We start from the raw sequence: 72089 nt of genomic DNA, 5'->3' as shown, positions 1-72089 counted from the left end.
ATCAGGGAAGGAAAGATCAAGCCGTCTTTCGTAGGTATTTACTCAATTAAATCTAATGATTCATCTCATGCTATTTGATAAGTTAAAAACTAACTTGAAGATCGATTAGATCTATAAAACAGGTAAAGAAATAAACGAACAAACAGCAAGAACACAAGAATGGATCAAAAGATGTCGAATGATTAATCAACAATCCTCAGAAGAGCTCGATAAAGAACTTCTACTGTAAAGGATTTAGGGTTTACAAGAACGACAAAGAAAATCTGTAAAGCTATCGTAAATGCTATCAATCGTTCTTGATCGTTAACCTAATATGCGTGCAAGCACATTATTATATACTAAACCCTATCAGCTCACGGTTGGACAGGCCCAAACCGGAGTACAAAACATGGACTATTAACCGAGCCCAATGACGCAATACAAAATAAATCTGCTACCATATGCTACCCAACAATCTCCCCCTTTGCATCAAATTGGAGCGAGATCATTACTTCTTGCTTGGGCCAGCAGCAGGAGCCTTCTTCTTTACAGTCTCAAACAGACGCGAGATAAGGGCGAGTATCGTCTAGCTGAATCGGATGTACCACTGAATCATGTCGTCAAAGTATTTGATATCATCCGCTGTATTTTATTTACACCTGTGGATGATCCCCAGCACATGCTCAAGACAAGCAGTGGTATAAAGATGTTTATCAGCTAAGGCAAAGAGACATTTCTGTCCTTCACCCCTAGTGAACATGACCGAATTGCGTCTCGGGTCAATTTTTCCCATCTTCATCTGGTTCAGATCACTGGCTGAGCCAACAGGAGAGATCTTCGGTTTCTTCTTGAAGACATTTGCAATCTCCTGATCCATCAGGGCGACCTCCATGATATAACATACCAACATCCTTTTGAGATGGTCAATGATCGGACCATATTCAGCTTCATTAGTTAGAAGGATGTTGTGCAGAACGATCCAGTCATGGGGGTTGAGGTTCGGTAGATCTGCTAAAGAGATGGCATGTTCAGTTTTTGCAGACCCTCTGAGCACTTTGAACCGAACGTTGATAAATCTCCCTTCAGTATATGGCTTCAGAACCCGAACGTTGATGATCTTCTGAGCGCTCCAGGTTTGGTACTGGGGTTGAGCGGCCTTCAGATAGAACTCAGTCAGTTCCCGATCAACCTCCGGATGAGGATGAGGGACTTCAACAACGTTGGCGAAGGCGTGAAAGATGAACGCCTTTCGGGTTAAGGGCATGTCGAACTGAGAGTCGACAGAGTTGTAGCAGTCAAAGGAGATTACCGATTCAAGCCATAAGATACTCGAAGTATCGATTGCCTCCTTTATCATTCTCTCTCGAGTCCAAGCAGGAAACAGAGTTTTCCTACTCTCGAGGAGGTCGTGGGCTTCTTTCTTTCTACGCTCAGCTTCTTCAGCTTCTCTCACGACACGAACATTATCATCTTCAACATTGCGTCGACTTTTGCGTTTCAGCAAGTCGACAATGGTTTCGTTGTCTTCTTCCTCTTCATCCTCAGCAAGTTGCTTGCCTTTATCCTTTACACCCGAACCAGAGGCTTGGCCTGTAAGAGGAGGTTCGTTGTGTGAGTTGCCTTTGAGGAATGAGGTGGTTGCGATCCGGACTCCTTTTCTCCCCCTTGTTTCGGAGAGGACACGAAACTGGGTAGCCCTTCAATTTTACTTAGCAGATCCAGGGCAGGAGTGAGTTTCTCTACAAGGGTACGCCTCACAGAATGGTTCAGGATCGGATCGTGCGCTTCAAGGATGTTGGATATAGCTGAGTGTACATCCGAAACACATGTCTTGATAACCTCCCGTTCAGATCGAAGAGCATCAATTTGTTGTTGAGAATTGGAAAGCTGAGCACTCTTGACCTTGAGGGCGGTGGTCTTCTTTTCTAGAATGTCCATCAACGAGTTTTCAGCGGCCAGATCCTCTTGGAGTTTATAGAGGCGCTCATCGATATAGGCACGAAGGGCAGAGTTGTCGTCACTGAGTGATTGGCGAAGTGTGGCAAATGACTTCAACTCCGTGGAGACGAACATGACCAACTGTTGAACAATTGGTTCCAACGATGTCTTGGTGGCTTCTGCACTCTCCTGTAAGGACTTTAACAGGGTAGAGGCATCAGAGAATAGTTTATCGACTTTTTCGGTCACAACCTCACAAGCTTTCGTCGAGGCATCTATGGCGGCGGTAGCAGAAGTGACCGAATCTTGCTGAGCCCTAGAGAAGGCATCAACGATCTTCTGAAGAGCAGCTTCATAGAGGGATGATTGAGAATTGGAGGAGGAAGCAATGAGCAAGTTGACCTTCTCATGCAACTCCTTAAGGTGCTTCTTTGTTACTGGAGCATCCTCATCATCGTCACTTTGCACCTGAAACGGACTGTAATAGACCGAATCAAATGTCATGTTCTCCCCGCCAAGGAAAGGGTTATCTCCATCAGAGGCATGACCGGGAGATGGTGGTGGTGGTGAAGCTGGTGGTGTTGTGGTATGAGTAGGTTCAGGTTGAGTTTGAGGAGGGGTAGGTTCGGGTGGTGTTTGAGTGGGGGTAGGTTCGGGTGGTTGTTGGGTTTCGGTTGTGTGTATGGGTTCGGTTGCTAGCGGTGGTTCGGTTGCATCGGTATGAACCCCCGTATCAGATACGTTGGTTGTAACCTTTGCAGTAGATGTTGTTGCATCGGTGAAAATGGGTGGTGGTATAGGGATTGAGGTGTTTGGAATGTTGGTAAAGGGATTTATGGTGGGAATGGAAGTAGGAAGTGATTGAGTAGGAGAGGGAAGTGGAGAGGTATGGATTTGCATATCAGGGGTAGGTGATCTGGGTGGTGTGTTGCCCCTTGGAGGTGTGTTGCCTCTTGGAGAGTCGTCCGAATCCGAACTCTCACCCTCCGACTCACTTGAAGAGGAAGCGATAATGAGCTTTCGCTTTGGTTGAGTCTTTCGTCTCTTCTGCTGCGGGGACTGAGCAGCTTTAGTAGCTTTCCTCTTTTTAGGAGAAGGGCCTTTAGCCCCTTTCGCCACTTGCTTCCCTTTGTCTGCCTTTTTGCCTCTATGAACAGGCTTATCAGCATCGTGAATTGACTTGAGCATCTCCGGCATGAGATCCCTCGGACCAGACCTCTTGAACTCCTTGTAGGTCCGGATGATCCTGCTGTCAGCTGGAACATCAGCGTACATGGTTTCCGGAATGGAACCATTGAAAGGGAATTTCGATGCATCTGAGACGATGATCTTAATGGTATGGAATGTACCAATCGAAGACATCGATGCGCCGGCAACAGTGGGGACATTGTTCTTATCCATCGCCCACCTAGTTATCAAGGTCCAAAACCTGGCATACGACACCTCAGAATGTCGTGAAGAAGAAGACAAACTCTGGATGAGTTGTTGCCAGAGAACCAACCCATGGTCGACGTTGACGCCATTGTAAACTCAGTACAGAATGGACATGAATAGTCGACTGGAGCCATCAGAACCTGAGCTCCTTTCTGAGAGACCCTTGAAAAGTACAGTGAACAGTCCGTTCCACTGTGGCGGTAAGCATGACTTTTTGAACTTTGCGACAGAGGTTAGTGATGGATTTTAGCCATAAGAAACTTTCCTATGTGTGCATGTAAAACCCTAATGCTCGGATCTAGGCTTTCTAAATAAACATGCTTTGAATCCAAGACTTCTAATAACTATTTAGGCTAAATAGCAACATTGAAACAGATCTAGAATCATACCTTTGAATTCCTTATTGACCTTGTTGTCTTGGAGCTTCTAGAGTCACAAATGTCACTCCTCTAATGGCTTACAAACACCAAAGCAAGAAAGATGATTTAGGAGAGAGGAGAGGGGAGGAATTTCGACCAGAGGTTCCTTACTTTTGGTTAAGTGTCGAATTCCATCAGCCATAGGGTCTATTTATACTTGTAGACTCCTTAAGGATTACAGATAAGTCCCTATCAGATAATCTTCTCTTACGGCTATCCAAATCCATTCCTATGATAATCATATGGACGATTTTAGCTATCCTAAATCCCTTAGGATTCGTCCATACCATATCCAAATGGATTTACAGTCCAAAGTTTAACTATCAAACAATTGACAGTTTATACCCCTTTATTTAATTAACCTCTTTAAGTCACCAAATTAATTCTAATTAATTCTATGACTTATATTAATCAAATAACAAATATATTATTCATTATATTATTCTCATTATATATTAATAATATTTACTCTCTCTTAATAAATCATCCTATCAAGTTGATATGGTGAAGGCAACCCAAAAGGACCATGCACAACCGGATCAAATACTTGCCTAATATAGTTACAGCCTTAGACACTATTCCAACAGTCTCCCACTTGGATAAGTCTAGTAACTATATTCACAAGTACAATTCGGTTTGCAATCGTAGCTCTCAAAGACGCTGTCAACTCTGATCTAATCAATCTTGTCCTTTAGATAAGGGAACGTACAGTCCTCTGTTAGATATCATGCTGACAATCCTATGGAACGGTTAGTCAAGCATTTAGGTTTCTCGATCTCTGATTTATTTGACATAGAACTTAATCGAACACATCAATTTAATTCTGACCGGGCCCGGCACATAAGTCAAATCAAATCATCGAGTGGCCGAGATATCGCTTTTACCTTCTTAGATAAAAGTTACAGATAAACTTCGACTTATATGCATTTACTTATTCATTAACCAGCTATTCACAACAATGTGTTTTATAACACCGAGTTACTGATGCGTTTTCGCATTATCAATGTACAACCAATTAACAAATAACAAACCATATATCTAGGTTTTAAGACTATATGATATTATCGTCTTGCGATCACCCATTTATATCTTATTCCATAAGGTGATTCCAGCAAGCGCGGGTTTGTTCCAATGCTCAAAACTAGTTCATAAGCACTCATGAACGTTGCAGCAATCCTTTGCTATGTCTAACACCATTTAGACATTCTACACACCAATTCATGACAATCTTCATTCATATCTACTTCCAACATATGAACGATTGTGGACAATTTGAACAATTCTATTATTCCTAATAATTTCAATTATTCTGGAAGTCAAAACATGCAAAGTGAAACAATAGTTAAACAATTAACATAAGACAGTAACATTACTCATAAATAAAACTCCTTTATTTAATCATCAAATGTTAATTACATTTATCTATTACACGTTTCTAATACTATCTAATCTATGCTAATATCATCCTTCAGCCCAATACTCCTAGCATGCTGTAAGTGCTTAACCCTACTCAGTCCCTTCGTAAGCGGATCTGCTGGGTTATCTTCTGATGATATCCTCTTTACTACGAGTTGTCCTTCTTCTACACGATGTCTAATGAAGTGATATTTTCTGTCGATATGTCTTGATCTACCATGATCCCTCGGTTCCTTGGTCAAGGCAACTGCGCCTTCGTTATCACAGAAAATCTCCATGGGCTCCTTTATGGCAGGTACGACTCCAAGATCACCGATGAAGTTCTTTAGCCATATTGCCTCCTTCGACGCTTCGCTCGCTGCAATGTACTCTGATTCGCACGTTGAATTAGCTACGGTTTCCTGCTTGGAACTCTTCCATGTTACTGCTCCTCCATTTAGGGTAAAGACCCAGCCCGACTGCGAACGGTAATTGTCCCTGTCGGTCTGAAAACTGGCGTCACTATACCCTCGCACCTTCAAGTCATCACTCCCTCCGAGGACTAAGAACCATTCCTTCGTCCTCCGAAGGTACTTAAGGATATTCTTCACCGCAATCCAATGTGCTTTGCCAGGATTCCCTTGATATCTGCTAACCATGGTCAAAGCGAAGGCTACATCAGGGCGAGTACAAGTCATAGCGTACATGATTGAGCCAACTGCGGAAGCGTATGGTACTCGGCTCATTTCTGCTATCTCAGCTTCGGTACTCGGACTTTGAGTCTTACTCAACTTGGCATTGCTTTGTATCAGTAATTCTCCCTTCTTTGAGTTTTCCATACTAAAACGTTTTAGTACCTTCTCTAAGTAAGTGTTCTGACTAAGTCCAATTAGTCTCTTACTTCTTTCTCTCACTATCCTTATTCCCAATATGTAAGAAACCTCTCCGAGGTCCTTCATAGCGAAGCACTTCCCGAGCCAGGACTTAACCTCCTGCAGAGTCGGGATGTCGTTTCCTATGAGTAATATGTCATCGACATATAGAACGAGAAAGCTTACTATACTCCAACTGGCTTTGACATATACACAAGATTCGTCTTCGCTTCGTACAAATCCAAACTCTTTGACTTTCTCATCGAAGCAAAGATTCCATCTGCGAGACGCTTGCTTAAGTCCATAAATGGACTTCTCAAGCTTACACACTCTATTAGGATGCTTCGGATCCACAAACCCCTCTGGCTGAGCCATGTAAACATCCTCAGCCAACTTCCCATTAAGGAAAGCGGTCTTGACATCCATTTGCCAAATCTCATAATCATGAAATGCGGCAATAGCTAGCATCACTCTAATAGATTTAATCTTCGCAACTGGTGAGAAGGTCTCATCATAGTCAACTCCAGGAGTTTGAGTAAAGCCATTCGCAACCAATCGCGCTTTATATGTGTGTACGTTTCCATCTACGTCGGTCTTCTTCTTGAAGATCCATTTGCACCCAACGGTCTTACGTCCGGGCACATAATCAACCAAATTCCAAACTTGGTTATCATACATGGATTGGATCTCGCTATCCATTGCCTCTTTCCATTTCGTAGACTCCGGGCCTGCCATGGCTTCCTTATAGCTATTAGGTTCATCAAGATTTATTAGTGTACTATCACTAATATATGTGTCCCCTTCGGTAGTAATATGGAGGCCATAAAACTGGGGATGAACTCTAACTCTATCGGAACGTCTAAGAGGTAAAGATTCATCAATTGGTTCAACCGGAGTTTCCTCCTCGGGTTGAGTGCCAGCGGTAGAGGTTCCTTCATCTATCGACTCTTGAATCTCTTCAAGCTCGATTTCCCTCCCACTGTCTCCTTGGCTTATGAGTTCTCACTCTCGGAAAACTCCTCTCCTCGCAAAGAAGACAACATTGTCCTTCGGTCTATAGAAGAGATATCCAAAGGATGTCTGCGGGTAGCCGATGAAAATACATCGCTCACTTCGAGGTTCAAGCTTGCCGTGAGTATCTCGTCTTACGAAAGCCTCGCAACCCCAAACCTTGATATGTGCCAACGAGGGAGCTTTCCCTGTCCACATCTCGTGAGGTGTTTTGGCAACCTTCTTGGTAGGGACTCGGTTAAGGATATGGGCGGCAGTCTCTAAGGCATACCCCCCAAAAAGAGATAGGTAGTGAAGCACGACTCATCATAGAGCGAACCATATCCAATAAGGTTCGATTACGCCTTTCTGCCACACCATTCAACTGCGGTGTCCTAGGAGGCGTCAATTGTGAAACTATTCCACACTCCTTGAGATAATCGTGGAATTCAAGATTTAGGTACTCTACTCATCGATCGGATCGAAGCATCTTGATTTTCCTGCCCAATTGATTCTCCACTTCATTCTTGAACTCTTTGAACCTTTCAAGGTGTCTGACTTTTGTTTGATTAAGTAGATATACCCATATCTACTATAGTCATCGGTAAAAGTCACATAGAAGCGGTTCCCATCCTTCGTGGTTGATCTAAACGGTCCACATACATCGGTATGTATTAGGTCCAATAGACCCTCGCCCCTTTCACATGTACTCGTGAAGGGTGACTTAGTCATCTTTCCAAGCAAACAAGACTCACATGTGTCATATTCCGTAAGGTCGAATGACTCCAACACTCCATCCTTTTGGAGTTTGGCTATGCGTTTCTTGTTGACATGTCCATGACGACAATGCCATAAGGATGCTTTATCCATACCAGTGGAAGAATCTATATTCAAAACATCATTTCCTAAGTTATCAACAATCATAACAGTTTCAAATATTCCATTACATGGTATAGCTTCAAAGTAAAAGACACCATTTAGATAAGCCAAAATAGAACCATTCTCATTATTAAAAGAATATCTAAATCCTTGTCTATATAAACCATGAAATGAAATGATGTTTCTAGCCATTTCTGGCGAATAGCAACAATTGTTCAAATCTAAAACCAAACTATTCCTAAGCACTAAAGAATACACTCCAATCTTGGTCACAGGCGACGATCTTCTGTTCCCCATGATTAGATTTATCCTTCCTTGCTCCACATCCCTACTTCTTCTTAGTCCCTGCGAAAGATGGCTTGATCTTTCCTTCTTTGATTGCTTGCAGGTACTCTGGGCAGCTTCTCTTCCAATGTCCTATCTTGTGGCAGTGGTGGCACGCTGCCTCCTTCGGGTTAGGACAGGGCTTAGCGGGATCAACTTTGGTCCCACTAAAAGAGGCACCATCTCGGGCTTTCACCTTGCGATGGTTCTTCGATGAAGCTTTCCTCTTCTTTCCCTTTCCTTGACCAATAGCCAAGACAGGAGCAGCGGGCGGATTGGGAGTAGGTGCAACAGACTTGTCCTTGAAGTTTCTCTCAGCGACTCTCAAGAGACCTTGGATTTTGCTTAGGGTGACCTCTTCCTTGTTCATGTGGTAGGTCATCCTAAATTGGTTGTACATCGGAGGCAAAGAGTGAAGCACCATGTCGATCGCCAAGTCTTCCCCAAAGTCAACATTTAACTTGCGAAGGCGGTCGACATACCTTTGCATCTTTTGCAAGTGCACGGTAAGAGATTCTCCATGACCCATCTTCGCGGAAATCATGTTAGTGAAAATCTCATACCGCTCTTGTCTCGCGTTTTGGTGGTACCTCTCCAATAAGTCTTGGTGCATCTCGTACGGGTACATGTCCTCGTAGGACTTTTGGAATTCGGAGTTCATGGTAGCAATCATGATGCAATGTACCTTCGTTGCATCTCGCTCATGAGTTTCAAAGGTGGTGATTTCGGCTGGAGTAGTGATTTCGGTGTTGATTTTCTCGAGCTTCTCATCAAGGACATACTCCTTGTCCTCGTAGCGAGCAATGGTGCGAATGTATCTTATCCATTCGCTAAAGTTCGTTCCATCGAAAGTGACCTTTTGGCAAAGGCTCATCAACGTGAAAGAACTAGCAGCAGCGTTGTTTGCGTTTGACATCTATAATTAGAAAGGGACAAAGATAGATTAGAATATGAATCCCTAATTATCACCCAATAAGAAAAATTAGGGCTAGGATCCAACAATGACATTTACATATTAGAAAAGGGATGTCGTAATCTAACATCTAAATAAATTAAAGGTAAGTGAATGACGATTCACTAATTCTCCATCACAAAAACCTAAACTATTAGTCCTAAGTGTTTTTGAGAATTCCTAGGTTCGGATTAGATTCATTGAAACTATTCAATGGCATGTTTAAATCTCGATATGCCCCTCTTGTTTGTGACTGGGATACCGAGGATCACAAAGCGGGTGTGAATTACCATGCAAATTCACATGGTGCCTTCATTGTAACGATCACCTATTCGATGTGTCGGTAAACCACACACGCTCCATCGAACTATGATAAACAATGAATCACCCTTTGCCACCTTCGCTTAGAACCAATTAGTCTGCCGGTAAACCACACACGCTCCACTAACTTCTTAGCAAGGTGCAAAGTGTAATTTCATGGGATTGCATCAATTCACCTTTCCTAAAGTAACTAAGATTGGGAATTTTAAAATATGTGTAGTTACTTTATATTTCTTATTATACTTTTAATGAGAGGATGAGGTTGCCCTATCCTACCCGTTCGGCTAACGACCCTCCACCAATCAAGCAAGCGGTGGGTGTGAGTGTACACCCATTAAGCGCCATTTTATAGGCCGCAAACTTATACCCACCTTATAGATCGGGTTCGTGAATGAGGCCTACTAACGGTAAGACTTGCATTTAGTTATACATATGTATATTATACTAGTAATATCGTATTAGTATAGGGTTGTATTTTAAACCTTTTCAAATCTAGGGTTTGAAATTTAAGTTGTCTAAATTAAAACTTTTAATCACAAATATAAATTTCAAAACTTGAGGACAAGTTTTAAACATTTAAAACATGGAGGATCAAATAACGAATAATTCCAATTAACAATTAATATCCTAATTATCTATATTTGATTTATTTAAGATTTCTTTTAAGATAATTACCAAAATAATCAAAATAATTAATTAATTATCATATAAGGAAATCGAATATTTTATTATATGATAAATATCTTTAATTAGATCAAGATTGCAGTTATATTTATCAGAAAAACGAATTAACATTAATCTAATTAGTTTATGGAAAGTTTAGATAAGATAATTATAAAGAAATCCCGAATCTGGCCATTCCTGACGCCTGGACTCGCCGAGTGCACAAGGGGACTCGCCGAGTCAGGCCTACTCGCCGAGTCCACCTTGGAACTCGCCGAGTCCATGACTCAGAAACCTAAAAATCGAATTTTGCAGGTTTGTTTCAGTTAATCAAGCAACAATTTAAAGAAAACCAAGCTAGGCTCTGATATCACTGATGGGTTTTAGCCATAAGAAACTTTCCTATGTGCGCATGCAAAACCCTAATGTTCGGATCTAGGCTTTGTAAATAAACATGCTTTGAATCCAAGACTTCAAATAACTATTTAGGCTAAATAAAAACATTGAAACAGATCTAGAATCATACCTTTGAATTCCTTGTTGACCTTGTTGTCTTGGAGCTTCTAGAGTCACAAATGTCACTCCTCTAATGGCTTACAAACACCAAAGCAAGAAAGATGATTTAGGAGAGAGGAAAGGGGAGGAATTTCGACCAGAGGTTCCTTACTTTTGGTTAAGTGTCAAATTCCATCAGCCATAGGGTCTATTTATACTTGTAGACTCCTTAAGGATTACAGATAAGTCCCTATCAGATAATCTTCTCTTAAGGCTATCCAAATCCATTCCTAAGATAATCATATGGACGATTTTAGCTATCCTAAATCCCTTAGGATTCGTCCATACCATATCCAAATGGATTTACAGTCCAAAGTTTAACTATCAAACAATTGACAGTTTATACCCCTTTATTTAATTAACCTCTTTAAGTCACCAAATTAATTCTAATTAATTCTATGACTTATATTAATCAAATAACAAATATATTATTCATTATATTATTCTCATAATATATTAATAATATTTACTCTCTCTTAATAAATCATCCTATCAAGTTGTTATGGTGAAGGCAACCCAAAAGGACCATGCACAACCGGATCAAATACTTGCCTAATATAGTTACAGCCTTAGACACTATTCCAACAGTTAGCCCCTCCGTGTACCCCATATTATAGAACATGTTGAAGAGATGCCCCAATGGAATAGTCTCCGGATTAACCCTAGAAGGGTCAGCGTCAAACCCTAGCAGTGAGCCAAATCGTTGCTTGGAAATAGAGGCTTTGTGATCAGAAACCTCGAAGAAGATCCTATCGACCACTTTATCATAGTGTGCAGTCGCATAAATCTGCGATAAGAGCTCCATGGGCACAAATTCCACCCTCGAAAGTGCAGGTGCTATTGGTGAATACTTCAAGCACTCGATGATTGGGAACATGTAATAGTCATATGCCTGAGGGGTTAAATCGATTACGAGACATTGTTGAGGGCGAATGGGAAGGATGTGAGAAGTAGCATGAACTGAGGATGAATTGGCCATTGTTGAAGATGAGAAGAAGATGATGAACAGTAAGGTTTCAAGGAATTTTTACTCTCTTGGGAATTTTGATGCAGTAAAGAGGTAAATGGGAGATGATGTCGCCTTTTATACTGGGGTTTAAGGAGAGAGAAAGATCTGCCCAAATCTTTGATTGAAATACCAAGAGTTTTTCGGAGGTGACTGATGCGTGACAGTTGTGGAACCGATGATCACGCATGAGAGATAGTGTCAGATTCCGAAGAACACGCCTCCCATCAAGCGCCGTTTCAGATAAACCGTTTCAAATTCACACGCGCTTGTTTGTGCCAGAGAGAAACCGCTTCAAATTCGCACACGCGTCTGCGACGTCAGTTAGAGATTAGACGCTTCAAATTCGCACGCTTTCCCTGTTCCGCCGTTTGAAATCAAATCAATTAAACTCCCGCCTGAGTCAGCAACTCTTCATCTTATCCCTTTAATGTGTAACGCCATCTTGTAAATAACACACCCACGTGGATTAATTTTGACCACTTCTTTATAATTAATCACCGATCCAAAGAAAAGCTTGTAATTATTAGTACCAGAATGTTGGAAAATCAAAGATTTTCGTGCTAAGGGTGTAAAAAGAAAAGAAATAAAGCAAATCTTTTTAGGAATAATTGTGATGTCAATAAAGACATGAAACAAATGATCTCGGGCACGAATCTCTTCCTTCAAAGTCAAGAGAGACCTTAAAGTGATAGTGTGGTTTCCCGTTGAATATCGATCAAACACTTATTAAGAAGTGTTGAAAGGCTTCTTTTAATTAGGCTCCTTAGGGTGGCTTTAGCTTTGATTCAACAGTCCTAATCTTGAAATAAGATAGAAAGTGAACAGAGTACTTGTGAGACCGGTGTAGTCTATTGAACAAGTAGGTAGGAGATGATTTTAAAGTGGCTTGGAAAATATAAAATCTCAAAAAAAATAAAACTGGATCCCAAGGGAAGAAATGTTATGGTGTTTAACAATTTCATAGGAATCACACAAAAGAAAAACTTGAGATTTCATAAGGATACGTCTGTCAATTCATTAGTGAAAACTTGAGCAAATTAATAGTTCACCGTCAATTCAGATTTGGTATTGAATTTTGGGTTTCACTCAGCTCGTAGTGGCACGAAACTAAGATCATAAACACAGTTTTTGAGTAACCATAAACCTCAGTGGTAATTTCTGAGTGTCTCAAGGGTTACGTTGATGAAACGAATTTAATGGAGAAATGTAATGGAGATGGTGTAAGAAAGAAAAGTACCTCTGCTGTGAAAAGTAGGACCAAGCAGAAAACTCTTATCTCATGTGAGAAGAGAGTTAGGTAGCTCACGATTAGAATAAGAGAGTAGTAGCCTAATTAGGAAGACAAGGTTTGTGTATACCAAGTCATTAAGGCTAGTATTCAGAATCTGATGAGGCTTTGGGCACATACAGCAGCATGCTTCTAGGGACACTTAACTAATCCATCAAATATTTCCCCATAATCGAACGAACACATATGTAAAAATTAAAGACAAAGAGCAAATGAAGAACAAAATATTTTTGAAGTTTTGATATATATTTATAAAAAATGATAAATAATAAGAAAAATAAGACTAAGAAAGAAAGTAAAAGATAAAAAAAATGTGGAAAAGAAAAGAAAAACATAAAAAAACTTTGGAACCAAACCCGAGCGTTTGGTTGGTTTCGGTTTTGAAAAATTTTGAAAAACCAAACCCGAGCGTTCGGTTGGTTTCGGTTTTGAAAAATTTTGAAAAATTTAGTCGGCGTTTCATACCAGGCTCTCGGAGCTTGTTTCAGTCCATACACGGCTTTATCCAAAATGTAACAATGATTAGGCTACTTTTCATTCACGAATCCAGGAGGTTGCTCCACATACACAGTTTCTTCGAGTTCTCCATTGAGAAATGCACACTTGACGTCCATTTGGTAGACTTCAAAGTTTTTGTGGGCAGCATAGGCAAGAAATATTCTTACTGATTCCAGCCTAGCTACAGGAGCGAAAGTCTCTTCATAGTCAATGCCTTCCTCCTGACAGTATCCATTCACTACCAGACGTGCTTTGTTCCTTATAACGTTCCCTTCCTTGTCCATTTTGTTCCTGAAGACCCATTTGATACCAACAACCGAGGCATCTGGAGGAGTTGGAATAAGTCGCCAGACTTTGTTTCTTTCAAATTCATTCAGTTCGTATTGCATAGCTTGAACCCAATCGAAGTGATCAAGAGCAGTGTTAACTGTCTTTGGTTCAACTTTTGATACAAATGAGTTAAACATGCATAATTCGACTTTTGAAAACAAGGAAGTCTGTTTTGCCTTGAGTTTTGATCGAGTTAGAACCTTTTCAGATACATCACCAAGAACTTGAGAGATAGGATGATCTCTGGTCTATTTGGTGAGAGGAGGGTAGTTTGGATCAAGGGTTGGATCTAATTCAGCGTTTATCATTTCTTCTGGTTCGGACTGGCTTTCATAGTCGTAAGACATATCAGCATGCTCCCCCTCGATAGATGATCTTACATGAATGTCTTGAGAATCTTGAGCTACAGTGGTTTCTTGTGGTGCTGAGCTTTCGGACGTTGATGCACCTTCGGATGGTGAGGCGCTTTTGGTTGGTGTGGTACTTTCGGTTGGCAAAGTGCTTTCGGGAGTAGTATGAGACCTTAGCTCCCCCTCAACTTGTGAGCTCGGCTGGGATGATGATGGTGGATCCTCCCCCTCGACTGAAGCATTGTGTTGTGGAGGGTCTTCAGAACCTGATTCTCCTTCATTCATTCTCCTTGCATCATTGTCGACAATTTGCTTTAAGTGATCTACCCTGTTGTCTGCTGCACTGGCTTCAGAAAGAGTGGCCTTCTCTTGTTCATCAAAAAGTTCCATGAACTTCTCGAATAGATTAGCGATCGAGGCTGTGACTTGGCCAGTTTGAGGAAAGATTTCACCAGCCGTGTCTTCGTTGGCCTTTAGCTTTTTGACATAGCTATCATCAAAAGTCACGTAGTAAGTTTCTTCTATTTTCCTTGAACGTTTGTTTAATACCCTGTACGCTTTAGAAGTGAGAGAATAGCCAAGAAATATCCCTTCGTCGGCTTTGACATCGAACTTGTTGCGGTGTTCTTTAGAATTGAAGATAAAACACTTTGAACCGAACACATGGAAAAACTTCACATTTGGCTTCCTGTTGTTGATGATCTCATAAGGAGTGAGAGTGAAGCGCTTGTTGAGATATGACCTGTTCTGTGTAAAACAAGCAGCAGAAATAGCATCAGCCCAAAAATATAAAGGTAAGGAAGCGAAACTTAGCATGGTTCGGGCTGCTTCACATAAGGATCGGTTTCGTCTTTCGACAATTCCGTTCTGTTGAGGTGTGTAGGGAGCTGAGAAGTTGTGACTGATTCCTTTTTCTGCCAGGAATTCTTCGAATTCTCTATTTTTGAACTCCAATCCATTCTCGCTCCTGATGTTGCGAACGACCTTCTTCAGCTGTACTTCAATCTGCTTGATGAACACTTTTAGCTTGTGAGTCGCTTCAGATTTAAGCTTCAGAAAGAACACCCATGTAAAACGCGAAAAGTGATCAACAATAACAAGAATATACCTGCTACCACCGATGCTTTCGATAGATGATGGACCACACAAATCAATATGAAGTAATTCTAGTGGTTCAACAACTTTAGTGTTTATTATAGATGGATGACTTTGACGACTCTGCTTCCCCATTTCACACGCAGCACACAAATGATCTCTATCGTACTTGAGCAATGGAAGACCTCGAACGTGACCTCCAGTAACAAGTTTGTTGATATCCTTAAAGTTGAGATGAGAGAGTCTTCGGTGCCACAGCCAGCTTTCGTCAGATTGTGCTTTGGATAACAGGTAGATAGCTGGGTTTCCTTTGATGGGTTTGAGGTTTAAAGGAAACATTTCGCCTTTACGCTCTGATTCGAGAATAACTCTTTTTGTCTTCTTCTCAATTATTTCAGAACCCTCATCGTCGAATAAGACTTTGAGACCGGTACCTCCAACAAGCTGAGATACACTGATGAGGTTGTGTTGTAGTCCTTCCACGTATGCAACCTTCCTTATCGTGAAATCACCGTTTGTAATCATTCCATATCCTTTTATGGTGCCGAAGGAGTTGTTCCTGAACTTGACGTTTCCACCATTTGAAAGAGACCTGTATTCCCTTAGCTCTTCCTTCCTTCCTGTCATGTGACGCGAGCAGCCACTATCAAATGTACCATTCTTCATCAAACTGCTCGTCACTGATAACCTGCAAAAATTAAGCAGATTTAGGAACCCAAAGCTTCTTGGGTCCACGTGAGCCTTTCATTGGAACAGGAATAGTAAGAGAGATGTCAACTAAATATGTTCTTTTTATTAGTGTTGTTTCATCTTTCTTTTTGATGGTAAAAACTTTAATTTTATTGGGATTCGATGCTTTCAGTTTTGACTCTAGTTTAACTGATGAAACCTTTGATTTTCCTTTCGGTTCAGTTGATGATTGAGGTTTTTGAAAGTGAACAGAATAGGATTTAGAACGAGGTGGAGAGGAATTAGAAGCATTTGAAGAATTAGAAGAATTAGAATGAGAGAGCTTTGATTGAGATGACTTCTTGGTTGAAGATTCTAGGTGACCCTTTTGCTTTTAATCATCAGTGGGACCGACCCTAGAGTTTTGATCTCTTTTGATTTCAGAACCGAACCTTTGCTTTTGGTTGAAGTCATTCTCTGAACCGAACTTCTGCTTTCGGTTGTTGTTGCTCTCTTTCGATCCAATAGGACTTTTCTCTGATTTTAAGTTCCTGTCTTGATGTGAGAAATAGGCATTCTGAGAATGCCAAAACTGTTTTCTTTCAGAGAGATTCTTCCTGTATCTCTGATTCCTTTGTCGTTTTTGATTTCTCATCTGCTTCGGTTGATGATGGATGTTAGCTTTCGGTTTTTGTTTTTCTTTAGCTGGTTCACTCTGAACTGATGAAGTTTCACTTGGGGATGTGACTTCTTTTGCAGGAATTTCTTTTTCCTGAGGAACATCTTCCGTACCACTAGTACTTGGCACATTGAAGCTATCAGGTTTATTCAAAGGTTCTGGCACATATCTGCCTTTGCTTTTCCATGAAGTCCTTTCAGATAGACCTACCGTTTCATCAGCATTATCAATGGGAGCTGACCAGAAGAACTCGTCACAACCATCAGCATTGTCTTCGTTTACAATAGCTGTGAGTTCAGCAGTCTGATGTTCGGTTACACCTGTGACCTTATACACCTGATTTGGAGTGGTTCTAACCTTTTGGTATACGACTGCCTTCTCTGCAAGGATCGGGGACTTTTGTTGGGACATACGAGCGAACTCCACTGAATTTTCTGAAATGATATTTTTGTGGTTCTCGGGTTCGCTTTTGACAAATTCTGATCAACTGTGTCCTCTACAGAAATTTCACTCATATTGTCGTCCTCATTAATCTCAGATGCATTTTCAACATCAATTTTATTTTCTGAGCTCAAGTTGGCATTCAATGAGTCAAATTTTTGTATAGTTTCGGTTCTCAGTTTCAGTTTATCATTTTCATCCAAAAGGTTTTTAAGCATGTCTTTATGGTCCTTGGACTTAATGAAAGATTCGATTTTGTCCAGTCCATACATATACGTTGGATTAACATCCTCAGATGAAATAACACTCTCACAATTATACGCTTCAGCATCAATTTCATCCTCTTTAAACTCAAGGAAGGGTAAAATCATGCGATGAATCTTTTGTCCTATTTCACAATCCAAATGAAGCTGAGTAATATTAGTATAAAGACGTTTGGCAATCAAACAAAAAACATTTCACTGTTTCAAAAGCTTTAAATTGTCTCTTTGCAAATAAAACACTCCTATGAAATCAGGAAGAAGAAATCTACTGCTAACCCTCCTATGAATGCGTTAATTGTGCAGGGTTCGGTAGCTGATGATGAGTTCAGTGGCGTGGAGGTCTGGTCAACCGACTCTGAAGATGATGAAGTGAGGAAGCCTTCACATGGAAAGGCTTATGTGGCAAAAGAAGAGAGCAGTGGAGGAAGATGCTTGATGGTGTCCGATGTATAAATGTTTTCATCTTTTATTTTGATTAATTCCGCCTCCTTCAGTTCGATCCACATCTGCCGTTCCTCACTCTTCGAAGACACCCTGCTTAATTGGTCAGTTAGGTTAGAATTGGTGACTTGAGTTTGAGTTAAACTACTATCTAGATGAGAGATTCTTGAATTAACACTTTTTAATTCTTTTTCATATGAACATTGTGGGACTTTAAATGAGACAAAAACTGATTGTACCTTCTTGATCAGTTCATCAAGTTCGTTGAACTGCATGCTGAGCGGTTTGGCTGTAAAGCACAAGTTCTGTTGCTCCTTCGTGTCATCATTCCCACCATCAGTGTTGTATCCCCTCATCTGAGATACGTCGGACACCATCAAGCATCTTCCTCCACTACTCTCTTCTTTCGCCACATAAGCCTTTCCATGTGAAGGCTTCCTTACTTCATCATCTTCAGAGTCGGTTGACCAGACCTCCACGCCACCGAACTCATCATCAGCTACCGAACCCTGCACAATTAACGCACTCATAGGAGGGTTAGCAGTAGATTTCTTCTTCCTGATTTCATCTAGCTTTTTCTGCAACAATGCTTCTTCATCCTTTTCCTCATCCTTTTCTGCCATCTTTTTGAGGACGCAATCTTTTGCATAGTGGTTCTTTCCTCCACAATAATAGCAGCTCACTCCCGAATCTCCTTCAACCTTCGGTTTCTTCTTTGGCTCTTCAGCCTTCAGTTCATCTTTGACCTTTTCAGAACTGTAACTCCCTTGCCAATTTCGGTTCTTGTTAGTGGGGAATCTCTTCTTGATGAACCTCTTGGGGTTTGACACCATCATAGCATAGTCCTCAGAAGTGAGGTCATAGTCATCCAAGTTGAGGTCTTCGTCCTCCATCACCGCTTTGCTTTTGGACAGGAGGGCCAACGAACCTAGGCTTGAAACCACATTTTTCTCCTGTAACACGATCTTTTCTTGAGATTTTAGGATGCCCACTAGTTTCGCCAAAGAATAGGATTTGAATTGCTCGTGCGCTTTAACGGTGGACACAACTGCTCTCCACTCAGATCTGAGTCCATTCAAAAACATAACCTTCTGCTCAATAAGCTTCCTTTTGATATCGTGTTTGATCATCTTGCTAAGAAGATGATTGAAGTGATCAAACGTTTGAGTCACAGTTTCTTCGGCTCCTTGCTTGAATTCACCAAACTCGGACAAGAGTAAGGTTTGAATTGAGTGTTCAAGATCTTCGTCTATAGAGTACAATTCACGTAGCCTGTCCCAAATCTCTTTTGCAGTCGTGCATGAACTCACCAGCCTAAAAGTATCGGATTGAAGAGCAAACTGATCAATCTTAATGCTTTGATATTGCACTGAAATTTATCTTTTTCGTCTTGCGCAATATCTTTAACATCTTTCAGAAGATCATTATACTCCTTTTGAGTTTTAATAATCCTTGAAGTTGCTGAATGAGAAAAAGGTCCAGAAATGATTGCTTCCCAGATGAGGTATCCATTATCCTCAGATCCTATAACATAATCTTCAAAGTGATGCGCCCAGACTTCATAATCATGGGTGTACAGGATGGGAATCTTCGTTGTTGATCCAATGTTGTTCGAAATATTAATGGGATTGGATTGCGACTCGTCCATAATTGATCGAATAACCTGTTCAAAGATCAGACTTGTAATATATCAAATTAGGGCAAAACAATAAATATCGAGATACGTCAATTATGAGATGACGGCTCAATAAATATCAATAAATGCGGAATAACCCTAATCAAAACCTTTTTCATAGAAAAGAAGTGTATCGATTACACAGCCTCCTGCTCTGATACCAATTGATAAGTTAAAAACTAACTTGAAGATCGATTAGATCTATAAAACAGGTAAAGAAATAAACAAACAAACAGCAAGAACACAAGAATGGATCAAAAGATGTCGAATGATTAATCAACAATCCTCAGAAGAGCTCGATAAAGAACTTCTACTATAGAGGATTTAGGGTTTACAAGAACGAAAAAGAAAATCTGTAAAGCTATCGTAAATGCTATCAATCGTTCTTGATCGTTAACCTAATATGCATGCAAGCACATTATTATATACTAAACCCTATCAGCTCACGGTTGGACAGGCCCAAACCGGAGTACAAAACATGGACTATTAACCGAGCCAATAACGCAATACAAAATAAATCTGCTACGCTATGCTACCCAACACTATTTCTTTGGTCCTTGATACCGGGTGTGGTTACCACATTTGTTCTGAATTGCAGGGACTAAGAAGAAATAGGGATGTGGAGCGTGGAAGAATAAATCTAATCATGGGGAACAGAAGATTGTCGCTTGTCACCAAGATTGGAGTGTATTCTTTATTGCTTAGTAATGGATTAAGTTTATATTTGAATAATTGTTGCTACTCGCCAGATACCGCAAGAAACATCATTTCATTTCATGGCATGTTTAGACAAGGATTTAGATTTTCTTTTAATAATGAGAATGGTTCGATTTATGTTTATCTAAATGGTGTCTTATATATTGAAGCAATGCCTTGTAATGGAATTTATGAAACTGTTATGATTGTAGATAACCTAGGAAATGATGTTTTATGCATGGATTCTTCCAATATTATGGATAAATCATGTTTGTGGCATTGTCGTCTTGGACATGTCAGCAAGAAGCGCATAGCCCAACTCCAAAAGGATGGAGTGTTGGAGTCATTCGACCTTAGGGAAGATGACACATGTGAGTCATGTTTGCTTGGAAAGATGACCAAGTCACCCTTCACTGGTACATGTGAGAGGGGTGAGGGTTTATTGGATCTCATACATACCGACGTATGTGGACCCTTTAGATCCACCACAAAGGATGCGAACCACTTCTATGTGACTTTCACCGATGATTATAGTAGATATGGGTATATTTACTTAATCAAGCACAAGTCTGAAACGTTTGAAAAGTTCAAAGAATTCAAACATGAAGTGGAGAATCAATTGGGCAGGAAAATCAAGATGCTTCGATCCGATCGAGGAGCAGAGTACCTAAGTCTTGAATTCCATGACTATCTTAAAGAATGCGGAATAGTTTCGCAATTGACGCCACCTAGGACACCGCAGTTGAATGGTGTGGCAGAAAGGCATAATCGAACCTTGTTGGACATGGTTTGTTCTATGATGAGTCGTGCTTCACTACCTATCTCATTCTGGGGGTATGCCTTAGAGACTGCCGCCCATATCCTTAACCGAGTCCCTACAAAGAAGGTTGCCAAAACACCTCACGAGATGTGGACAGGGAAAGCTCCCTCGTTGGTACATATCAAGGTTTGGGGTTGTGAGGCTTTCGTAAGACGAGATACTCATGACAAGCTCAAACCTTGTAGTGAACGATGTATTTTCATCGGCTACCCGCAGAAATCCTTTGGATATCTCTTCTATATACCAAATGACAATGTTGTCTTTGTTGCGAGAAGAGGGGTTTTCCGAGAGCGAGAACTCATAAGCCAAGGAGACAGTGGGAGGCAAATCCAGCTTGAAGTGATTCAAGAATCGAGTGATGAAGGAACCTCAACTGCTGGCGCTCAACCCGAGGAGGAAACTCCGGTTGAACCAATTGACGAGTCCTTACCTCTTAGACGTTCCGAAAGAGTTAGAGTTCAACCCCAGTTTTATGGTTTTCATATTACTATCGAAGGGGACACGTATATTAGTGATGGTACACTAATAAATTTAGATGAACCTAATAGCTATAAGGAAGCCATGGCAGGCCCAGAGTCTGCGAAATGGAAAGAGGCAGCGGACATTGAGATTCAATCCATGTATGACAACCAAGTTTGGAATTTGGTTGATAATGTGCCCGGACGTAAGACCATTGGGTGCAAATGGATCTTCAAGAAGAAGACCGACGTGGATGGGAATGTACACACATATAAAGCGCGATTGGTTGCGAAGGGCTTTACTCAAACTCCCGGAGTTGACTATGATGAGACCTTCTCACCAGTTGCGAAAATAAAGTCTATTAGGGTGATGTTAGCCATTGCTGCATTTTATGATTATGAGATATGGCAGATGGATGTCAAGACCGCTTTCCTTAATGGGAAGTTGGCTGAGGATGTTTACATGGCTCAGCCAGAGGGTTTTGTCGATACAAAGCATCCCAATAGAGTGTGCAAGCTTGAGAAGTCCATTTATGGGCTTAATCAAGCATCTCGCAGATGGAATCTTTGCTTCGATGAGAAAGTCAAAGAGTTTGGATTTGTACAAAGCGAAGATGAATCATGTGTATATGTCAAAGCCAGTGGGAGTATAGTTAGCTTCCTTGTTTTGTATGTCAATGACATACTACTCATAAGAAACGACGTCCTGACATTGCAGGAGGTTAAGTCCTGGCTCGAGAAGTGTTTCGCTATGAAGGACCTCGGAGAGGCTTCCTATATTTTGGGAATAAGGATAGTGAGAGAACGAAGTAAGAGACTAATAGGACGTAGTCAGGACACTTACTTAGATAAAGTACTAAAACGTTTTAGTATGGAAAATTCGAAGAAGGGAGAATTACCGATACAAAGTAATGCCAAGTTGAGTAAGACTGAAAGTCCGAGTACCGAAGCCGAGATAGTAGAAATGAGCCTATTACCATACGCTTCCGCAGTTGGCTCAATCATCTATGCTATGACTTGTACTCGCCCTAATGTAGCCTTTGCTTTGAGCATGGTCGGTGGATATCAAGGGAACCCTGGCAGAGCCCATCGGATCGCGGTCAAGAATATCCTTAAGTACCTTCGGAGGACCAAGGAATGGTTTTTAGTCCTCGGAGACTTAAAGGTGCGAGGGTATAGTGACGCCAGCTTCCAGACTGACAGGGACAACTACCGTTCGTAGTCAGGCTGGGTCTTTACCCTTAATGGAGGAGCAGTAACTTGGAAAAGTTCCAAGCAGGAAACTGTAGCTGATTAAACGTGCGAATCGGAGTACATTGCAGCGAGCAAAGCGTCGAAGGAGGCAATATGGTTGAAGAACTTCATCGGTGATCTTGGAGTTGTACCTGCCATAAAGGAGCCTATGGAAATTTTCTGTGATAATGAAGGAGCGGTTGCCTTGACCAAGGAACCGAGGGATCATGGTAGATCTCGTCATATCGATAGAAAATATCACTTTATTAGACATCGAGTAGAATAAGGACACCTCGTGGTTAAGAGGATATCATCATAAGATAACCCATGAGATCCGCGTACGAAGGGACTAAGTAGGGTTAAGCGTTTGCAACATGCTAGGAGTATTGGACTGAAGGATGATATTAGTTTAGATTAGATAGTTTTAGAAACTTGTAATAGATAAATGTAATTGACATTTGATGATTAAATAAAGGAGTATTATTTATAAGTAAAGTTACTGTCATATGTTAATTGTTTAACTATTGTTTCACTTTGCATGTTTTGACTTCCTGAATAATTGAGTTATTAAGAATAATCGAATTATTTGAATGGTCCACAATCGTTCATATGTTGGAAGTAGATATGAAAGAAGATTTTCATGAATTGGCATGTAGATTGTCTAAATGGTATTAGACATAGCAAAGGTTTGCTGCAACGTTAATGAGTGCTTATGAACTAGTTTTGAGCATTGGAACAAACCCACGCTTGCTGGAATCACCTTATGGAATGTGATAAAAAGGGTGATCGCAAGATGATAATATCATATGGTCTTAAAACCTAGATATATGGTTTGTTATTTGTTAATTGGTTGTACATTGATAATGCGAAACCGCATCAGTAAATTGATTTTATAAAACACATTATTGTGTATAATTGATTGGTGAATAAGTAAATGCATATAAGTCGAAGTTTATCTGTTACTCTTATCCTAAGAGGGTAAAAGCGATATCTCGGCCGCTCGATGATTTGATTTGACTTATGTGCCGGGCCCGGTCAGAACTAAATTGATGTGTTCGATTAAGTTCTATATCGAATAAATCTGAGATCGAGAAACCAACTGCTAGACAATTGGTTCCATAGAATTGTCCGCATAATATCTTAACAGAGGACTGTACGATCCCTTATCTAAAGGACAGGACTGATAAGATCAGAGTTTGATAGCGTCTTTGAGAGCAACGATTGCTAATCGGATTATGCTTGTATATATAGTTACTAGAATTATCCAAGTGGGACACTGTTGGAATACTGTGTAAGGCTGCAACTATATTTGGCAAGTATTTGACCCGGTTGTGCATGGTACTTTTGGGTTGCCTTCACCATAGCAACTTGACAGGATGATTTATAATGAGAGAAGAAATATTATTAATATATTATGAGAATAATATAAGTAATGATAATATTGTTATTTGATTAATATAAGTCATAAATTAATTAGGAATTAATTTGGTGACTTAAAGATATTAATTGAATAAAGGGGCATAAACTGTCAAATGTGTGATAGTTATATTTTGGGCTATGAATCCTTAAGGATAAGAGGGTGGACGATTTTAGGGTTTGGAAGATCCTAGAAATCGTCCAAGGCCTAGTCCATAAGGATCATTGGATTGCTTAGGGCCTAAGTTATTCAATTAGGGTTTAAGGTGTAACCCTAGTAGCCAATAGTATAAATAGACCCTTTGGGTGGAGGAAATCGGCACTCTTGCATCTCAAGAAACCCTAGGGCCGATTTTCTCATCCTCCTCTCTCTCTATTATCATCCTCTTGCTAGTTGGTGTTTGTAAGCCATTAGAGGAGTGACAATTGTGACTCTAAGCTCCAAGGACAAGAAGATTCAAGCAAGCAACTCAAGGTAATCCTTCAGATCTGTTTTCATATGTTATGAGTTGAATGTTTTCATTAGATCTATCAACACTACTAGAAAAAAGGCCTTTTACGACGCTCATTGCGCGTCGTAAAACGCTCAGACGACGCGCAAATGCGTGTCAAGGAAGGCCCTGTCATAAAGAGAGATGACGCGCTTTTGCGCGTCGTCTATAGACGACGCGCATTTACGACGCGCATTTACGACGCGCGGTTATGACACGCATTGCGTATCAAGGAAGGCCCTGTCATAAAGGAAGATGACACGCATTCGCGTGTCGTAACCTTACGACGCGCGCGTTAATGACACGCAATGCGTATCAAGAAAGCCCCTGTCAAGAAAGGCCATGTCATAAATGAAGATGACACACATTTTTGCGTATCGTAAACTTAAATGTTTAAAAAAAAATATTATTAATAGATTTACTTATTTTCAAATTAAATTTGTATTTAATGTTTCATAATAGAAATTAAAATATAATATACAAAAAATAGAATACAGTGCATCAATTTAATGTCATACAAATAATCATTCCATTGAAAGAGGTTTTCCTAACTATATAACCTAATACTACATTGTTATTAAGGAACACCTTCTTCTTTCTACTTCTTATTGTTATGTTTCTGTTTCCGCATGATACCTATTTTCATTGTCAACACATTAGTATTCAGAAAGGCTTCAAGCATCATCAATCTATGTTATAAAATATTAAAATTTAATACACATGTAGTAACATACATTTTTCCAAGAATCCAAAGTTCAATATAACCAATTAATGAATAACTTGAAATACGGTCTGGGGTTGAATGATGTACATCATGAACCAACACAACACAACAGATATGATAGTTACCTTGAATTGCAAAGTGCTGTTAATGGCATCACTTATAAGCTCCCGGTTGGACCCATATCATGAACCAACACAACAAGTGCCTGATGAGACAACACACATTTTATAAAATCAAGAATTTCCCTATGTACGTTGTGTTTCTTGCATTCAGCCTTAATGTATATGCATTTGTTATCAATTAAAATCAAGAATTTCCCTATGTACCACAATCAATATCTTGAGAGTTATAGAATTTCATGTCAATTTTGGTGAAATTTTGAAATGGATAAACAAGCTTTTCAATCTATCACTATACAGTTTTTGATCAACCAATTCATAATACAATAAAAATAGTACCAAAGATTGATTAATTTAATCAAGTCTTTAAAAAATGGTGCAACACTTACTGTTCATGAAAGCAAGGAATGAAGAGCATGCCCAAATTCATGGAAAAGGGTATCCACATCAGAGTGGTTAAGTCTCACGATTGATGAATTATGGGGCTTTGAGAAGTTGCAAACAACGACAATCACCTTCACAATAATAATCAACAAAAACATTTCATCACTTTTTTTCTATTCTTGGTAATGGAATACAATAATAATTCCTGCAATTTGCCCTTGATGAACAAAACAAAATATACTGTAATAACAACTTACTGGCAACTGGTATTCTGTTTTGGAAATTGTACGCCCTCCTCTTTTGGCAAAATGAGCACAACCAGGATACTTCCCCTGTCTACAATTTAAATCAAGGTATATATACCCCAAATCCCCCTGAAATGCATTTAATAACAAAACAAACAACAATTAATTATATTTTTGGTCCCCTAATTTTTGCAATTTTGGTCTTATTTGAAGTTTTTGGTATCTGTTTCAAGAAAATGACTATATTTTTAGGGCCAAAGTTGAAAACAATCAGGTATTACTTGGAACAAGGATCAAAAAAGTTATAAGAACCTCAAAGGATGACCAAAACTGCAAGAGAAAACTTTTGGGACCAAATTGAAAAAATAAGCCATATTCAGAGACCAAACATTTAATTTACTCGATAAAACAAAATTGAGAATATTCATAGAAATGGATATGTACCTCATCAGGATGATGAAGGGCAACTGGTATTCTGTTTTGGAAACTTTTGGGAGCCTTTTTGACATTTTTACCCTTCAACTGGTTGTTTTTTTCTTGCCCACCACAATGTCTTCCATGAAATTACTAGCTTCCACATTGAGAACAAAAAGTTCACGTGTCTGCAAAGACCAAATGAGATTAAATGTACATCCAACAATGTCTTCCATTAAATAGTTGTGTTAATATTACCTCAACTAATGCAGCCAAGCTTACACCACACTGGACCCAGAAGAAAATAATTGATGCAATAAGCTCTCCAATGTACTACAAAACAGCTAAATTCAATCACCTTGATGTATAATAACCTCATAAACAGCTACTTCTAGTTATTCACAAAAAAAAAAAAAAGTCTAGATAGCTCAGTTTTGTCCCTCAATGACACAATCAATATCAATCTGTATTATAAGCTAGTGAGAGGATTAAAGATAAACTGAAAAAAAAAACCTTTGATCTGGAGTTGTATTGTAGTTTTTTAGAAAGGTTGTCAAGTACAGCAGCAACCAGCTCCCTGAAGTAAAGTGATTGCAATAAGTATAAAGGCTTTGGTTGGTCGGCAAATAAGTACAAGAATAGTACCTCTGGGAGGAATCAATAGCAGCAATAACACAGATCATAAAAACAGCTTGCATGAAATTTAAAAGGTCAACAGAAGCATACATATCCCCACCAAAGAAAAATCAGTCCAAAAACTTGATAACTATTACACATCTTCTACACAAATTTGCCTTTGTAGTGCCTCACTAAAAATTAAATCAGTCAGATAAGAAAAAAGAACATGTGGTGAATATTTTTCACAAGAAATGACGTTCAATAAAAGTTAAAAGGATTTAAATACCTCCAACTCAATTTTCTCACTATGCAAGGCAAGATACAAAAGGGTTACAATGATGGTTTCCATGATAGGGCGTGGTTGATGACCAGCAGCTAAAACCTCATTGGCTTTAACGACCTTATCCTTAAATAACACCACCAATTTTACACTAAAATTTGACCTGGAAAATGGAGAAACATAATCAGGCCACATATAGCAGTCAGTACCTTAGTTGGCTGAAGCTTAACATCAGAAAGCCTATCAACCATGTTGTCCAGTGATATAACCTGCAATACCACATATCAATGAAAAAATTAGACAAAAGAAATATCTATTGTTACTATATATTTACAGGAGAGTACCATATCATAAAACCCTTGACAATAGACCAAAACCCTACCCGCTTCAAGGTTCAAGACCATTCAACCACAGCTTAGACATTAAATAACAAATAAATTGTGAATAAAATCTCAAATGTGGATATTTTACCTGATAACCGGATGAAGACGCAATGATAATAGTTGACATGAAGTTGGATTTCAGACCATCGATATGCTGAAACAGTGAAAAAGGAAATATTAAGCGGCTATGGAAGGGATAGAGGAGAGAGAATGAAGAAGATTTTGCGTTTTTGCTTTGTGATTATGCGAATATTTTATGGATTGAGCACCACCTGTAAGAAAATTAGGCGGGATTTTGCAAATTAGTTCCATGAACCAAGAGCTGGATTAAGAGGGGAAGAAGCAGAGGGATAGAGATGATGAATTCGAGATTGAGATGATGAATTCGAGAGATGGAGATGAAGAAGCCCTTTTTCTCCTCACATTGTTTTCTAATTTCACTACTAGAAAACCGCCCGATGCTTAGGGCAGGGAGGGATAGAGATGATGAATTCGAGATGGAGATGAATTCGAGAGGTGGTGCTCATTGTTTGCGTTTTTTCTCCTCACACTGTTGGCGAATATTCTCAATAACAGCAGAGAGATGAAGAAGGTGAAATTACAGCAACAATGAAGTAGATGAATGGAAATCAGAAGCCTTTTTTCTTGATTGAGATGATGAAGTCGAGAGATGGAGATGAAATCGTAACCTTCGATCTTTGATTGAGAAGTTGCACAAAAGTGTGAGGAGAATGAAAGATGCGTGAAAATGCTTAGGGCAGGGAGGGTAGCGGGCTTTTCTAATTTTTTGGCTTTTCTTTTCCCGCTTGTAACTAAGGAACGCGCGTTCATTAAAATTATAAAGCGACACATATAGAGGGCGCGCATTTAAGGTACAGCGCCCTCCGTGTTTTTAATTTTTTTTCTTTTGACACTAATTTAAAGGCACGCAATAATGCGTGACCTAAATCCTTAAATTTTCTGAAGAGATGACACTCTTTTAATGTCACTCTCGTTTGCGTAACATAAATTAATGAGTGTCGTAATTTGCGCGTCGTAAAAGGCCTTTTTTCTAGTAGTGCAATCAAAGTCTTGGATACATTGCATGTTCAATTAGAGAAACCTAGATCCAAGCATTAAGGTTTGTATGTGCACATAGGAATGTTCTTATGTCATAAACCCAACACTTTAGTCTTAAGGATCTACCCTAAGAATCAGCTATTCCTCGTTTATTTATTCTTAAGGATCATCCTAAGGAATCGGCACGAAGTCCATCGTTACTAAGGCTTATTGATTATAAATGGCGAACACATAGTCCAAAACATCTGGTAAACACTTAGTTCAAAAGTAACTAGTAAACACACTTAGTTCAATATACCTAGTGAACACACTCAGTTCAAAGCTAGATACCTAGTGAACACACTCAGTTCAAAATACCTAGTGAACACACTTAGTTCAAAAATACCTAATGAGCACCTAGTTCAAAAACAACTACAGGTTACAAGCCTACTAGCGTTCCACTGGAATGTCTAGTATTGTCCATGGTCGTCATCTAGACTCCACTAGATGACTGGATCACTGTCAACATTGATGTCTTCCATCGTGTTATCACCCAACAACTATTTCATCTACCCATGTTTTACCCAACACATTTTGTAGATATAAAATACATATACAGTTTAAATCATTTAAAATATGTATAAAAATCTTTTACCCAGCATAGGCAACAAGTAATCAGACAATATGCACACATAGCATGTAATTTATATTAAAATACTTCATATCTATGTGTAAGATGAAAGGGACTATGCACTCACCTGATTAGGTGGTGACTCAGCACTCGGACAACGCTTCGTTACTCTCAAAACAATTTTCCTTTGGTAAAACAGCGGATTTTAAAGAAAACCGGGCTTTGCTCGGAGCAGCGTTTCGAAACCGAAAGACCCTTTTTCTCGGGACTTCGGGAGCCTCAGGGCTTCCCTCGGGTGCTAGGGGTTCACCTAGACCTTAGGGAGGGTTCAAAACCCTAGAGAGAGAAAGCTTTTAGAGAGAGAATGAGAAATGCGGTGAAAAATCTAGAGACCCTCGCATCTATTTAAAGCCTCAACAGCCTCGGTTATGTTGGGCGTAGACCTCGGCTACGCAGGGCATAGTCATCGGATATGGATGCCAGCTCGCAGCCAGCTGTCTCCCATCTTCGTCGGATGGATAAGGCGCGAAGGTACGTTGGGTGTACCAATTTCAGACGCGGGGCGTAGCGAAGGGAGGCGTGTCCGAATCCGAAGCGTCCTTTGATCAGCGATGGACGGCCCACAACGCGCCACGTCACCAAGTTCTTATCAGGCTTCGCAAATTGCACACTCAACTTTAAAAATTCGTAACTTTTGCGTACGGTCTCCGTTTTCGACGTTCTTTATTTCCATGCGAGGGTGGGAACGTACTCTATAACTTTATTTTAGACTCCGTCGGCTAATTCTGACTCGATTTTAAACTTTATATTATTAACAGGCTGGGACAGGATTGGTCCGTTAAATCATCATAACTTCTTCATTCAACGTCCGTTTTCGCCCATCTTTTTCTCGTTACGCTACTCTTAACGAGATCTTCGATTCTCCTTTAGGTCGTGTCGGCTAAAAATCACTCAATCTAATATTCGAATTTCGGGTTGTACACCGCTAATCCGAAACCTCGAAAAATCTTAACTTCTTCATACGAAGTCAGATTTAGGCGTTCTTTTTATCGTTGTTCTTATTTTAACATACTCTACGATTTTCGTTTATATCGCTAAGGCTAAAACTCGCTCTATCGGAAATTCACTATTTACGCTTCCTGGTGCCGTGCCGGTTCCGTCGCGAAACTTCGACGGGTCAGAACTTCTTCGTTATAACTCGGATTTCGGCGTTGTTTATATGTACGGAAACGTTGTGAAATATTCTACAACTTGGTTAAGATTAATTATTTTAAATAATCTTTTGCTGAAAATTCATTTTCGACACTTATTGCCTCTAAATTGACTAGCCCGGGTCTACGGGCGTTACAATTATCTCCCCCTTAGGATGATTACCTCCCGGAATCATCAACGAAACAGGGCTCGTATAATGACTCCATACGTCATCTCTTCATCCTAGGTAATAATTATAACTTCTATATTCCTTCAAGTCTATCTCTTAGACTTATTGACTGTAAGCAATACTCGATTGTGCACCTACTTTCTATCTCAGGTTAGACTCCAAATTATGACCTACCATCATGTGATGCACGTTTAGACTCAGGTCTCTTAGAGTTAAATTCCAAAACATACTATACCTTCCTTCATGTTCTAATGTGAGAAAATCACATTTTAAAAGGTAGCATTTCTAGCTACAGGCAACTTTTCGTGATACCTCTACTGTTCGCTTTTTATTCCAATCTTTCGTCTTAAGTCAGATGCTACATTGAACTTGGTTCTCTGAACCACACAACATACTCATCGTAGTCGGAATCGATTCTATATGACCACTAGGTTCGGAATATCAACAATCTTTTTAGTCAATACCGAAACGATGGTAATGACATACTTGAATAAAACGGAATCAGTTACTAGCTTCTTGGTAACCTTGTGACTTTCCCTGATCCAAGCATGAGTCCTGTGCTTCTGGAAGTATATGCATCTACTACCTTTCACATCTACTCATACTCGTCACAAGTATTGTCTCGCAGTTTTCCAAGTCACCATATAGGAAAATCACATAACAGTTTAACACATCAGATAACAAAACCAAGGCTTTATTATTTCTTGAAACTATTACATAGGTGTTCAAGTTCACCCTAGACTATGCCTCTAATAGGCTACATCATACGATACTATGGCTACTACATAACTTGATCTTCGAATATGAAGTCTTCATCCTTGATTCCTCGCGTGGTTTTCTGCTTCGTCGAGGATCATGTGAAATGCCCTTGGCCTTGGTGGCGTGTTTGGCCTTGCTGCTTCATTCTTCTTTGGGCAATTCTTTGAAAGATTCCCCCCTTCTTTACATTCATAACACAACCTCTTGTTGGATGTACACTCATTGGCGTAATGCCCAGACTTTCCACACTTGAAACATGTCACCTCTTTGCCGCATTTTCCAAAGTGTTTCTTCTTGCATTCATCACACCATCTTGCTTCACCTCCTCCTCCAGGACTTGAGAATTTTCTCTCCTTGTTGGACCTTGAAGATCCTTCAAACTTCCGCTTCTCTCCTGCCTTATCTTTTTCTAGACCCTTTTCCCTTATCTGGGTCTCTACGTTCTTAGCTGCCCTAACAACTGTTTTCAAGGTAGTTGCCATTTTGACCATTGAGCCAAAGTCTATGGGCATTCCGTTAGCAAACCTATCGATCTTTGAGAGTTTAGTAGGAACAAAGTAGGGAAATACCTTCATCCTCTCGGTGAATGCAGTGGCGTACTCATCAACACTCATCTTCCCTTTCTTCAGGTTCTGAAACTCGTTGTTCAGGTCTATCAGATCTATCTCCGAGCAGTACTGCATTTTCAACTGTTCCATAAACTCTTCCCATGACATCCTTAAGGCTTCTCCTCGTGGCATCGTATCTGCTAATAGCTTCCACCAGCTCATGACTGCATTTTTCAGTTGTCTTACAGCGAAGACGGTCTTCTATTTCTCGCTACAGCTGCAGCTCTCAAACACCATTTCCATCTCAGAGATCCAATCCATAATATCAACCGGTTTCGGGCTTCCTGAGAGACTTGGTGGTTTCGCACCCAAGAAATTCTTGTACAATCGCCCATTCTTGTCGTTTCTCCTCTCCGGGCCATCCCTTCATTCACCTTCAGTCCCCACTTGACTCACTTGGCGGCTGTAGTTCATTTCCTCCGATTGCTCGGGAATCAGCTCGGGTTGCTCAGCAGGCATAATAGGTACGCCCCTATTCAACATCCGCCTCATTTCTTCCCTTTTTTCAGCCAACATAGTCCGAATCATGGCTTGTACTCCAGCCATGGTGATTGGCTCGGGTACATCTTCTACTACAACAGGTATTTGCTGAATCACCAGGGGTTGATTCCTATTCCCATTTGTATTCCTAGCTCCACTGCGGGTTCTTGCCATTTTGATCTATACACCGAATAAGGTGAATCTAGATCTTAATTTAGGATTGATGTCTTAAATCATCCTTATCACTCCGAAATGTTTATATGCTAGTTCTAATATCGTAGTTAAATGCTTAGAATCCTAAACACATAGGGTTTCCAGATCCGGTCGGCAATTAACCATAGATCCGATCAACCTATAGCAAAAAGCATAACAAATCATTTAGCACATAAAAGCAATTTAGGCATCATTCCTAAAATAAGCTAGTGCTTACACCTCACAATCATCGCTTATCATTCTAAGCTTAAGTCTAGAAATAAATCCATATTCCTAGTTCACTTAAACTAATGCTCTGATACAAACTGTGACATCCTCATTTTCACGGCCATAAAAGACCGATTTTGTTTATGCTTTATAAAAATCAGAGTACTTCTTTTCATAAAAATGTTGCGGAATTTGTTCCCAGAAAAATACGATAAATACGTTATCAAAACATTTTCGAAGGAACGTATTTTATTCATTTTAAAACGTTTGGGATGTCATTGTCAATCAGGAACATAAGAATAAACGGAATTTACATTTATTTACACTAGTGATCTACATCTCTTTAATCTATTAGTGTAATGTCACTTCATATCGACACCTGTGATATAAATAAACTGAGTGGGTCAGGTTGGGAAACCTGGTGAGTACATAGGGTTTTCAACCCACAATAATATAATTATTATGTTTAGACAATCAAACAATCAACCCAATTACCCATCCTCATTATCTTCTTTAGTCTTAAGGATCTACCCTAAGAATCAGCTATTCCTCGTTTATTTATTCCTAAGGATCATCCTAAGGAATCGGCACAAAGTCCATCGTTACCAAGGCTTATAGATCATAACTGGTGAACACATAGTCCAAAACATCTGGTAAACACTTAGTTCAAAAGTAACTAGTGAACACACTTAGTTCAAAATACCTAGTGAACACACTCAGTTCAAAGATACCTAGTGAACACACTCAGTTCAAAATACCTAGTGAACACACTCAGTTCAAAAATACCTAATGAGCACCTAGTTCAAAAACACCTACAAGTTACGAGCCTGCTAGCGTACTACTGGAATGTCTAGTATCGTCCATGGTCGTCATCTATACTCCACTAGATGACTGGATCACTGTCAACATTGATGTCTTCCATCGTGTTATCATACAACAGCTATTTCATCTACCCATATTTTACCCAACACATTTTGTAGATATAAAATACATATATACAGTTTAAATCAGTTAAAATATGTATAAAAATCTTTCACCCAGCATAGGCAACAAGTATTCAGACAATATGCACACATAGCATGTAATTTATATTAAAATACTTCATATATATGTGTAAGATGAAAGGGACTATGTACTCACCTGATTATGTGGTGACTCAGCACTCGGACAGCGCTTCGTTACTCTCCAAACAATTTTCCTTTAGTAAAACAGCGGATTTTAAGGAAAATCGGGCTTTGCTCGGAGCAGCGTTTCGAAACCGAAAGACCCTTTATCTCGGGACTTCGGGAGCCTCGGGGCTTCCCTCGGGGGCTAGGGGTTCACCTAGACCTTAGGGACGGTTCAAAACCCTAGAGAGAGAAAGATTTTAGAGAAAGAATGAGAAATGGTGTGAAAAATCCGGAGACCCTCGCATCTATATATAGCCTCAGCAGCCTCGGTTATGTTGGGCGTAGACCTCGGCTACACGGGGCGTAGTCATCGGATATGGATGCCAGCTCGCAGCCAGCTGTCTCGCATCTTCGTCGGATGGATAAGGAACGAAGGTCCGTTGGGCGTACCAATCTTGGACGCGGGGCGTAGCAAAGGGAGGCGTGTCCGAATCCGAAGCGTCCTTTGATCAGCGATGGACGGCCCACAACGCGCCACGTCACCAAGTTCTTATCAGGCTTCGCAAATTGCACACTCAACTTTAAAAATTCGTAACTTTTGCGTACGTTCTCCGTTTTTGACGTTCTTTATATCCACACGAAGCTGGAAACGTACTCTACAACTTTCGTTTAGACTCCGTCGGCTAATTTTGAATCGATTTTAAATTTTATATTATTAACAGGCCGGGAAAGGATTGGTCCGTTAAATCCTCATAACTTCTTCATCCGACGTCTGTTTGTGACAACCCTATATTTTCCAAAAGCATTGTAACACTCGAAAGCCAAATACAATGAAATTAACCTCGAAAATAAAGTGTTCAAGTATCTAAGTTGGTATGCATCAAATATTAGATATCATGCCAAGGTTTCCAAAAACATAAAGAACGCTCAAAACCGGGTTATATTGAAGAAATTATAACCACTCGTATATTTACGACACGACGTTAAAACATTATTTGACGTAAAAAGTAAAATCTCAATAAAATACATTCTAGCCTTAAGTATCTAAACAAAAGTCGTAGATCTCGTTGAAAGGTGAGCGTGCATAAAAAGATCGCCCAAATTGGACCTCGTATGAAGAAGTTACGAATTTTCAAAGTTTCGTAACAGTGGTAGAGGGCTAAAAAATCGGATTGAAGATCGAGTGTTAATTAGCTATCGCCACCTAAACGGAAGTTGAAGATCTCCTCAGTAGTAATAAAACGATAAAAAGACAAACGAAAACCAACGTCGAATAAAGAACCTATGAATTTTTAACGAACTTTAGGAGGCCCGGCCTATTAAAAGTATATCATTAAAAATAAAGTCAAACCTAGCCGACAGAGTCTAAATGAAAGTTGTAGAGCATAATCTCACATACGCGTGGATATAAAGAACACGAAAAACGGAGCTCGTACGCGAAAGTTACGGAATTTAGAAGAGGACAGGCCGGATTACGCCCCGCGTTCTCTGGGAGTACGCCCCGCGTACTAGACCCAGAGTCGAGTCCCATCGGCCCGCCCCCTCTACGCTTAGCTAGCCAGGAGTCGTAAGCCATGACGCCATATTACGCCCAGCGTAACGAGGTACGCGCTGCGTACGTGAGTACGCCCCGCGTACTCACTCCTCCAGCACTATAAATAGAGAGGTTGAGCTTCGAGTTTTGGCACACTTTCACAATTCCTCAGCCATTCTCCCAGCTCCAGAGACCATTCCCTCACCTCGGTTTCCGCACTCGATCCCCCGACGAAAGATCTACGCTGCAGAGATTCCCGAGAGCCCGAAGTCGCAACTTTCCGCGGTCGAAACTCTGCTCAACTCTAGCCTCTCTCTTCGAACCTAACGAGTGAGTTCATACCCCTACTTTTCAATTCTTTTCACGCTTTAGGGGGGGGGGGGAATACAAGTACATTACAAGCCAACGTATCATTTCATAAACATAATTATAACATCGTTCTTATAGGGTTTTGATACAAAAATAACGTTATGTTTAAAGGGCTATTATATCACCAAGTTGTTCTTACTAAATGGAAACATACTTTTGAGAAACTATAATGAGTGTAGTATTCAAGTGATTCATACATTTTACATATACATCTCGACAAATGAAATGCTTTCAAAAGAAGTAAAGTCTTTATTATCGTAAATCTATTTATACCAAGTAATGTGAGACATTTAAACTTCAACGTACTCGTATGTATGCATTTCAAGTCCTGTATTATATACCATAATCTCTTGGAGAGAAAGCGTGATACATGTGTATAGATCTATACGGGATTGACAACCCCGCACCTAAACTATTAGCTATAGTTAGACCGGCAGGTCTGGGGTGACAAATGTCATAACACTACAACACCTGAAGAATGTTGTTACAGGTCGTCGGTGTCAATAGTATGGTTATAAAACTCACATAAAAGTATAAAAACAAGTTTGATTTATGAGATTCATATATGCATTTCAGTTTTCCATTTTATTGTTAACACAAATTTTATCATTACTATTCAAGTATGGAAAACACTAATGCACTCCAACACTGGAAACTTTTCAAAATCATTTATAGAAAATATTGGATTTTCTAAAAACCTCGTTCATCGATTTACTATCAAAAAGGACATACTTTTCAATGCAAAACTCTTATGAACTCACCAACTTAATTGTTGACACTTTTTCGAAACCACTTGTATTTCTCAGGGAATCAGTAATACAGGTAATCATCAGCTTTTGGAGAAGGGAACACTAAGGATGTTTTATTATTGAACATTTATCATCATATTGTAATATTCTTTTGCTAATATGTATAACGCAACAACATACGTTTTCATTATATATATATATATATATATATATATATATATATATATATATATATATATATATATATATATATATATGATGGTTGTGTTACTTTCTTTACAATATTCAATGGTTGTGATACTACGTGAAGTCATCCACCCCCGAATGTTTCCGCCATTCTGGTTTGGGGGTGTCACACTGTTTTGGCCCATCTTTTTCTCTTTATGCTACTCTTAACGAGATCTTCGATTCTCTTTTAGGTCGTGTCGGCTAAAAATCATTCAATCTAATATTCAAATTTCGGGTTGTACACCGCTAATCCGAAACTTCGAAAAATCTTAACTTCTTCATACGAAGTCAGATTTGGGCGTTCTTTTTATCGATGTTATTAGTTTAACATACTCTACGATTTTCGTTTATATCGCTAAGGCTAGAACTCGCTCTATCGTAAATTCACTATTTACACTTCTCGGTGTCGTGTCGGTTCCGTCGCGAAACTTCGACGGGTCATAACTTCTTCGTTGTAACTCGGATTTCGGCGTTCTTTATATGTACGGAAACCTTGTGACATATTATACAACTTGGTTAAGATTATTTATTCTAAATAATCTTTTGCCGAAAATTTGTTTTCGACACTTATTGCCTCTAAATTGACTATCCCGGGCCTACGGGCGTTACACTGCTGTCGCTGCAGCCAGTTTGGCTGTAACTGCTGCAGGGGTTAGAGGAGGAGCCGGCAGGGCTTTCCAGTACGGGGACTTCAACAATACGAATCCCCTGACATTTGATGGTACACAGGATGCTATTCGGGCTATGACGTGGTTATCTGACGTGGAGGGATGTTTCTTCACGTGTTCATGCCCTGCTGACCAGAAGGTCAGGTGTGCCCTGAACCTGCTGAGGCTTGGGGAGAAGGACTGGTGGAGGCTGAAGACTGGGTTGTATACCAATGATCATAGGGTTGTTATTACCTGAGAGCAGTTTTGGGATATGTTTCGCACCCGCTACGTTCCGCCAGTGGAACGGGAGTGGCTTGCTCAGGAGTTTTTGACTTTGAGACAAGATGGGGAGTCAGTGATGGAGATAACACGAATGTTCACGGAGAGGGCTATGTTTTGCTCTGAGTTTGCGTCGGAGAAATCTCAGATGACCCGTTATCTGAGTATGCTTAAGATAGATATACGACAGTTTCTGGCTACACAGCGTTGCGATACCCTTCTTGATCTTCAGGAAGCCGCACGGCGGCATGAGTTGGGGTTAGAGCTGCAGCTGAAGGAGCAGCGTCAGGCACCGACACAATCTTATCCGGCGCCTAAGCGGTCTAAAACCGTTGATACACGGCCCGGGGGTCATCAGATTCGTACTTGTGGAAAGTGTGGCAAGGCTCATTAAGGGGTTTGTCGAGTAGCAGGTGGGTGCCACAAATGTAACAAGGAGGGGCATTATTCCAGGGACTGTCGTCAGTCCGCCCCTCCAGCAGATATGAGGATTTTTTTCCATTGTCATCAGATTGGTCATGTGAAGACCAACTGTCCGCAGCTCGCCACCAAGCCGGCGCAGGGTTCCGCGCCAGCTACTGTGAGGATTGGAGATGGGAGGCCAGTCAATATGGAACCTCCGATGGCTCAGGGTCGTGCTTTCCAACTCACAGTCGAGGAGGCCAAGGCAGCACCGGATGTGGTTGCTGGTATGTTTCTATTCTCCATCTCAGTTATTGTATTTGTACTATGCTTATTGGTTGTACCTATGATCAGGTACGTTTTTAGTAAATTCTTTGCCTGATTTGGTTTTATTTTACTCGGGGGTGAGTTGGTCGTTTGTATCTCAGACCTTCTCTAGAGGGTACAGTGTGCCGATAGATGATCTTGAGTGTCCATCGCGAGTTTCGATCGCCAATGAGCACGGGGTTTCTGCTTCTTCGGTCTATCGAGGATGCGAGTTGGATATTTTCGGGGTGTCTTTCCCGATAGATTTGATTCCTATCCCCATGGCGGATGTATGCGTGATTGTAGGAATGGATTGGCTTAGCCGTTTTGGCGCCATGATCGACTGTGAGGTACAGTGGGTAGTTGCTCGAACTCAAAGTGGGGGAGAATTGGTAGTATATGGTGAAGGCACCAGGTCGAGATCAGGGTTTTGTTTGGCGGCCAGGGCTCGACAGTATATTCAGCACGGGTGTGCCAGTTATTTGGCATATGTGGTAGATACACGGGTTAGAGAGTAGCTCTCAGTTTCAGAGGTCCCTGTGGTTAGAGAGTTTGCTGATGTGTTTCCGGAGGAGTTACCCGGAGTGCCTCCGGTGAGGCAGGTGCGGCCCCAATTGCAAAGGCGTCGTATCGTTTGGCACCGCCAGAGATGCAGGAGCTATCATCTCAGCTGCAGGAACTGTTGGGTAAGCAGTTTATTCGTCCAAGTAGCTCACCCTGGGGAGCACCAATCCTCTTCGTCAGGAAGAAGGATGGTTCGCACAGGATGTGCATTGACTACAGGGAGCTGAATAAGTTAACGATGAAGAACCGTTATCCGCTCCCGAGGATAGATGATCTTTTCGACCACTTGGAGGGTGCATCTTGGTTTTCCAAGATCCATTTGAGATCAGGATACCACCAGGTCAGGGTGAGGGAGGAATACATCGAGAAGACCGCGTTCCGGACTCGTTATGTTCATTACGACTTTGTGGCGATGCGGTTTGGACTCACCAACGCACCAGCAGTATTCATGGATCTGATGAACCGAGTCTGCAAACCAATGCTCGATCACTCGTTCATTGTGTTTATAGATGATATCTTGGTGTATTCTAAGACCCGGGAGCAGCATGAGGAGCACCTCGGGGAGCTGTTGGAGGTGCTGCGACGAGAACGACTTTATGCCAAGTTCTCGAAGTGTGAGTTCTGGTTGCGAGAGGTTCAGTTCCTCGGTCATCTTATTAACCAGGATGGGATTTTGGTCGATCCAGCCAAGGTGGAGGCGGTTATGCAGTGGGAGACTCTGAGATCACCCTCGGACATCAGGATTTTTTTGGGATTAGTAGGGTATTATCAGAGATTCATTCGTGATTTCTCCAAGGTTTTCGTACCCCTCACTCGTCTAACGAGGAAGGGAGTGGATTTCTGGTGGGGCCCGGAGCAGCAGAGGGCATTTGAGACCCTCTGGCAGGGGTTATGCGAGGCGCCAGTGTTGACACACCCCGAGGGAGTGGAGGATTTCGTGGTATATTGTGATGCATCCATCACAGGCTTAGGTGCAGTCCTCATGTAAAGGGGCGAGTGATAGCTTATGCATCCCGGCAGTTGAAATGAGATACCCCACGCACGATCTTGAGCTAGGAGCAGTGGTCTTCGCTCTCAAGATTTGGAGGCACTATCTGTACGGGGTCCGTTGTACCATATACACGGATCACAAGAGTGTGAGGCACATAATGGATCAGCCGAACTTGAATATGAGACAACGCAGGTGGCTGGCTGTAGTCAAGGACTATGATTGCGAGATCGTTCACCATCCTGGTAAAGCGAATGTGGTTGCGGACGCTCTAAGCCGCAAGTCAGCTGGGTCTTCTACGCCATCCAGATGTATGAGGATAGCGGTGGATTATTCGCTGGTGGGTTTGGTTAGAGATGCTCAGATCGAGGGTATGAAACCAGAGAACTGGAAATTGGAAAGGATTAAGGGTGAAAGCGCCCGGTTTGTTCAGTATAGCCACGGGCTATTGACCCGATATGGTCGGGTTTGGGTTCCGATGACTAGAGGAGTTAGGCAGACAGTGATGGAGGAGGATCATAAGTCGCGTTTTTCTATTCACCCGGGGGCTACCAAGATGTACCGTGATTTGAGTTTGAGTTATTCGTGGCCTGGTATGAAGCGAGATATCGCTTGGTACGTTGAGAGGTGCTTGACCTGCAGAATGGTCAAGGCCGAGCACCAGAGGCCGCACGGTAAGCTGCAACCTCTGGAGATTCCCATGTGGAAATGGGAACGGATCGCGATGGATTTCATCACGAAATTGCCAAGAACGGCAAATGGATTCGACGCTATATGGGTCATCGTGGATCGATTGACCAAGAGTGCCCATTTCCTAGCTATATGGGACAGTTCGTTGGCAGAGAAGTTGGCCAACCTATACGTCCGCAAGATTGTATCTCGCCATGGGGTTCCAGCTTCCATAGATTCCCATCGAGATGTCCGATTTACTTCCCGTTTTTTGACAGAAGTTCCACGAGGAACTAGGTACGAGGATGCATTTCAGTACAGCGTTCCGTCCGCAGACGGATGGGCAGAGTGAGCGGACCATTCAGACCCTCGAAGATATGTTGAGGGTGTGCGTCATTGATTTCGGTGGGAGTTGGGATTCACACCTACCGCTTGCAAAGTTCGCCTACAACAACAGCTATCATTCTAGTATTGGTGCCCTGCCTTTCGAGCTGTTGTATGCGCGGAAGTGTAGGACCCCAGTCTGTTGGGGCGAGGTTGGGCACAGGTGATGGGTCGGACAGAGGTAGTTCTACAAACTACCAAGATGATACATGTAACGCTCCGATCCTCAGGTATTAATTAATTAAGAATTTCTGGTTAAGCTCTACTCGACGAGTTGGTCGACCTACTCGTCGAGTAGCAGCGGGGTGAGAACGCGTGGTTAGTGACCTACTCGGCGAGTCTACTATTGGGACCCGGCGAGTAGGAGCTGGCAAATGAAACCCTAAATCCCGGGGTTCGCACCCCTATTTAAAGGAGCCTCAGCCTCCTTTGGGACTCCTTACAGTCTTTGAGAACCCTTGGAAACCCTAATTCGTGTGTGGGTGCCTTGGTGTGGGTTTGAAGCTTGGAAAAGAGGATCTTGAAGGATGGAAGCTAAGAGTGCAAAGGAAATTGAAGCAAGAAAGGAGTGGGAAGCAGGTTTTGCCTCAGCTAGCATCGTTTGAAGGTATCAAAGTACCATTCTTAGTTCCTTTTCATCCATTTTGGTTGATTCTAGGGCTTTTTATGGATTTTCAGGTTGGGATGTTGAGCTATGGGCTAGATCTGAAGTTGTAACTTCAGATCTGGACCCTCCTTGGATGCTAGAGTCATAAAGTTGTTGTATTGGTTGTGGTTGGAGTCCCTTTTGGACTAGAAGCTCCATTAAGAACTTAAAATAGACATTTGGAGCCTTTATAACCATGCATGCACGTAAAGTTTGCAACTTTACGTGGTAAGTATGCTCTAGGAGCTTGGATCTGTGATTTGAAGCCGCTGCATGGCTCAAACAAGTCTGTATGGAAAGAGGACTGGATGGAATCGGCGAGTCTCAAGGATGACTCGGCGAGTCACATGAAGATAGTCATTGAACTCGGAGAGTTGGATGAACAACTCGACGAGTCCGATGAAGATCACCATAAAACTCGATGAGTTGAAGAACAACTCGGCGAGTCGGATGGCTTTTCCCTTGGATAGGCATGTGTATGTACCCTTCGAGTTGCAAGGAGGAAACTCGACGGGTGGCCCGTAAGGATTGATCGGGATTCGAAGGGACTCGACGAGTCACTCCGATGACTCGGCGAGTTGGAATGTGCTCCACGGACTCGGCGAGTGTCCGAGTGCACTCGGCGAGTTGAGGTCAACATGCACTGTTGACCTTGACTGAGGACTCTGACCTTGATCACGAACTACTAAGAGATTATGGGGTGTCTCATAAGAGTAAGAACTTATGAGTATATTGTGCCATGGTTATAGGTGGTGGTGCCGGTGTCAAGTGATCCGATAGTTGGAGTTTGCATTTCAATCGACATCTGCGAGGTGAGTTATCCTCACTATATCGATAGGGTCTACGGCGCCAACACCGGCCCTTTATGACTTACATCTTGGTTTAGGATGGTTGCTCTTTGTTGCCATGCTAGATTTCATCCTGGTTTAGGATGGGTGTTTTGTTATTGCTTTGTTAGAATTCATCCTGTTTAGGATGGTTGTTATACTAGAGATCGGTTGGATCTCTTGTTATGGTATGCTACATATGATTCTGATCTGTTAGATCAGAATCAGGATAGATAGTATGTTATACTTTTATAATCCGTAAGGATTGATATGTTAGTGACCTGTTAGGTCGATACCCTAGTTACGAGTGAAACTCTATGATTGATGGTCAATGAGATAGATATGTTTGCTATGTGTATATGCCAGTATATGATAGTTTGCGTACATGGTTAGTTGCTTGTTGGTTGGGTTGAGGCGGTCCTGCTTTGTGCTGAAAACCAACACACCCTCTGAGCGGCCTAGGGAGACTGTAGGCCCATGCGGCGGACCAGTCATGCCGAAGGCTCGGGATAGATTCAGATAGACTGTAGGCCCAGTAGGGCGGACCAGTACGACCAATGGCCCAGTATGTATGTTGTTTGATTGATCGTTGTGACTGTGGTTTTTGTAACATCCGGATTCCCAGGTATAATATTTTATTCCTTTATTTTTGGAAGTTGTGAGGGGACTCGGCGAGTTGGTGTTTAAACTCGCCGAGTATGGTCGCAGATTCGTATCCGGGTTCACAGTCGGACTCGGCGAGTCCACTTTGTGTAATGAAACCCTAATTTCCTGGGTTTAGGACCTATTTAAAGGCCCTTAAGGCCGTCATTTGCGGCTACCAAACCCCAGAGAGAAACCCTAAGAGATCTAGAGCGTTTGTGAGGAAGGAGAGGTCATTCTTGATCTTTTTGAGGGTGTATTTGCAAGAAGGAGGTGACCAAGGCAAGAGGAGGCTAAAGGAGGTCCGATTTTGGTGACTTTAGAGTTCATAGAGTTCATATTGAGGTGTTTATTCGGACCTTCTTCATTTTTGGTGTTGATTCTTAGAGTTAGGGTTTTCTAACCCCTTTAGAGGATGGATAAGTGGAGCAATTGGTCCCTTTTCGAGTCTATGCTTTAGATCTGGACCCAAAGAGGTCCAGATACCTTAACCCTTGGAGCTTTATGAGTTATTTTGGGAGCCATGAGCTTAGGATGTCATTTGTGGGGATAAATCACCAAGTTAGACCATTTAGATGATATATGAGTGTCAAGGTCTGAACTTTACGTGATTATCATGCTTGGGAAGGCCAGATCTATGAATTTAAGGAACAGATCTGACCTCAGTAGGTCTATGGAGTTTGTGCATGGCATGAACTCGCCGAGTTCGAAGATCAGACTCGGCGAGTAGGATGAGGGTTTCCCGTAAATCACTCAGTGAGTAGAATTATCGAGTTGGGGAAATAACTCGGTGAGTCAGGGAGAGTTAGGGGACTGGTTTTCAAGGCGGAACTCGCCGAGTTGTTCTTGAGACTCGGTGAGTTGAGTCGGGGTGGCCCCACGATTCATGCCAGGTGTGACTCGTCGAGTAAGGGAAAGGACTCGACGTGCCAAGAGGGACTAAGAGAGTCAGTAGACACGTGTAGACTCGCCGAGTCGCCAAGGTGCACTCGACGAGTCGGGTCAAAGTTTGACCGTTGACTTTTGTTGACTTTTAGGGTTTGGTCAACAGTGAGGCCCTTAAGCCAAGAGAGGGGTAAAATGGTCTTTTACCCTTCTGAGGGTGTTAAGAAAGGTTTGAGTATAGTTATATTTATGAGAGTATTTACTTTATGTGATTAGGCAGAGGCTAGATCACATTTCTACCGAGTTAGAGACTTACCGAGACACCTATTGTGAGTCTTCTCACAATAGGTTACCTAGAGTGGTAGTATGCGTTGACCAGAGGGTCTTATGTGTTATGTATGAGATTATGTGATATGTGATATATGTATGTTGTATGATGTTATAGACCGGACTTGAGGGTCCAACGTGCTATGACCAGACCAGATGGTCCAACAAGCTACGAGACTGGAGGGTCCCGCTGAGACACATCGACCGGAGGGTCGTATTATAGCCTCGAGTGGCGTATGTGGTATTTTGGGGAACTCACTAAGCATTTATGCTTACAGTTGTTGTGTTATGTGTTTCAGGTACTAGCGAGGACCGTGGGAAGGCGTCGGCATGACTCGTACACACGGGAGAGAGAGTTTGATTTTTATGATCTTGGGATATGTTATGTCTCAAAAAACTACTGTTGGAAATATTTGAGAATGTTTTTATATAAACTTGGTTGATGAAAAATGAAATTTTTGTTTTGAAATTTACGTTGTTACATTTTTTGTCGATATGGTGTTGGTATTTTGGGGGTAGCTCACTAAGCCGTTGGGCTTACAATTTTCAGTTTATTGTTTCAGGTACTTCAGGAGAGCGAGGGAAGGCGAAGGCGTGACCATACCGCTCCTCATCCTCATGATCTATTTTGTGACACTCTAATGATAAACGAATTGGAAATGTTTGTAAAAACAATTACTATTGACTCTTTTGTTAGTATTAAAAGTTTAAATTTGGCGTAAATTTTTGGGTGTTACAAGTTGGTATCAGAGCCTTGGTTTGAGTGAATTGGAGGAACACTCGTGTGAACCCAGTCTCAAACCAAGAAGGTTTTCGGAAAATAAGCTTTTTTTTAAATGGTTTTCAAAATAATGGATGGAGGATGCAGAGGGTATGATCAGTCGGAGCCTGTATGTAAGCCTCAAAATACCATACAGTTATTTGGTATTCTGATATGTTAGAATAGCATGCTAGTGCTAGGCTAGGTATTTTCAGGAATCGCATGATAGATTGGCCTGATTGTATGATACCTATTAGCCTAGGGTTTCTTGTATATGGGATTGACATCATAACTGTAGATGATTAGTGTTTGCACCACGGTTGTGGATACTCAAGATCTTATAGCCTGAGAATGTCCGATTCGACCTTAGTGTGGGATTGGATATTCGGAAGTCTATCGGGTCCAACGCTATGTGCAGCCAGTCTACACTAGCGCTGCAGGGGATGATGGAAGTTTCATGGATGTGTGAGTGGTGCAGAACTGCATGGTCAGTTACTAGTTAGGCGATGTCCCCTGTTAGTGAGGGTTGAGCGCATATTATGTTAAATACAGTTTAGGGTGTTGTGGTGATACTTGAGACAAATATGGGTAGGTGTGGAAGGTAGTTGGGGCCCATACTACTGAAAGCACAGGGCCCATACGCATATCAAGGAAGTCACAACCCCTAGGGAAGGAGGGTAATTGGTTTTCCGTCATTTTATGATCTGTCTAAGACATTGAGTGTGTTTGTAGTATGGTGATGACGAGACGTGTTGCTTTGGGTTCTAGATCCGGATCAGGATCAGGATCTGGGTCAGGAGACAGAGGATTGGAGGTGCCGGTAGCACCTGAGCCCGTGGTTCAGATAGGGACTGAGGAGTTGGATACCCGGATTCAGGAGATCATGCACGATGAGATTGTTGTTGCGTTCCGAGCGCAGCTACCAGAGATGTTTGGGTCAATTAAGACCGCGATGGTCGAGTATTTTGATGAGCGGTATGCCGCTCTAGCAGAGACTATTGCCGCTGCAGCCACTTCGGCTGTAACTGCTGCAGGGGTTGGAGGAGGAGGAGCCGGCAGGGCTTTCCAGTACCGGGACTTCGAAAAAACCAAGCCCCTGACATTCAATGGTACACAGGATGGCATTCGGGCTATGAGGTGGTTATCTGACGTGGAGGGATGTTTCTTCACGTGTTCATGCCCTGCTGACCAGAAGGTCAGGTGTGCCCTGAATCTGCTGAGGCTTGGGGCGAAGGATTGGTGGAGGCTGACGACGGGTTTGTATACTGATGATCAGAGGGTTGCTATTACCTAGAAGTAGTTCCGGGATATGTTTCGCACCCGCTACGTTCCACGCGTGGAACGGGAGTGGCTTGCTCAGGAGTTTTTGACCTTGAGACAGCATGGGGAGTCTGTGATGGAGATTACCCGTATGTTCACGGAGAGGGCTATGTTTTGCCCAGACTTTGCTTCAAAGCAGTCTCAGATGACTCGTTATCTGAGTATGCTCAAGATGGATATTCGACAGTTTGTGTCTACTCAGCGATGTGACACCCTCCTGGACCTACAGGAAGCCGCGCGGCGGCGAGAGTTGGAGATACAGCTGCAGCTGAAGGAGCGGCTTCAGGCACCAACACAGTCTCAGCTGGTGCCTAAGCAGTCTAAAACCGTTGATACACGTTCCGGGGGTCATCAGAGCCGCACTTGTGGAAACTGTGGCAAGGCTCATTCAGGGGTTTGTCGAGCAGGAGGTGGGTGCCACAAATGTGGCAAGGAGGGTGAAGAGTTAAGAAAATCTTTGATCGTTTAGATCTTTTAACAGGTTAATCACTAAAACGAAAACAACAATATAAAACACAAGAATGAATCAAAATATGTCGAATGATTCAATAGATTCAAGCCTCAGCAGAGCTCGATAAAGAACTTCTGTTGTAGAGGCTATTAGGGTTACAAATGATAAAGATCAAATCTTTTAGAAATAATTGACTTCCAAATCTTACGTACTAAGATGCATGCAAGCACCTATAAATACAAAACCCTAGAAATAACTCACGGATGGATAGGCCCAATCCGGAGACTAAATGGACTAAAGAGCGAGCCCAAGACGCAACACCTTTCAGACCCTACAATCTCCCCCTTTGCATCAATTGGAGCGAGACTATTACTTCGGCTTGTTGGGTCCAGCTGCAGGAACTTTCTTTGTGATTTCAAACAGACGTGGGGTGAGAGCAAGGATGGTCTGTCTGAAGCGAATGTACCACTGGATCATGTCATCAAAATACTTCTTGTCATCTGCTGAATTCTGCTTGCATCGATGAATGATTCCCAGAATATGTTCCAAGCATGCAGTGGTGTAAAGGTGCTTATCTGCCAAGGCAAACAGGCATTTTTGGCCTTCGTTCCTTGTAAACATGACAGAATTCCGTTTCGGGTCGATTCTTCCCATCTGCATCATGTTCAAATCACTAGCAGAGCCCACAGGAGAGATAGTAGGCTTTTTCTTGAATATGCTAGCGATTTCCTGATCCATCTTGGCAACCTCCATATTGTAGCACACAAGCATTCTTTTGAAGTGATCAATAATTGGACCATACTCAGCTTCGTTGGTGAGGAGGATGTTATGCAAAATAATCTAATCATGTGGATTCAGGTTGGGAAGATCAACAAGTGATATATCATGTTCGGTTTTAGCAGAACCCCTCAGCACTTTGAACCGAACGTTTGTGAAGTTCCCCTCACGAAACGGTTTGAGGACCAGAACGTGACGATCTTCTGAGCGCTCCAAGTCTGATACTAAGGTTGAGCAGACTTCAGATATAATTCGACAAGTTCCCTATCAACCTTTGGATGAGGATGAGGGACATCAGCAACGTTATCAAAAGCATGGAAGATAAAGGCTTTTCGGGTCAGTGGCATATCGAACTGAGAGTCGACAGAATTGATTCGATGCAATCAAATCACTGGTTCAAGCCACAGAATGCTGGGAGTTTCAATTGCTTCTTTTAAAATCTTCTCGAGAGTCCACGGAGGAAAAAGAGATTTCCTACTATCAAGAAGGTCATGAGCCTCCTTCATTTTTCTTTCGTTCGCTTCAAACTCTCTGGCAACGCGAGCGCTCATGTCAGCATCTTTATCCTGGCCTTGTTTCTTTAAGAGATCAGTGATGGTCTCTTTATCATCATCATCACTGTCTTCAGCAATCTTCTTTCCTTTGTCTTTGACCGCCGAACCTGAGGCTTGACCTGCTGGAGGAGGTTCGGTTGTTTTAGTTGTTGTGGAAGTGGGAGGAGGTTGAGACACATCTTCTCCCCCTTATTTCGGATAGGACACGAACGCATGGAGCCCTTCAATTTTGCTTAGTAGAGCAAGGGCAGGAACAAGCTTCTCTGTGAGAGTGCGCCTCACTGAGTAATTCTGAATCGGATCATGTGCTTCGATGATGTTGGAAAGGGCGCCGTGGACATCCGAAACACACGGAGAAATAACCTCACGCTCAGATCGAAGAGATGCGACTTCCTTTTGAGATTGGAAAAGATGAATACTCTTGACCTTGAGAGCAGTGGTCTTACAAGCAAGAGCATCCATCACTGAGTTCTCTGAAGCGAGGTCTTCATGCAGCTTAGTCCGGAGCTCCTCAACAGTCGCCTGAAACAATTTGTTGTCATCGCTGAGAGACTGACGAAGACTGGAGAAGGACTGCAGTTTGGAGGCAATTGAAGTGGCCAGCTTTTTGACAAGAGAGTCAAGCTTCTCTACATTGGAGTCAGTGGCTCCCTATAAAGACTGCAAAAGAGAAGTAGCGTTAACAAATAGTTTTTCGACTTTTTCGGTCGCAGCAGCACACGCCTTGGTAGAGGCGTCGATAGCAGCAGTGGCAGAGTTGATAGAGGCTTCATGAGCCTTAGTGAACGTATCAACGAGCCCCTGAATAGAAGCCTCTGAGATAGTAGATCGATAGGAAGAAGAGGAGGAAGCAATGAGAGTATCGATTTTCTCATGAAGCTCCTTGAGATGCTTCTTGGTGACTGGAGCATCATCATCATCATCACTTTGCATTTGATACGGACTGTAATAGACCGAGTCAAACATCATGTCTTCTCCTCCAAGAAAAGGTTCATCATTTTCTGCTGAGTGAGTGAGAGATGAGGGTGAGGGTGGAGGCTCCATTTTGGTAGTAGGTTTGGGTGCGGATGTATGTTCGGTAGTGTTGGATAAGGTGTCTAAGTCCATAACTTATTTGGTATATACTTGACCCGACCGGCATGGTCCATTTGGGTTGCATCTCATCCAAACTATTTATGGATAATTTTATGAGAGTTATACACATATGTTTATTAATATATTATAAGTTATAATATATTAATATGACGTCATGTTATTTAATTAGTCTTAGTCTTAAATTAATTATGAATTAATTTAGAAATTACAAGGAAGACTAATTAGATTATGGGCTATTGGTTTTATATGGTGTGGGCTAACACTCATTTCTTAATGGGCTAGGCTTATATGGAAGTCCATGGATGATCCATGGAGCTTTTAACCCATGGATCCTAGGAAAAGGAAAGGTCATGGGTTATTAGGGTTTCACCCTAACCATGCACACTATATAAGCATGCTTATGGAGCATGAAATGGTAACTAGTGACACTAATGTGTGTGTTTGTGTGTGGCCGAAAATACAAGTGTGTATTCTCTCTCAAAGTTTTCCAAGAGTTTGTGGTGTTTTGTGATTCCATTTGAGGCATTCACACTATTGGTGCTTGGCCCTCAAACTCCTCAAGAACCAAACTCATCTAAATGGTATGTAATCTCTTCTAACTCTTTTATGTTGAAATGTTCCCCATGTCATGTTAGATAGGTTATAAACATTGAAAAATTATTATTTTGCATGTATTTAGACAAACATAGATCCAAGGTTTATTAGGGTTGCATGCATACTTAGGAAGTGTTAGATTGCTCAAAACCCAACAGTGGTATCAGAGCCTAGGCTTGCTTGTTTGATACTTGATGCAAAATAGTGAAAAAGGTTGAAATTATTGTTGTCTGGCTGATGGACTCGCCGAGTCCATGGGGGGACTCGCCGAGTTCAAGGCAAAATTCATCCTACTCGGCGAGTAGGTTCGTGCACTCGGCGAGTAGAATGAACAGAATGCAGAATTTCGACTTTTGCTGCTGGAAATGGACTAGAAACATTACCCTAAACTGTTTTGGTGTTTTAAAACTTGTTTTAGTTGGTGTAATGGTTGTTCTAATCCATTTACAATAGAATATATCAAAATTCCATGATTTTTATGTGTTCATATAATTCTTGAAATTTTGATGATCATGTTCATGTTCTTATGAATTTAGAAGATGATAGGAATTATTTGTTGAATTGTTTAGGATTAATTCTTGATCATTTATGTGTTTTAATGGAGTCCATAATTTGTCCTCAAGTTATGGATATCCAAAGGTCACTTTTCTTTAACACACATTAAAAACACATAAGTTACATAAAATGAAGAGTCTTCATTTTATGAACCTTTAATTCATAAGTTATGAAATGAAAAGTCTTGGATGGTTACAAAAGATGAAGAGTCTTGTCCTTAAGTTATGGAGGTTCAAGAGTCACTTCATTAATAAATATATAAATAAAGTGTAACCTTAATTAATTCCATAAGTTATAAAAATAAAGAAAAGTAATTCTTTTATTAGTTTAAAGTCTTCCATAACTTGTCCGCAAGTTATGGAACTTGAAGAGTTTTTGGATTAATTGGTTTTGAATAGTTTCAAAACTTGCCCTCAAGTTTTGGAATTTGGAAAAGTTTCACACACTTTAATAAACTTTAATTCCAACACTTAGAATTTTAAAAGTTAAAATTCAACACTTATACTATTTATAACATTAATGGTTAATTATTATATATATGTATAAGAACAAGTCGTTTTACCGTTAGTAGGCCTCATTCACGAAGCCGGTCTATAAGGTGGGTATAAGGTTGTTGCCTATAAAATGGCGACTTAATGGGTGTCCACTCTCACCCACCGCTTGCTTGACTGGTGGAGGGTTGTTAGCCGAACAGGTAGGACAATGACTTTAAATCCTCATTAAAAGTATAATGAATATTATAAAGTAACTAAATATTTTTTATTTAATTCCCAATCTTAGTTACTTTAGGAAAAATGTGAATTTGGTGCTAGCCCATGGAATTCACACTTTGTACATTACCAAGTCGTTGGTGGAGCGTGTATGGTTAACCGGCACACTAACTTGGACTAGTAAGGATCACGAAGGGTGACTTAATGTTTGTCATAGATCAATGGAGTGTGTGTGGTTAACCGGCACATTGATTAGGTGATAATATTAAGGGTACCAAGTGAATTGGTATCGTTATTCACACCTTGTTTTGTGATCCTCGGCATCCCAGTCACAAAATTTGAGAGGGCACACTCGAGATTGAAACATGCCATTGAAAAGTTCAATGAATCTCAAAAGATCTAGGAATTTCAAATCCAATTAAAACCTAATAAATTATTTCGTTTTTCATGGTGGAAATTGGTGAATCGTCATTCGCCTACCTTCAAATATTTTATAGCTTGGATTACGGCATCCCTCTTCCAAATTATAAAATATTGTGTTGGGTCCTAGCCTTAATATTTCATATTGGGTGTTATATTAAGGATTTTGAATCAACTAACTTGATTTTCTCCCATTATAGATGTCTGGTTCAGACAACTGTGATCTTCCCAAATCTCTTGAAGATGGTATCCCTCAACATCATGCTTCACTTCCTCCACCTCCTCCAATTATTCTCCCTCACCCACAAGTTCTTGAAAAGTTTAAAGTCACTCAATCCCTATTGGCAAGCATAGTCTATATGTACTTACATCTTGGAGATAAAGTCACATATTGACAAGCCGGGAGAGTTGGGTGTCAAAGTCTCGTGAAAGTTGGATGTTCAATCACTTTCTTAGTAACATAGTGAGTCTCTTTGGGACTACTATGAGACGGACTATGACATGACCCTTAATGATGTTATCTATTTGCTTGGTGTTGTGGAATCAGCAATGATTTGGAACACCAGTAAAGCAAATTTGATTAAAAAAACAACTTCCCAAGTCTTAAATGGACATTGACAATGGTAGCATTGGATATCTAGAAAAGGATTTCTCTTCCCAATGGAAAGGGACCGGCTATAGTCAACTCGGTTGACCAAATAGTAAAGAGAAAGACAAATTCTGAGATAGTCTCATGTGCCATTACCAAAGGGTCCATGTGTTTTGTTGTCAAAGGAAGGGGCATTGGTTGCGAAGCTGCCCTATTCACCTGAAAGGTCATAAGGTTGATCAAGTCAAGAGGTTTGACTCTACTTCGGGTAAAGTCCACTGTCTAACTCTATTAAGTTCCTATTTGGAGATTCTTATTACATAATGTGAATGGGTCACATGTTGATGTTTTAAGAATCAAAGAAAATATAGGAAGCTTAAAGTAAGTATATGTTGATTCTGATTGCGAAGGTGGGTTTCGATCGCAAGGTTCGATAATCAGAATTTTGAGCTGTTGCTTAAGAGTTATAATATATTGCTTATGAATAGATAACAACAAGGTTTTCATGTGGATTGTAAGGATAAGTTTTTCCGCAATGTTTTAAAATAAAAGAAAAAAAAGGGTTTTAATTTTATTTATTTTAAAAATATCCTTACAATGGCATCTGTGGAAAATTGTTGCTTATATGTTTCCAGTAATAGCAATATTGGAAAGTGGATTTGATTCTTTCATTTGTGGTAGTGTCTGAATTTACCAAATGAAGAAAGTTTTTCATCACCCAAGTTTCAATTGGACAGAAACTTGGAATCATACAAGTCATATTGTATGATGAATGAGGATTTTCATCTTTGAAAATTAAGACTAATTCTTTGATCACATGTATATGTGAGTCAATTGAAGGACTAAGGAATTAGGTACACTGGGTGTGCGCTGGTCAAGGTCCACCACAAAAGATTGATTTGTCATGATTTACTGAAGATTAGTAAATATGATTATACTTATAAGGTTAAGTATAATTATGTAACATTGGAAAGGTTACAATGTATGACAAAACAAATGAGAAGAATCAAATTAGGCAGAAAGATAAAAGTTTCTCAAATCTGAAAGGATGGGAGAGTACTTTAGTATCGTATTTCGTGATTATCTTAATGATTATGAAACCATATCACAAATTCATACTCTAAGGACGTCTTAGTGCATTGTTATGGCTAAGAAGAGAGATCATGAATTGTTGGATTGGTTAAAATCAAGAAGATGAGTCATACTTCGTTCCAAAACAATTCTTAGAGTCATACTCCAAGATTGTAACTTTGAGTGACATAAAGGAAGATTTATTAACACTAGTCAAATGTAAGAGTAAAATGTTTTCTACCCTTGTACATTTGAGATTGGTAAGTTGTGATGTCTTGGATGAGACAAAGACCAACTAGGACCAATTGTGTGAAGTGTTAGTCTTGATAAGAATCCGCACTATCCCTTGAATATTTGTTTTGTCAAGGAATGGTTCTTGACTGGGGAAACTTATAGGTCAACAGGACAGTGGGAGCCTTAAAGATCCTGAAAGAGTTTCAAGATTTAATCAAGAGTAAAACCTGTAATTTATCACTAGCACACGACTTAAGGTTTGCAACCTATCGTGTTGACATAATTCTTATTTCTGTACCTACTTCAAATAAGTTGAATTTGCATGTGAGTTATCAGAGTTCAACTTGGAAGCATTGGTGGGCCTTGTGCTACCAAGGTGACAAGAAACTAAGACTGAACAAGTTTAATCCATGTAAGGCTGAATTTGTCACTAACCTTATCTTGTGATTATGGTTTTGACAAATTCACATGGATAGGAACTCATACACTATAAAATCTAAGTGTCATAAGGTTTCTTTCTGATTCATGAAAATGATGGTGAGGAAACGCTTTCACTAAGTAGATTTTACGTAGATATCAATTGTGTTATTTGCATTTTCAAAAGTCGTTAGTGGAGTGCGTGTGGTTAACCGGCACACTAACATGGACTTGTGAGAAATGGAAAATGCCTAAGCAATTGAGACTATGATTACGGCATCCCTTTTCATAGTTCTGAAAATTGTTTAGACACACATGTGAGATATCTAAGAAAGGGTGTATGAATCTAAATTTCAGAAGTCCAGCAGATTTCTGGAAATATGTCAGAGCTAGTGGGAGCATAAGTGTTATGCTGATAATCATCATGTTAGTGGGAGCATGATTATTACGTTTAGTGTTGCAAGTTAGCAATGTTAATTATAGAAAACAAAGTTTCAATTCGTGAAGTTGCAGGGGTTGAAAAGTTGTTTTGCTATAATTAAGGGAGAGGAAATTATACTTCATTTCAATTCTAGAAGCTTAGATTGAGATTTTAATCATCTTTAGTCAAGGACATATATATGAATTTTATGTCTGAATGGTTCGACTTAAGGAAATTCTATATATATTGCGTTCTCAAAATTCAATTATGACTACGGCATCCCTCTTCATAGTTAAATTTTGAAAACATGGCAAATAAAAAAAATAAAAAATATTGTAGCAAAAGACTGGTCTAGTATCATGTCTTTATGTCAAACATCATGAATCGTGTCCCATATGCTTCGGATATAGGATCGATTGCATGTGCTATAATATTCATCTTTTCTAATGCTTAAGGCATTTAGAAGGGAAAAGTCTAGAACTGGATATGACTAAAATGATTAAGCAATTGTCGAGGACAAATCTGAGGTTCGCCAAAGATTGGTTGCTCAGGGACAGTTGGAAGTATGATGTAAGTTGTCAGAAAGGACCATATTGACATATTCTGAAAAGAAGTAACCTTTTTTCGGAAGTGATAGTCAAAATGAGACTATGGAAATGTCTCCATAGGTGGAAGTTATTCAATCTATGTAAGATTAGAAAACCTTAATGCAAGAAGGATGTTCAAAGCAATGAACTTTGAATATGAGACTTCGTTTCCATAGAGTTGATCTCCTTTGGAATACTCTGTAGTGACTGTTGACAAGTTTTGTGAATTTATGAATAATTATTACAAGAGAAACATTGCATAAAAGTTTAAAATCTAACAGTTTTTTTTGGTAAATGATAGGAATCGGGGATTCTCACATTTACAATAAGGATTTGGGATTGTGAAATGAGTATCATTGGAATCATGTTCAATTGATCTACATCACAATGTAAGGATCATAGACAAACATAATGTGCATACTTGGAGTATGGCATAACTATTGTTTAGAAAAACAAAGTGTACATGCTTGGAGCATGGGACGACTGTTGTTTTTATTCAAGTCTTAAGTTGATTGTTTGAAACATTATACAATAATGTGTAATCAATATGGTGATAAATAAAAGGTGGTTGTATTTATATTCAAAAGGGTTCTGAGACCATATTGGATTCGATTATTATTGTGTATCACTTTGCATGTTTTGACTTCCAGAATAGCTAGGTTATTCTTTCCGAATGACTAAGTTATTTAAACACTCCACAATCGTTCATATGTTGGAAGTAGGTATGAATCAAGACTGTCATGAATCGAGTTTGTAGATGGCTAAATGGGTTTAGTCATAGAAATGGTTGCTACAACATTCATGAGTGCTCATAAGTTATGAGTATTGGAATAAACCCACGCTCACTTGTATCACTTCATGGAATTTATCTCGAGTGATCATGAGACGGTAATATCATATAAATCGTCAAACCTAGAGATATGAGTTATTACCTATGAGTTGGTTGTGCATTGATTGCACGTAAACGCATCAATAACTTGATGTTATAAAACGTGCCTTTGTGTACAATTCAACAAGTAGTAGAACAAGCATATGAGTCGAAGTTTATCTGTTCCTTCTAGAAATAGAAGCGATATCTGGGCCCCTCGATGATTTTGTTGTGACCTATGTACCAGCCGATCAAAACTAAAATTGATGTGTTTGATTAAGTTCTTTGTCAAACAAATCAGAAATTGGGAAACAAACTGCTGGACAATAAGTACGACGTTGTTCCATGTATTTGTCCGGTTGATATCATGAGAACAGAGGATTTTATGATCACTTATCTAAAATGGCGCTTCATAGTTCAACAGAGTTTTCTTCATAGTTCAACGGAGTTTTCGAGAGCTACGATTGCTGGTTGATTCCTGAAGTAACATACGCAAATATAGTTATTAGACTTATCCAAGTGGGAGTCTGTTGGATAAGGTGTCTAAGTCCATAAGTTATTTGGTATATACTTGACCCGACCGGCATGGTCCATTTGGGTTGCATCTCATCCAAACTATTTATGGATAATTTTATGTGAGTTATACACATATGTTTATTAATATATTATAAGTTATAATATATTAATATGAAGTCATGTTATTTAATTAGTCTTAGTCTTAAATTAATTATGAATTAATTTAGAGATTAAAAGGAAGACTAATTAGATTATGGGCTATTGGTTTTATATGGTGTAGGCTAACACTCATTTGTTAATGGGCTAGGCTTATATGGAAGTCCATGGATGATCCGTGGAGCTTTTAACCCATGGATCCTAGGAAAAGGAAAGGTCATGGGTTATTAGGGTTTCACCCTAACCATTCACACTATATAAGCATGCTTATGGAGCATGAAATGGTAACTAGTGGCACTAGTGTGTGTGTTTGTGTGTGGCCGAAAATACAAGTGTGTATTCTCTCTCAAAGTTTTCCAAGAGTTTGTGGTGTTTTGTGATTCCATTTGAGGCATTCACATTATTGGTGCTTGGCCCTCAAACTCCTCAAGAACCAAACTCATCTAAAAGGTATGTAATCTCTTCTAACTCTTTTATGTGGAAATGTTCCCCATGCCATGTTAGATAGGTTATAAACCTTGGAAAATTATTATTTTGCATGTATTTAGACAAACATAGATCCAAGGTTTATTAGGGTTGCATGCACACTTAGGAAGTGTTAGATTGCTCAAAACCCAACAGGTAGTGGGAGTGGTTTCGGGTGCTGTAGTAGGAACCCCCATATCAGATACGTTGGTTCTAACGCCAACGGTGGTTGTTGTGGTAGCTTCAGTGAAAATAGGAGGTGGTACAGGGATAGAGGTGGGTAGTATTTGAGTAGTGGAGGTTATGGGGGGAATGGAAATAGAGATGGAGATTGGGGGAGGAGATACAGGTACCTCAGGGGTAGGCGAACGTGGAGGAGTATTACCTCGAAGGGACTCTTCTGAGTCTGAACTCTCTTCCTCAGATTCACTGGAGGAGGAGGCAAGAATAAGCTTTCGCCTGGGTTGAGTCTTCCTCTTCTTTGGTGGAGGGGATTGAGCTGCCTTGGAAGGTTTGCGTTTCTTTGGAGAAGGACCTTTCGCTCCTTTGACAACCTTCTTGTCTTTCCCCTTTGTCATGTTTCTTTCCCCTAGGAGCAGGCCTATCCGCATCATGGATTGATTGAATCATTTCAGGAATGAGCTCTCTGGGACCTGAACGACGAAACTCCTTGTAAGTTCTGATGATGCGACTGTCGCTTGGAACACATCCATACATTGACTCAGGGATTGAGCCAACGAACTGAAATTTGGAGGAATCAGACACTATGATCTTCATAGTGTGGAAAGTTCCTATCAAGGAGAGTGGAGAATCAGCAACAATAGGAACGTGATACTTGTCCATCACCCACTTTGTAACCAGCGTCCAGAATTTGGCATAAGATATCTCTGAATGGCGAGAAGTAGACGTTAGGCTCTGAATCAGCTGCTGCCATAAAACCGATACATAATCAAGATTGATGTCGTGGTACAACCCATAGAGAATGTTCATAAATAGACGGCTCGCCCCATCTGAACCAGCACTTCGTTCCGATAGCCCCTTGAACAACACGGTGAAGAAACCATTCCACTGTGTAGGCAAGCAGGATTTCTTGAACTTTGTAACGGTCGTCAGAATTTCAGTGTAACCCATGTTACAAAACATGGAGAACAACTGCCCTACTGGAATGGATTCAGTGTTAACCCTAGACTCATCAGGTTCAAACCCTAAAAGCAAATAGAATCGTTGTTTGGAGATGGAGGTCTTGTTATCATGAATGTCGAAGAAGATTAAATCGACAGACTTGTCATAGTGGGCTGTGGAGAAGATTTGCGACAGACACTCCATTGGAACAGGTTCGACTTTGGTGAGTGCTGGAACTAGTGGCGAATACTTGAGACATTCCACGATTGGAAACATGAAAGCATCGTAAACTTGTGGAGTGAGATCAATGATCAGGCTTTTTTGAGGATGGATTGGCAGAATGTGAGAGGTAGCATGAACTGAAGAGGAGTTCGCCATTGAAGAGAAGATTTTAGGGAAGATGATGAACAGTAGGAGAAAGTAATCTTTTCTTGCTCTCTGAATATTTGGTGCAGTAAAGAGGTAAAGAACAATATAAGTTACCTTTTATACCGTGGTGAGAAGAGAGAGAAAAATCTGTTCCCAAATCTTCAAAGAAAATATGAAGCGTTTCCTTAGGTGATTGACGCGTGACAGTTTAGAACCCCAATGATTACGCAGGAGAGAGAAAAATTGTCTTGTTTCACACGCCTTCCCATCAGGCGCCGTTTGAAATGTCAAAAACGGTTCCGCTTCACACGCCTTCCCATCAAGCGCCGTTTGAAATATCAAAACAATTAGACTTTCGGCTGAGTCAGCAACTTATCCTTTTTGTATGAGCTGTCGTCATACATCAGGAGAACCACGTGTAACATTGTTAACCATATCTCTTTTATAAGATTAAATCCCATAGCCAAAAATAGCTTGTAATTAACGAAACCAGATTTATGGAAAATCAAAAAGATTTTCGTGCATGGAGTGTCAAAGAAAAAGAAATAAAGCAACACATATGTGGGAAATTGTGATGTCAATAAAGACACGAAACAGTGGATCTCGGGCACGAATCTTTTCCTTCAAAGTCAAGAGAGACCTTAAAGTGTTTGTGTGGTTTCCCGTTGAATTATGATTAGACACTAATTAAGAAGTGTTGAAAGGCATCTTTTAATAAGGCTAATTTGGGAGGCTTTCGCTTCAGTTCAGAATTCCTGATCTTGACGTAAGACAAAAATCGACTGAAGTACTTGTGAGACCAATGTGGTCTGTTGAACAAGTAGGTGTGAAGAGAATTTGAGTGGCATGTTGAAAATACTTTTAGGTGAAATCTTAGAAAAAAAAATTGAAACTGGATTCTAAGGGAAGAAATGTTATGGGATTTAACAATTTCATAAGAATCACACAAAAAGAAAAATTTGAGATTTCAAGATACAACCACATGGGTGAATTCGTTAATTCATTAGTGAAAACTAGAGCAAATTTAATTGTTCACCATCAATGCATAGTAGGTATTGAATTGTGGGATTCACTTAGCACGTAGTGGCACGAAGCTAAGATCATAAACACAGAAATTGTGTAACAATAAACCTCAGTGGTAATTTCTGAGAGTCTCAATGGTTACGTGTATGAAGCGAATAGGATGGAGAAAAATATTGGAGATGGTGTAGAGAAACCAAAGTACCTCTGCTGTTAAAATAAGGACCAAGCAGAGAACTCTTATCTCATGTGAGAAGAGAGTAAGGTAGCTCATGATTATAATAAATATAATAGCCTAATTGGGAGGACAAGGTTTGTATATACCAAGTCAGTAAGGCTTTATTCAGAATCAGTTGAGGCTTTGGACAACATACAGCAACATGCTTCTAGGGACACTTAACTATTAAAAGGTATGAGAACAATACCTGCCCCATTGATCATCCACAAATGGTAAAAAAAAATATTTTTGGAGTTTTTGATTCAAAGAGAAAAACAAAAATAAAACAAACAAAAAAAAATTGGAACCGAACCCGAAATAGACCGAATGCTTGGTTCATTGTTTCAAAAAAATGTTTGAAAAAGAAAAAGAATTGGAAAATAAGTGAGAAAAAAATTGATAAGCGAAGACAAGTGAATAGGACCGAACCCGAGTGCTCGGTTCATTTCGGCACTTACGTGAACCGAACCCGAAATAGACCGAACATTCGGTTCATTTCGCTTCCGACTTTTAGTTTTGAGAAGTAGTTTTTGGTACTGACTCCGATTCCATCATACCTAGCCATTGTAAAATTTTATTAAAACTTGCTTCAGGAAGAGCTTTGGTGAAGATGTCAGCCAGTTGATCAGTAGTTCGGAAAAAAAATGAATCTCTACGTTTCCGTCTTCCACGTGATCTTTAATGAAGTGATACCTCAATGCGATGTGTTTGGTTTTGGAATGTTGCACTGGGTTATGATAGATCCTAATTGCACTTTCTGAGTCACAATATAGTGGAATCTTTTTCAAATTGAGTCCATAATCCCGGAGTTGACTTTGGATCCAAATCACTTGAGATGTGCAAGAAGCGGTTGCAATATATTCTGCTTCGGCTGTAGACAGTGAAACACATGTTTGTTTCTTAGATTGCCAGCTCACCAACTTCCCGTCGAGGAATTGACAGCCTCCTGTAGTGCTTTTCCTGTCCAGACCACATCCTCCAAGGTCTGTATCTGAGTAGGCTTGAACAAAGAAGCCTGAGTTTGAGGGATACCAAAGACTGAGAGAGGTGGTTCGCTTCAGATATCGGAGTATGTTTTTCACTGCTAGCATGTGTGGTTCACGGGGATTCGCTTGAAACCTAGCACAATAGCACACAGAAAAACATTATATCAGGCCTGCTAGCTGTGAGGTACATCAGGGAACCAATCATTTGACGGTATAGCGTTATGTCGACTGCCACTTTTTCCAAGGATGGTGTGAGCTTGGTGCCGAACGCCATTGGAACTTTGACCTTTGAATCTCCCATCATGCCGAATTTAGCTTGGTATAAGCTTCTTGGTTGATAAAGATGCCTTTGGGTCCCTATCTAATGTTTAAACCAAGGAAAAAGTTAATCGGACCCATTGAGCTCATTTCAAATTTAGTCTCCATCAGCTTTCTGAATTCAGCTATTAAGCTAGGATTCGTTGAGCCAAAGATGATATCATCGACATAGATTTGAACTATCATAAGGTGGTTACCTTCCTTTTTACGAAAGAAGGTTGGGTCAACCGAACCTTGTTTGAATTTAGACATCTTTAAGAACTTAGTTAGTGTTTCATACCATGCCCTAGGCGCATGTTTCAGACCATAAACTTCCTTGTCTAGAATGTAGCAGTGATTTGGATGCTTTTCATTCACAAAACCAGGAGGTTGCTCCACGTAAACTGTTTCTTCAAGTTCCCCATTCAGAAAAGCACACTTCACATCCATTTGGTAGACCTCGAAGTTCTTATGTGCAACATAGGTAAGAAATATTCGAATATATTCCAGCCTTGCTACTGGAGCAAATGTTTCTTCATAATCAATTCCTTTTTCCTGGCAGTATCCTTTCACCACAAGACGAGCTTTATTTCGAATCACATTACCCTCCTTATCCATTTTGTTTCTGAATACCCATTTGAGACCAACGACTGAGGCATCTTTTCGGTGTTGGAATGAGACGCCAGACTTTATTTCTTTCAAACTCATTGAGTTCATCTTGCATTTCCTGGACCCAATCAGAATGATCAAGAGAAATATTGACAGTCTTTGGCTCAACTTTGGATACGAAGGAATTATACATGCAGAACTCTACTTTGGACAATAGGGAGGTTTGCTTTGCCTTCACTTGAAATCAGGTTAGGACCTTTTCAGATACATTACCCACTATCTGAGATACAGGATGATCTCTAGTCCATTTGGTGAGCGGAGGAAAGTTTGGATCATAGGATGGATCCAATTCAGCATTGACCATTTCTTCCAACTCTGATTGAATATCATCATCATAGAACATATTGGAATTCTCCCCCTCGACAGATGATGAATCATTTGGATCTTCAGGTTGATTTGGACCTTCGGGTGCTGCTGAACTTTCACGTATAGCCGGGCTTTCAGGTGCTAGAGGACTTTCGGGTGTAGCCGGGCTTTCGGGTGCTACAAGACTTTCGGGTGCTACAAACGTTGGATTCTCCCCCTGAAAATGTGAGTCCTATTGATTTGAAGAGAATTGATTCTCCCCCTCAACCGAAGTGTCGTGCTGAGGAGGTTCGTTTAACTGGTTCTCCTTCTCCCATTTGTTTAGCTGCATCTTCGACAATCTGCTTTAGACGATCGATTTTGTTTTATGCTGCCTTGGCTTCCGAGAGAGTGGCTTTCTCAGGTTCATCGAATAAGTCTACGAACTGATCAAATAAATTAGCAATCGTAGCTGTGACTTGACCTGTTTGAGAGAAAATCTCTCCAATTGCTTCTTTAGTAGTCTTTAGTTTCTTGACGTAATTGTCATCGAAAGTCACATAATAGGTTTCTTCAATTCTTCTAGAACGTTTATTTAAAACCCTGTATGCCTTTGAAGTAAGAGAATATCCCAGAAAAATTCCTTCGTCAGCTTTAACATCAAACCTGTTGCGATGTTCTTTGGAGTTGAAGATAAAGCACCTTGAATCGAACACATGGAAGAATTTTACATTCAGCTTCCTGTTGTTGATGATCTCATAAGGAGTGAGAGAGAAACGTTTGTTGAGATAAGACCTATTATACGTAAAACATGTTGCAGCAATAGCATCAGCCCATAAATATAAGGGAAGGGAAGCAAAACTTAGCATAGTTCGGGCCGGCTCACACAAGGATCGGTTTCGCCTTTCAACAATACCATTCTGTTGAGGTGTATAAGGGGCTGAGAAGCTATGACTGGTTCCTTTTTTTTGCCAAGAAGTCTTCGAATTCTTTGTTCTTGAATTCCAGTCCATTGTCGCTCCTAATGTTTCGAACGACTTTTCTCAGTTGCACTTCGACCTGCTTGATGAACATCTTCAGCTTAGGAGTGGCCTCATATTTGTGCTTCAGAAAAAATACCCATGTAAAACGTGAGAAATCATCAACAATAACAAGAATATACTTCCTACCGTCAATGCTCTCGATTGATGATGGACCACATAAGTCGATGTGAAGCAACTTAAGTGGCTCAACAACTTTTTTGTTTATAATCGATGGGTGACTTTGACGACTCTGTTTCCCCATTTCGCATGCAGTGCACAAGTGTTCCCGATCAAACTTGAGCAATGGAAGACCCCGAACATGACCGCCGGTGACAAGCTCGTTGATGTCTTTGAAGTTGAGATGTGAGAGTCTTCGGTGCCGCAACCAGCTTTCGTCTGAATGAGCTTTGGACAAAAGACATATGGCTGGATTCCCTTTGATTGGTCTGAGATTCAGAGGAAACATTTCGCCTTTTCGATCTGATTTGAGAATGACCTTGTTGGATTTCTTCTCTATAATTTCTGAACCTTCATCGTCGAATGAAACTTTGAGACCGGTACCTCCACCAGTTGAGATACACTGATGAGGTTATGCTGCAACCCTTCTACGTACGCCGCCTTTCTTATTGTGAAGTCTCCATTGGTTTTCATCCCATAACCCTTTATTGTTCCATAAGAGTTGTTACCGAACTTGACATTGCCACCATTTTGAAGTGATCGAAACTCCCTTAGCTCTTCCTTCCTTCCTGTCATGTGACGTGAGCAGCCACTGTCAATGTATCATTCTTCGTCAAACTGCTCGTCACGAATAACCTGCAAAAATTAAGCATATTTAGGAACCCAAAGTTTCTTGGGTCCACGTGAGCCTTTCACAGGAACAGGAATAGTAAGAGAAACATCAACAAGATATGTTCGTTTTACTAAGGTTGTTTCAGCTTTTCTTTTAATAGTAAACACTTTGATTTTATTCGCATTAGTTGCAGGTGTTTTGGATTCAGATTCTGGTGTTTGGACTTTAGTCTGCTTTCGGTCTTCCTTAGCTGAGGAAATCTTCCTTTTTCCTTTTAAATCCCTTGATGATCTTGAATTTTATGTAGGAACTGAATTGGACTTAGAAGAAGATTGAGAACGAGAAGAATTAGAGGAAAAGAAATTTGAATGAGAGTCTTTCCTAACTTGAGGTTCGAAATGACCCTTTCGTTTGTGGTCATTTGAGGGACCGTACCTGGACCTTCGGTAGCCGTTTGATGATGAGCCGACGTTGGATTTTTGGGTGTTGTTGGTTGGTGGTCCGAAACTGGGTCTTTTATTGTAAAAGCTTGATGGATTGAAATCAGGTCTTTGCCTATTGTTATTTTGCGGACTGAAACTAGCTTTCCGGTTGCTGTTGCTTTCGGGACCGAACCTATCCTTTTGGTTATGTTCTTCTTGTGGCCTGAAAGTCTTTCTCTCGGACTTAGAATTTTTATCAACATAAGAGTAGTGAGGCTTTTGAGAGCGCCAAAACTGCTTTCGCTCTGAGAGATTTTTCTTGTATCTCCGGTTTCTCTGTTGCTTTTGATTTTTCACCTGTTTCGGTTGTTTGTGGATATTAGCCTTTTGTTTCAGCTTCTTAGCAACCGGTTCACTCTTCATACATGAGGTTTCGCTTGTGGAGGTGACTTCTTCTACAGGAGTTTCTTTTGTGCCACTTGTACTTGGTACGTCAAAGTTGGTAGGCTTATTCAGCGGTTCGGGCACATATCTACCTTTGGTCTTCCAGGATGTTCGCTTTGACAGACCAACCGTTTCGTCTGCATTGTCTATAGGTGCTGACCAGAAAAACTCATCACAACCATCTGCATTATCTTCGTTCACTATGGCAGTGAGTTCGGCTGTTTGATGTTCGGTTACTCCTGTGACCTTATACACCTGATTGGGAGTAGTTCTAACCTTCTGAAACACAACGGCCTTTTCTTTAAGGACTGGGGACTTAGTTTTGGACAAACGAGCGAATTCCATAGAATTTTCAGAAATCAGGTTTTTGTGGTTTTCGGGTTCGCTCTTGACAAACTCAAAACAGTCGACTTCATCCTCTACAGAAATTTCACTCATATCATCGTCCTCATTAAGTTTAGATGCGTTTTCAACATTAATTTTGTTTTCTGAACTTAAATTGGTACTCAATGAGTCGAATTTATGTATGGTTTCGGTCCTGAGTTTCAGCTTTTCATTTTCATCCAAAAGATTTTTAAGCATGTCCTTATGGTCTTTGGACTTTATAAAAGATTATATTTTGTCCAGACCATACATGTAAGTAGGATTAACATCATCGGAAGATACAACACTTTCACAGTTGTATGCTTCGGCATCGATTTCATCCTCCTTAAACTCAAGGAAGGGTAGAATCATGCGATGTATCTTCTGCCCTATTTCACAATTTAGATGCAGTTGAGTAATGTTAGCATAAAGCCTTTTGGCGATCAAACAAAAAACATTCCTTTGTTTTAACAATTTAAGATTGTCTCTTTGCAAATAAATTTTTTCATCCCTAGACTTAATCAGCTCCAACTCCTTCTGCTCTATCCACATCCTTCGCTCTTCATTCTTGGATGACACCCTGCTTATTTGGTCGGTCAGATTAGAATTTGTGACCCGTGTTTGAGTTAAACAACTATCTAGATTTGAAATTCTTGAATTCAAGTTGTTTAATTCCTTTTCATATGATTTTTTCGGAATTTTAAATGAAACAAAAACAGATTGTACCTTCTTGATCAGTTCATCAAGTTCAATGATCTGCACACTGAGAGGTTTTGCTGTAAAGCATAAGTCCTCTCGATCCTTGGCCTCTTCATTTCCACCATCAGTGTTGTATCCCCTCATCTGAGATACATCGGTCACCATCAGACATCTTCCATCGGTTTCACCACCTTTTGCAACATAAGCCTTTCCATGAGAAGGCTTTCTCACTTCATCGTCTTCTGAGTCGGTCGACTACACATGTACGCCACCGAACTCATCATCATCTGCCGAACCCTGCACAATAAGAGCATTCATAGAAGAATTAGTAGCATCCTTCTTCCTTTTTATTTCTTCCAGTCTTTTCATAAGCCTTGCTTCTTCATCTTTCTCTTCATCTTTCTCTGCCATCTTCTTCAACATGCAATCCTTTGCGTAGTGATTCTTTCCCCCACAGTAGAAGCAACTGACACCAGAGTCAGCTTCACCCTTCGCTTCCTTTTTTGACTCCTCAACCTTCGGTTCATCTTTCACTCTTTCGGAACTATAGCTTCCCTGCCAATTACGATTTTTGTTGGAAGGAAACTTTTCTTGATAAACCTTCTAGGATTTGACACCATCATAGCATAGTCTTCGGCTGTCAGATGGTGATCTCCCAGATTAAGATCCTCTTCATCTTCTTCTACACTTTTACCCTTGGACAGAAGCGCTAGAGACCCCAGATTTGAAACCATGCTTTTCTCTTGCAGCACTATCTTTTCTTGGGATTTTAGAGTCCCTACCAGTTTTGCCAGCGAGTACGATTTGAACTGCTCGTGTGCTTTAACTGTTGACACAACAGCTCTCAATTCGGATCTTAGACCATTCAGAAAAGTGACCTTCTGTTCAATAAGCTTCCTTTCAATATCATGTTTGATCATCTTGCTGAGAAGATGATTGAAGCGATCAAACGTCTGTGTAACAGACTCATCAGGATTTTGCTTGAACTCTCCAAATTCAGACAGAAGCAAGGTCTAAATTGAGTGCTCCAAATCTTCATCTGTGGAATACAGCTCTCGCAGCCGATCCCAGATTTCTTTAGCTGTACTGCAGGAACTTACCAATTTAAACGTGTCAGATTGAAGAGCGAATCGAATTAGTCTCAATGCCTTGATGTTGCACTGAAACTTCTCCTTTTCGTCCTGAGCAACATCTTTCACATCTTTCAACAAATCATTATACTCCTTTTGAGTTTTAATAATTCTAGATGTTCTTCAATGAGAAAATGGTCCAGACACAATAGCTTCCCATATCAGATACCCATTATCTTCAGATCCAATGACGTAGTCTTCAAAGTGATGCGCCCAAACCTCGTAATCTTGAGTGTAGAGAATTGGAATCTTGGTTGTAGATCCTATACTGTTTGAGATGTTGATAGGATTGGATTGAGAATCGTCCATGCTTGATCGTTTAACCTGTTGTAAGATCAGACTGTTAATACGTAATATTAGGGCAAGATGAATAAATAATGAAATACGTCAATTATGGAGTGACGGCTCAATAAATATCAGTAAATGCGGAATAAACCCTAATCACTTCTTTCACAGAAGAGATGTGTATGAATTACACAGTCTCCTGCTCTGATACCAATTGAAGAGTTAAGAAACTATTTGATCGTTTAGATCTTTTAACAGGTTAATCACTAAAACGAAAACAACAATATAAAACACAAGAATGAATCAAAATATGTTGAATGATTCAATAGATTCAAGCCTCAGCAGAGCTCGATAAAGAACTTCCGTTGTAGAGGCTATTAGGGTTACAAACGATAAAGATCAAATCTTTCATAAATAATTGACTTCCAAATCTTACGTACTAAGATGCATGCAAGCACCTATAAATACAAAACCCTAGAAATAACTCACGGATGGACAGGCCCAATCCGGAGACTAAATGGACTAAAGAGCGAGCCCAAGACGCAACACCTTTCAGACCCTATAGAGGGGCACTATGCCAGGGACTGCCGTCAGTCCGCCCCTCCAGCAGATATGAGGATTTGTTACCATTGTCATCAGGTTGGTCATGTGAAGACCAACTGTCTGCAGCTCGCCGCCAAGCCGGCACTGGGTTCCGCGCCAGCTACTGTGAGGATTGGAGATGGGAGGCCAATCAAGATGGAGCCTCCGAAGGCTCAGGGTTGCGCCTTCCAGCTCACGGCCAAGGAGGCCAAGGCAGCACCGGATGTGGTTGCTGGTATGTTACTATTATCTCTCTCAGATATTGTATTTGTACTATGCTTATTGGTTGTACCTATGATCAGGTACGTTTTTAGTAAATTCCTTGCCTGCTTTGGTTTTATTTGACTTAGGGGCGAGTCGGTCGTTCGTATCTCAGACCTTCTCTAGAGGGTTCAGTGTGCTGATAGATGATCTTGAGTGTCCGTTGCGAGTTTCGATCGCCAATGAGCACGGGGTTTCTACTTCTTCGGTCTACCGAGGATCCGAGTTGGAGATTTCTGGGGTGTCTTTCCCGATAGATTTGAATCCTATCCCCATGGGGGATGTATGCGTGATTGTAGGAATGGATTGGCTTAGCCGTTTTGGCGCCATGATCGACTGTGAGGGACAGCGGGTAGTGGTTCGAACCCCAAGTGGGGGAGAACTGCTAGTATATGGTGAGGGCACCAAGTCGGGATCAGGATTTTGTTCGGAGGCCAGGGCTCGACAGTATATTCAGCACGGTTGTGCCGGTTATTTGGCGTATGTGGTAGATACGCGGGTTAGGGAGCAGCTCTCAGTTTCAGAGGTCCCTGTCGTTAGAGAGTTTGCTGATGTGTTTCCGGAGGAGTTACCCGGAGTGCCTCCGGTGAGGCAGGTTGAGTTTAGGATTGATCTAGTTCCAAGTGCGGCCCCAATTGCCAAGGCGTCGTACTGTTTGGCACCGCCAAAGATGCAGGAGCTATCATCTCAGCTGCAGGAACTGTTGGGTAAGCAGTTTATTCGACCGAGTAGCTCACCCTGGGGAGCACCGATCCTCTTCGTCAGGAAGAAGGATGGTTCGCACAGGATGTGCATTGACTATATGGAGCTAAATAAGTTAACGGTGAAGAACCGTTATCCGCTCCCGAGGATAGATGATCTTTTCGACCAGTTGCAGGGTGCATCTTGGTTTTCCAAGATCGATTTGAGATCAGGATACCACCAGGTCAGGGTGAGGGAGGAAGGCGTAGACAAGACTGCATTCCGGACTCGTTATGGTCATTACGAGTCGTGGTTGATAAGTTAAAAACTAACTTGAAGATCGATTAGATCTATAAAATAGGTAAAGAAATAAACGAACAAACAGCAAGAACACAAGAATGGATCAAAAGATGTCGAATGATTAATCAACAATCCTCAGAAGAGCTCGATAAAGAACTTCTACTGTAGAGGATTTAGGGTTTACAAGAATGACAAAGAAAATATGTAAAGCTATCGTAAATGCTATCAATCGTTCTAGATCGTTAACCTAATATGCATGCAAGCACATTATTATATACTAAACCCTATCAACTCACGGTTGGACAGGCCCAAACCGGAGTACAAAACATGGACTATAAACCGAGCCCAATGACGCAATACAAAAATAAGTCTGCTACCCAACAGTGGTGATGCCGTTTGGACTCACCAACGCGCCATCAGTATTCATGGATCTGATGAACCGAGTCTGCAGACCGATGCTCGATCGCTCGGTTATTGTGTTTATAGATGACATCTTGGTGTATTCCAAGACCCAAGAGCAGCATGAAGAGCACCCCAGGGAGCTGTTGGAGGTGTTGCGATGAGAACGACTTTATGCCAAGTTCTCGAAGTGTGAGTTCTGGTTGCGAGAGGTTCACTTCCTTGGACATCTCATTAACCAGAATGGGATTTTGGTCGATCCGGCCAAGGTGGAGGCGGTTATGCAGTGGGAGACTCCGAGATCTCCCTCAAAAATCAGGAGTTTTCTGGGATTAGCAGGGTATTATCGGAGATTCATTCGTGATTTCTCCAAGGATGTCGTACCCCTCACTCGTCTAACGAGGAAGGGAGTGGATTTCCGGTGGGTCCCGGAGCAGCAGAGGGTGTTTGAAACCTTCTGGCAGCGGTTATGTGAGGCGCCAGTGTTGACACTCCCCGAGGGAGTGGAGGATTTCATGGTATATTGTGATGAGTCCATCAGAGGCCTTAGGGTAATCCTCATGTAGAGGGGGCGGGTGATAGCTTATGCATCGCGGCAGTTGAAGCCGCATGAGACGAGATACCCCACGCACGATCTTGAGTTGGGAGCGGTGGTCTTCGCTCTCAAGGTTTGGAGGCACTACTTGTACGGGGTCCGTTGTACCATATACACGGATCACAAGAGTTTAAGGCACATAATGGATCAGCCGAACTTGAATATGAGGCAGCGCAAGTGGCTGGATGTAGTCAAGGACTATGATTGCGAGATCCTTTACCATCCTGGTAAAGTGAATGTGGTTGCGGATGCTCTGAGCCGCAAGTCTGCTGGGTCTTCTACCCCAGCCAGATGTATGAGGATAGTGGTGGATTCCCCGTTGGTGGGTTTAGTCAGGGATGCTCAGATCGAGGGTGTGAAACCGGAAAACTGGAAATTGGAAAGGATTAAGGGCGAAAGTGCCCGGTTCGTTCAGGATAGCCGCGGGCTATTGACTCGATGTGGTCGGGTTTGGGTTCCGATGACCGGAGGAGTTAGGCAGACAGTGATGTTGGAGGCTCATAAGTCTCGTTTTTCTATCCACCCGGGGCTACCAAGATGTACCGAGATTTGAGTTTGAGTTATTGATGGCCTGGTATGAAGCAAGATATCGCTTGGTACGTTGAGAGGTGCTTGACCTGCAGGATGGTCAAGGCTAAGCACCAGAGGCCGCATGGTAAGTTGCAGCCTCTAGAGATTCCCATGTGGAAATGGGAACGGATCGCAATGGATTTCATCACGAAATTGCCAAGAACGGCAAGGGGATTCGACGCTATATGGTTCATCTTGGATCGATTGACCAAGAGTGCCCATTTCCTAGCTATACGGGAGAGTTCGTCGGTAGAGAAGTTGGCCGACCTATACGTCCGCGAGATTCTCTCTCGCCATGGGGTCCCAGTTTCTATAGTTTCCGATCGGGATGTCCGATTTACTTCCCGTTTTTGGCAGAATTTCCACGAGGAACTAGGTACGAGGCTGCATTTCAGTACAGTGTTCCGCAGACGGATGGGCAGAGTGAGCGGACCATTCAGACCCTCGAAGATATGTTGAGGGCGTGCGTCATTGATTTCGGTGGAAGTTGGGATTCCCACCTACCGCTTGCTGAGTTCGCCTACAACAATAGCTATCATTTCAGTATTGGTGCCTCGCCTTTCGAGCTGTTGTATGGGCGGAAGTGTAGGACCCCAGTCTGTTGGGGCGAGGTTGGGCACAGGGTGATGGGTCGGAAAGAGGTAGTTCTGCAAACTACCGAGATGATACAGCGGATTAGACAGCGGCTGCAGACCGCTCAGATTCGACAGAAGAGTTATGTCGACCGACACCGATCTGATTTGGAATTTCAGGTGGGTGACATGGTTCTCCTGAAGGTCTCACCCTGGAAGGGTGTGATCCGTTTCAGGAAGAGGGGAAAATTGGGTCCCCGATTCATTGGGCCGTTCAGGATTGTTGCCAGGGTTGGCAAGGCGGCCTATAGGCTAGAGCTTTCGGAGGAATTTAGCCGGATCCACAGCACATTTCACGTTTCGCAATTGCGAAAGTGCGTCATGGACCAAGAGGCAGTGGTATCGTTGGATGACATTCAGGTCGATGAGCGCCTGAACTATGTGGAGAGGCATGTACCTATTTTGGAGAAGAAGAAGAAGAAGATTCTGTGGAATAAGGAAATACCTTTAGTAAAGGTGCAGTGGGAGCATCAGAGGGGATCCGAGTAGACATGGGAGCCGGAAGCAGAAATGCGCGACCATTACCCGGCCTTGTTTTCTTCAGCGGACTTCAAGGACGAAGTCTACTTCAAGTGGAAGAGAATTGTAACGCCCCGATCGTCAGGTATTAATTAATTAAGAATTTCTGGTTATGCTCTACTCGACGAGTTGGTTGACCTACTCGTCGAGTAGCAGCGGGGTGAGAACACATGGTTAGTGACCTACTCGGCGAGTCCACTATTGGGACTCGACGAGTAGGAGCTGGCAGATGAAACCCTGAATCCCGGGGTTTGC

The sequence above is a fragment of the Lactuca sativa genome, chromosome 8 (genome assembly GCF_002870075.4).
Source record: "Lactuca sativa cultivar Salinas chromosome 8, Lsat_Salinas_v11, whole genome shotgun sequence".
In the NCBI taxonomy this organism is placed as follows: Eukaryota; Viridiplantae; Streptophyta; class Magnoliopsida; order Asterales; family Asteraceae; genus Lactuca; species Lactuca sativa.
Note: the sequence above shows the minus strand (reverse complement) of the source record.